The 63,427-nt window shown below is 33.1% G+C and overlaps 1 protein-coding gene across 1 annotated transcript; it reads left to right on the forward strand.

Moving 5' to 3' along the window:
- The first annotated feature begins 5,343 nt into the window (after window positions 1-5,343).
- LOC136970395 (RRP12-like protein) lies at window positions 5,344-58,743 on the forward strand. The gene is made up of 31 exons (XM_067264835.1): window positions 5,344-5,561; window positions 13,721-13,877; window positions 13,953-14,079; window positions 14,160-14,236; window positions 24,496-24,601; window positions 27,824-27,940; window positions 28,382-28,520; window positions 28,595-28,722; window positions 30,415-30,513; window positions 32,439-32,530; window positions 32,621-32,732; window positions 32,830-33,003; window positions 33,074-33,109; window positions 36,927-37,069; window positions 37,162-37,283; window positions 37,353-37,417; window positions 47,874-47,924; window positions 48,004-48,115; window positions 48,528-48,682; window positions 48,751-48,912; window positions 49,016-49,174; window positions 49,245-49,325; window positions 49,584-49,692; window positions 49,759-49,866; window positions 49,960-50,117; window positions 50,287-50,381; window positions 51,034-51,153; window positions 52,418-52,518; window positions 58,395-58,447; window positions 58,523-58,605; window positions 58,680-58,743. The coding sequence occupies exons 1-31, from the start codon at window positions 5,429-5,431 to the stop codon at window positions 58,741-58,743; spliced, it is 3,438 nt and encodes a 1,145-aa protein (XP_067120936.1). The 5' UTR covers window positions 5,344-5,428.
- The last annotated feature ends 4,684 nt before the right edge of the window (window positions 58,744-63,427 follow it).

The raw sequence follows: 63,427 nt of genomic DNA on the forward strand, positions 1-63,427 counted from the left end.
AAAGAGTACTAGATAACAAAAAATGGTACTAAGTTTTCTTTAAAAAATCGACCAGTAATGTGCTATAGTATTTTTTTAAAATCTATATTAATATCGATAATACGACATACGTATGTGCAGAATCAATGCATTAAGTCAAAATGATCTATTAACTAATGCAAGCATTACTCTGATCGTAAACTGCTGAATGTATGTATATATTATATATTATTTAAATATATACGTATAAATAATATATAAATTTATAATTTATCAAATTTCTATTTATTAAAATATATATAGTGCTGCATGTAATATACAAAATTCATATATTACAAGAATCAACAAGAATTACAAGAATTATTCCTCAACAACAATCAAATGAACAAAATTTTGAAACAAAAGTAATGAACATGAAGTACTAAAATTTAAAATCATCACATTGAAAAATCACTGGTAAGATCATCATCATCATCAGAATCTTTTTCACTAGAATGTTTTTGTATGGTTGATGCAGATGATTGTTTCCAAGTTAAACATTTATCGTTGTTGCTTTTAAGTAGCTCCTTTGGTAATAACTGCTTCAAGGAATCGATTTAGTAGTTTTCATTAAATTTAATTGCAAAAAAATACACTCAACTACTGCACTTGAATGAGGAAGCAATAAAAAACTCAATTTACTGCCAAAGTAAAGCAAAAAAAATATAGAATAAAAGTGTATGTTTTGAAAGGAAAGGTATTAGGATTTCATGAATGGTACTAGGAAAATGGTGTTGGGTATCTTGGTACTGGGATAAGTAATAAGGTACTAGATCAGTACAAAAATACTAAGTAAAAACAACACCTAGTACAAATGTAGCCCAAAAGTCGCCAACTAGTCAAGCAGTTGGCTACTTTTGGGCTACATTTTAAAATTTTTTGGTTACAACGGCAAAAAACATCTGGCAACGTTGCGACCTACTTCCATCCAAACGGCTCGTCGGCCATAGACCTGACCTTCTGCTCCTCGGACTTATTGGGTTCCGCCTCGTGGCGCCCTTGCGCGGATACATTAAGTAGTGACCATGCACCGATCTCTATCACTCTATCCCTCCCGGGCACCCCTAGCCCGACGACTGCCCCACGTCTACATCGTACCACAAATTGGGGTCGGTACTCCAATAATCTTGATCAGCTTTGGACCTCCGGGGATTCACACTCCACCTCTTACAACTCCTTCGTCGACAATATCCGTGAAACAGTTACCGCTAACACGACAATTCGCTCTATTCCTTCCTCGGGTAAACCGCCGTGGTGGACCCCCGAGTGCGGCCGCATTAGAGCGCAAAAACCTCGTGCGTTTCGTCTAGCCTGTAGGTCGGTATCTTACTCCTGATGGGATAAATACAGGCGAAACTCCGACGGAAGACCGCCAGGTTTCCGTCGGAGAGGGTGTGGTGGGGTCGTCTGTGTGCCTTCTTCCTCCCAGTCAACGCTCTACCGCATCTTCCGTCGTCTGGGATCCCACCGATGACCATAGTCACCCAACGTATAATCCAAACGACGGACACTCTACTCAGTCCTATACAGCAGATTCCACCCATTAGCCACTGGTAGGGAGCCATTTGACTAAGTGGCCGACCTCGTACATATTTACAAAGAAAAAAATAATCGATTTCATTATTTGCAGTTTTAAGATTTAAAAAGAAAAGAAGATTTTATGTTATTTTTATGTACGTTTCTTTACAAAGCTATATTTAAGATTCACAAAATTCTACTCCATCGCAAACCAGATGGCTTTCAGTTCGTGGTGTAGTATTCGAATCTTAGAACAGTACGCTGCTCTAAAACTATATTTTACCGATGCTGTCAACAGTAATGATGTCCTTGCTGCAAATAATATATTGCAAAAATTGAATGATCCGGTTTCAAAATTATTTCTAGAATTTTTGGATTATGTGTTGCTTCTATTCAATAATTTAAATGTAGAAATGCAATCCGAGTTTTGTATGATAATGTTTACCTCGTTTTGAAAACAATTTATGATTGCTTCCTTAAAAGAAATTATATAACAACCACTCCAATCAAAAATATTGATTTTAAAAATCCAAGAAATTATTTAGCTATAGAAAACATGTATTTTGGAGCAAAAGTCGTCGCAACTGAAGTTTACAGATGAACAGATTAAATTTTTTCGACTACGTTGTTTGGATTTTTACATCAAAGGCTGTTAGATTTCCTCTTAAAAACAACTCTATAAAAATATTTAGTTATTTGAACCCAACCGTTGTTAAAAGTGGGACTATACATACAATTACAGATGTTGCTTTATTTCCTAATCTCATAACTGATCGCGAGCTTCAAAGTTTAGATTTCGAATGGAGACTATTAAGAAATAATCAAGAAATACAGTCGTTTAGCAATGATGTTCGAGTTTTCTGGCGAAATATTAAAACTATTACTCTGGGCGATGAAACTCTTGCTTTTTCTAGCGTTGTCTCGTTTTTTTGAGAATATCTTGTGTCTGCCTCATTCTTCGGCTAATGTGGAAAGAATATTTTTGTCAATAAATCTGTTAAAAACGAAACAAAGAAATAAACTGAGCTCTGAACCAATCACTGGCTTACTTCTCACTAAACAATTAATTGGAAAAAGTTACTGTTACGATTTTCCTGTGAAAGATAATTTAATTTCAAAAATAACAAATAGAGTGTTAAACAACATAGAAAAAGAAGATATTGAATAATAATAATTATTATTAATATCCGAAAAATAATAATTAATTTTTTGTTAGAAAAATAAGACAAAATGTACCTACTCAATGTCAGATGTGGTAGCTGTTTATACGTAATGTGAATGTATGTCTAATCCGAATGAATAAATCCGGCAGACTTCCTTACAGCTATCAGGTTAGGTACACCTTTATTGGAAATTACAAATGCATTTCGGGCCTATGTAGCGTTTATCTACACGCGCGTTTTTTGTAGATTAACTAAGTTTTTTGTTATTTTTATTTTTAATATTTCTGTAGCATTACACTGAGGAGGGGCTTAAACGCTACATAGGCCCGAAATGCATTTGTAATTTTCAATAAAGGAGTACCTAACCTGATAGCTGTAAGGAAGTCTACCGGATTTATTCATTCGGATTAAAGAAACATACATTCGCATTAGTAAATTATTATATTTTTACGTAAGTGTTCTGTGTTAGTTTTTTGTTTTTTATTGTTTTATAGTTTATAATAAAATAAATGACAGAAAAACACGTTATTGTTTATGTGCAACCCTTTTTCTGCTACAAAAAGTCGATCTACCGAAAATTGCCTAAGGAATCTACCGATGGCAAGCTAATCGGCGTGGCAACAGTGCTCTGTAGGTACCCACTTGGCAGCTCGTCTTGTAGTGTGTTGCCTTATCCTGTCAAACAGAGAATTTTAAAGTTCCACTGGACCAGTTTTCTCAAAACAATTAGAACTAATTTTTTGTCCAAAACGCGAGTAAAAATATTCATAAAAATTTTTAGTCGCATCAGAAGTTCTTAAGTTTTTCTATTTTTCAAACCTAAGAATTCCCAAATTATAGGAGTGGATTAATAAATAACCAGCCAAAAGCAACAGCACAGATGATAAACATTATATTTTAACATAAATTACCCCAATTGCACAGACACTTAGCCCACTGTGATATAAGCCTACTTATGTCTCCTTCAAAGAATGTAGTATAATACCGGCGGAGCCAATCGAGGACCACAGCTTGCATTTCGGCGTGAGGTAAATCGCATGCCTTTAAGTGCTTTTTTCGGTTCTCCAAAACATGAAAGTCGCAAGGCGACAGATCAGAGAACTATTTAAAGGAATGCTCAAGCATATCCCTTCCAAACTGCTGTAGCAGATCCTATGTCCTTCCGGACGTGTGTACAGTGGGTACCATATTTCCCTGAAATGCAAATGTTTGTACACAATTGTGTGTACTGTACAGTACATTACCGAAACTTAATCCTGCTGCAGTTGCAATGTTTTGGAACGTTATCCGTCTGTTTGCGAGCACGCGGTCTTCTACCATTTGCACATTTTGTGGTATAGCTGCTTGTTGCGGACGTCCCGATTGTTGTCTGTCCTTCATGCTCGTCAGTTCTTCCCAAAATTTTTTTGCCTATATCTTAACCTGGGCAAGAATTAGGGTGTATGGACGATACATCTGTTGCATTCACTGATGAATTGCAGTAAGTCCACAACCTTCAGCGGCTAGGAACTGGTTTCACCATGTTTGGACGCTTCCAATTTCCACCACGATCACGCGAACAAATGCCGGAGTTTAGGTTTTATTCGATTAAGGCAACGCGACAATTATACGATCTGTCAAGCGGAATGCCTCCCGGGAGGATTTTTAAAGAAAACTGGCCCTTATTTAAGAATTACTGACATGAAGAAAACCCGAAAAACTCCACGTGGCCAGTCCGTTGGCTAGGTACAAACCCACGACTAACTACTACTAGTGTTCAGTGGTTTTATCCACTCGGCCACTAGTGAACATAAATGCCGGAGGCTACGGATATTTGCCTTATATGGGGATGTACTGTATCTTTCGTGCAGTGTACATTCGCTTGCAAATTTACTGCTTCACTGGCGCTTATTGATTCATCCATATAGAAATAAGATTAACGCGGCATTTTGTTACGCAAATTTATATTTGTATATTTTTTAAACCTTTTCCATCCTACCGTCATTAAAAAGCTTTTTTGGAAAGTCGATCAGCACCACACTGGGACGGCCGGATGATGAGGGACGGGACCAGACATATCAGGACGGATCGCCCGCGAAGAATTCCTGGATTTGATCGCGGGTCCTCGAGAGCGGCGATCCGAACGTCGACAAATTCGTCTTATAAAAATATATTGTATATTTTTATAGCCCTACAGAAAAGATTGTCTCGTAGCATAGAAAAAGTATCCTGACAGAAGCACTTAGAATTCTAGAAGTGATTAAATTAAGAAATGAAAAAGGAATCCAGGATTGCAGCTTAACTAATCTTGGCAAGAATTTCTGAGTTACTAAACATGGCTCTGAAAAGGTTGAGCAACTTCAGGACATCCAAATAAAATTTTCAAAAAATTGAAAATAAGCTCAAATATTTAAAATTTTAAATAACTTTTAGCACAGTTCAAACCTAGTGTAATATGTATTCGCTATTACATAATATTACTGTTAATTTTTAATTTTATTCTTTCTGAATAATTTTGATGTGCAATTATAATAATTGTTGAAATTTATAGTCAATAATTTTACATCTATCAGTTTTTTCGATTATCTCTGACAAAAACAGTATATGACACATTTGTTTTGCTACTTTCGGGCTATTTTAAATTTATTTACCCGTGAAAGTATAATAGTAATTTGGCATCAGAAGCACGTTGGAAATCACGTGGATCTATGAGTCTGAAAGTGTGTACGAGTCTAAAATTATAGTAAAAAATGAGTAAGAAAAATGGATTTCGTAGAAAAGCTACTAAAGGTTCAAATAAGAATTTGGGAAAAGGCCAGAGTAGTAGCTCTAATCCTAAAACAAAAAAATTTAGGAATATGGCCAAAAGAGGATTAGGAAAAGGTAGATTCAACTTTAATTTATATACGTTTAAAACTTTGTTTTTTTGCTAATTTTGCATTACTATTATAAGATATTGTATATAATAATATCTAATTGCCATTAATTTATTTAAAGTAAAACTTTGCTACCCCCAGCGCGAGCATAAAAGTCGGTTAATGTTACCTATGGTAGCGAACATTGCGGTTCGTCTCTGAAACAATGGGGATGCACGTTCTAACCTAACCTAACCTATTCTAATAATGAGGAAGCTAGATGTCGAACCATGAAACCTCCATCACTATAGTAATTTAAATCATAAATACAGTCAAACCTGTTTTTATGCGGTCTTTTTTTGTGCGATTTTTTATATGTGCGGTATAGTTGGCGACTAGTCTCGTGCGATTTGTCATGTCTCTCGTTGACTTATTATAGCTAAATAAACTTATTATAGCATAGATGAACTTATTATAGTAATATTATTGCATGAATATGCGAAAAATGAAATAATTTATTTTTTAAGTCAACAAAACACCATCTGGGAACCTATTCTGAGTAGTATCGTTGAGCTAACGAATACGAAAAAACCAGTTTCTATCGGAACCACGTGATTCGCGTTTAATCAATCGTTAAAATGCTATTCCGAGCCGTACGTTTCGTTTTCGGTTCCGATAGCCACATGCGATAACTAAGCTTTTGTTATCGGTCACTCTGGAGCTGCCGTTAGGAACGTAACGAAAGTGAAAACAACATGGCGTCTATTGGTATAAGAATAATTTTTCTTCACGACCAATTGGAGACAGAGTTAATAAGCTATGTTATTGTATTGCTTAAAAATAATTACTTTAACTGTTTACGAATATTGTATGAATAATGTAATTGCTGTCTTGTTAAAATTTAAAGCAAGTAGCTATAGCATGAACATTATTTCTGAAATAGGTTTTATTCGCATATGTATAAATTAAAATGATAGTCATATATTTATATTCAAAGCTATCAGTTACTTTTCGTCATCTTTCTGGATGTTTTTGTGAGCCGACTCCATCGGAATTCAGACGGTCGGCTATTTCTTGCCACAATTTCTGGCGATCTTTTACGGTAAAGGAAGCATCTAACTTCCCTGACATTAATTTCGAGTTGTCTTCCATAAAATTAACGAGCATCTCGGACTGGCGACTTGTAGTTCGCTGGCTTCGTTGTCTTTTTTTCGACATTTTCAAACAAAACTATTTCACTAGCACTGATACACGACAAAGCTAAAACCACGTGCTTTGCTTAGAAAACGGTGGGTTGCAGTCACATGACAAAAATACAATGTTAACTAAACTGTGATTGGTTAAAGCGCAATAGCTATCGATAGCATGGAACCCAGACGCATCTCGACCGACTACCCATAGCAAAACCCACTTAACGGGGAGCACAGAATAGCGATTTGGCTAAGGTTCGTTAACTGCCTTTTGCTAAGGAGACTTATTGAATGCCTCGTGTATCGCTCTTGTTCAGTTATCGGAAGAGCTCACAATAGGTCCCCTGGACAAAAATATGTAAAACAGACGATAGACAAGACAATGCAGTCAAGTGCTGACATCTATTGTCAATAAATTCTATTTCGTATGGTTTTGAGTTATTTTCTATATGAGACTTTTTTTATGCGGTCCCTATTGACGGCATAAAATTAATATTTTTTAAATTGTGTTGCAAAAACTATTTTTTTATAGGGCAAGATTCTAGGTCCGAATGACGTGGGGGGCAAATTGTCGACCCCCCTGGGGAAGCAAAAAAGTCAAAGGAACCATACCTGTATATGTGCGCGTTCGCGAGATATAGCCCTTGAAAGTTGCACCTACGTCATGTGGGTTCGCGGGCAAAAAAGCCGGGTCATGTGACCCAATATTTTTTTTCGATTTTTCCACCTCTCAGTGTTTAAAAAAAAGCATGTCCCCCTTTTCTAGCCCCGCGCGCGCGCCTTTCCCTCCTGTCTGCGCCGCCGCCGCCGCCGTCTCTCCCTCACACGCGGCCCGCGGGCCAAGTCTCCCGCCTGCAGCCGTCCGGAGTTGCCATCTGTTGCCTGTAAATACAAGTATTTATTATTATTACACCTCTTATCTGAGCGGGGACTCGAACCCCTGTCCCGGCAGGCGTCACTCCACTTCTCTATGCACCCACCCGCCAGGTAGCTGTGCCAGAACCTATTCGGAACTCATATTTCAGGCATGCAAGCCCAAGGAACGCACTGCGCATGACGGGCCGTCCACGTGGCCCCCGCCTCCGCCAGAGATACAGCGCGCCCGACCACGTGGCCCCACCTCTGCCGCGAAGTTAAAGCGAGCCCCTCGCGCGGCCAATGGCGAGCCGGCTGCGGGTCACGTGACCGTGGCGCGGCCTACCGAAGTTTTATAAGCCCATAGGCCACCTTCGGGCATTTTCGGCCAGTGTTTGTCACCTCCATAGTCAGGAGTGCAATTCAGTAAATGTTCAATAGTTGTGATATTCGAGGCAACGGAAGAAGAAGTAATGGTACGTGTTGACAACTTTCAAAATCCGAAACTACGTAATTTACTTTACTTCTTCCCAATACTAAAGTCTTTTGATAACGTACAAACTCGAGTGTGGATTAAGTGAACGAATCAGACAATCGTTGCGAAACGATTCCGAATGAGACGAAAAGGGGGCTCCCGCAAGTTGTGTATCATTTCGGTATTTCCCTAAAGTTTTCTGAATAATATCACAATAATTTGGAGCAAGTTCTGCACCTGTGAGGTAACAACAGCATCATTCAGTGACAGAGCAGACTGTTTTAGATGATGCATGGAAACTCAGTTAATGTTACTTATGGTAGCAAACATGGCGGCTCATCTCTGAAACAGTGGGGATGCACGTTCTAACTTATTTTAATAAATTACCCCTATTTAATAATTTGGTTGGCAATAATTGTGGTAATTTATTAGAATAGGCTAGGTTAGAACGTGCGTCCCCATGGTTTCAGAGATGAGCTGCCATATTCGCTACCATAGGTAACATTAACCAGAAACCCGTTCTGTGATATCGTAAAAGCCATGGTCGAGTGATGTGAATTGCTTTCCTCTTTACATAAACTTTTCAGTATAACCGATCTCAGCGTAACGAAGCCTTCTACCGTTTAAGTCACGATAATCCTTACATAATTGTCCAACGGTTATGTTCGAGGGACAGGAAATCGACAGCGAAGGCACGATTTGTTTCGTTTCTAGTAAAAGATTGTTGATTCCGCTCATTTTCGATCTTGTATTTCGTAAACCATTAATTATCGTGTCACCATCCCATAATCTCTACATAAAAACTTTTCCTTGTGTGAAGACTGCAAAGAGCAATGGTTTTCAAAAATCAAATGTCCAGAATGAGATGATAACACTTGTTGGAGCTGCTTTTAATCTCATACTTGGTATTGGCTCGTGACAACTGTCTAAGTGATTTACTTTTACTTTCTCCACATATGTTATCAAAAGACTTAGTTTAAAGACTTGTTTAAAAGAAATATATATATTTCTAAAAGACTTTGTTACTTCTTTGAAGAAGTAAAGTAAATGATATTGTTTCGGAATTTTTAAATTGTCAATTTGTAATCACATAGCAATGTAATGTCAAATTCGCTTTCATTGTCTTGATTATCACAATGAATGAAGTCAGGACATAGTTACTGTACTTCCAAATATTGCGTTATTTTATAGATCATCCAGAACATGTGAAACTGATTTCAGTTTGGTGACACATTCTGTCTTCATCTGATCTGTTGAAAGCATTGCTCTCTGCAGCTTTGAGTGTTAACACAAGGAGAAGTTTATATGTAGTGATTGCCTTTTCATTCGTACTTCGATTACAGCTTTCCTGTGCATCAAGGTTTCCGGTTTTGACCATTCACAACCCGGAAGTTGAAGTGTAATCGATGGTTTAGAGAATGTAAGGTCGAAAGTGAGAGAAATGAACGATCTGTTCTTAGAAACGAAACAAATCGTGCCTTCGCTGTCGATCTCCTGTCCCTTGAACATAACTGTTGGACAATTATGTAAGGATTATCGTGATTTAAACGGTAGAAGGCTTCCTTATGCTGAGATAGGTTATAAGACTGCTGAGGATTTCGTTAAAAGCTTGAACGACGAATGAATGGATGCCTAACCTCAACGAACATGAATTAGGACTTGTTTTAATCGTAGCTTGAAAAGTTTGGCGGCGAAGGTTTACATGTGACGATCGATCGATGTTTCTGTCTTTGCCAACATGTCTGCATCATCTGTATACGTGTTTTTTCTGATTACAGTACCCGTGCACGAGGGTGACGAAGAGAAATGGCAGGGGAAAGACGACTGCCCAGTGAACGGCAAAGCTTCTGTGTGTGTGTGTGTGTGTATATATATATATATATATATGGTGCGCGTTACTGAAAGATACTTGTATGCGAAACCTGGATTATATGCGATTGTTCGGACACGATCTTCGTTGTCGCCGACCCCTCCGGGACATAGCTGAGAAGATGGCGCGGCGGCAGCGATCGGCGATCTCACCCGTTCTACACAAGATCGGAAACAGGTAGTGAGAGGAGGAGACTGTCGAAGGTGAGTGCAGGATCTGTTTTCTTGGCCTTTTCAGTAGTTAGAGCGTGTTAGAGATAGCACGAAATAGAAGAAGCGCTCTCTGTTTACATAGGAGCGGCGTCGGAGAAAGCGTTGCCTAATTAGTCTTGTTAATCGGGCTTTTCTTTGGTCATTGTCGACGAGTGTCATTAGAATAGGGCTTGCTGGCCATTAAACGCGCGACAGGCTTAGCGGAGAGAGCGGCGCGAGTCCCTACGGCACTCCCCGAAAGTGGCAGTCGAGAGCTGGCACCCTTGTGTTTAGGGGGTTTTTAGGAGTCTCTAGTAAGTTGTAACAAAAAGCGTTCGAAACACAAATTTTAGTTGTACTTGTGAAAATTTTCACTTTTTAAATTTTACCCCATTTTTGAGGGTCTCGAAAAGTTCACATATAGTCATTTTGGGGGCCTAGTATCTCGCAAAGGCGCTCGTACACCCATGGTTCATTAGACGTTTTTTGTTCCTATCAGTATGCTCTACAGCTCTGTTAAAGTCCCAACCACGTCCTTCAGACCTAGAATTGTATCTTTTATAGCCACTCATGAAGTTTCATGCGATTTTTTTTTTTTAGGCGGTCCCTATCCACTGCATAAAAACAGGTTTGACTGTATGTTTTAAAAAACTGCAACAATGTTTTAACAATTTTAACTGTAAATATGTAATTTTAAACAAAATGTATAAGTATCAACATAACACAAAGAAATTCCCGGATGTCATGCCGACGGATGAGAGGCCTTTGCCCGAAATGCATATCGGAAAAGATTCGGAAATAAAGATGATGTAAAAATGCCTTGTGTCCATTAATACACCTAGTTGTGAGGAAAAAACAAATAAAAGACACGGTCTTGGAATACATAACCTATTCTAACAATTTGGTTGGCAGTAATTATGGTAATTTATTAGAATAGGTGTAGAACGTGCGTCCCCACTGTTTCAGAGACAAGCCACCATGTTTGCTACCATAGATAACATTAACCTAAAAGTCAAAGGAACCATACCTGTATGGGCGAGCCTTTGCAAGATATAGCCCTGTAAAAAATCATATACATTATTTCCAGTCACAAAAGTATGGAAATGGTTAGTAAGTTTCGAAGCGGTTACAGGAGCTTGCTTCGCTCATGCCTCCCCACATCTCCCATCCCCCAATTCTAGAATCTTACCAGCTGGCTGTTAAACATGTGATAGGCTTAGCAGAGAGACTGTCGATTGCACTCCCCAAAATGGCAGTTGAGTGGTGGTGATCACGTGCTTCACAGCGTGCAATCACAGCTTCTCTACTTAGGGTCAGATTAGCTTCTGTAATGTGTGAATATAACTACATTTTAAAACAATGGAATATTTTTTTTTCAGCTGGTATTACAGCACTTATATTAAAAATGATAATGTTACAAATGTGAAACAATGCAATAAATAGGTTTTCCTTTCTTTCATGTTTCTTCTCTATTTCTTTCAAAAATCAGCTCATTATTGTATATAGTTCTTTTAAAATTAAATTTCACTTTCTTACCTGCCGTTTCAAAATAATGGAATATTAGTAACTACATTTTAAAATAATAGAATATTTTTATTTCACTTTATATTCAACTTTTATATATTAATAGGCCTATATTAATGTTAGCTTGTTGAAAAAGTAAAGCTCTGCAAAAACATCTAAGTAAAGGAAAGTTTTGAAAGTTATGGCCTAAGAATAGTGGAAGCAGATTTGATGGTAAGGCTCAACATGTGAATAAAGTACACATTACACAGACTACAACTACAGGAAGTTTTGAATGAAGCAATGTCATCATGATAATAAATAGGAAAAATAGACATTGGCACAGAAAAAGACTTCAAGCTCTACTTTGTGCCTTAAAATTGTTGCACGTACTTTAATTTGGCCGAATGTTAGAAGATCTTTAAGCAGAATCGGTGAAAGAAGTTTGGGGCAATGGGTTTATGAATTAATAAAAGCAGATAAAATCAGGTGAGGGGACAGAGTATCCGAGTTTCCTGATAGTTAAGCATGTCCTTGTAAATATCACATTTATAGAACAGTAACAGTAAAGCAAAAATACTTCTTTGGATACTATACTTAAATTATACTTACTATACTACATTAAATAACCATCCCACAAAAAAAAACCTTAAAATGCAGGATACTTTTCAATCCAATATTGAAAATAAAAATTATTGTACTGTACCTTAAATTACTATAAGAAACTTTGCTACTTAAAAATAAATACAGCATTGAAATCTTTTACACGTGTTTTTTATTTCTCTAAATGTTATTGCTTAAATACTTTTCTTCTTTAAAAAAGTTACCCAGTTTGAGACAGGTTTCCATGATCGATGATTGAGTTTGAAGACCAATGATTTAGGAAATTCTGTCATGTCTCATGAACATGAATGTATTGTTTAAATATGCTATTACCTGTGTTGTTATCTAATATAGAGGAATTTGTCATGAATTTTTAGATCAAGGTATATCAAACTATAGGAAGTGATCTATCCGTTTTGCTGTGAATTATATAATGACATATAAGCAACATTTTGTAATAGTCAAATTATCATATGATATTTTTAATTTTTTGACAAAGGTTGGAGTTGTTCATTTAGTTTATATTTCGTTTATGTTCTTGAACATGTTAAGATTTTTTTTCTTTATAATAGATATCATATCTTGATTAACAGACATCTTGATATCATGTAAATGCTAATTCACAACTCCTTGTCATCATTCAAATATTCTGAATCAATTATCTAATTACAGGAAATATTGAAATATCTGTTTAATTCATCATCATCATCAACCCTGGGCTCGTTGCCCATTGGTATCTGATGCCTTTTCCATTATTTTTTTCCATTTCTCTCTATCCATTGTCGATTTTTCTCAATTTCTGTACATTTGCTCCACACCCCTTCTTCAAGTTATTAATATGGTCTGCCTCTTTTGTTGAATCCATCCATAATACCTTAGACTAAAGTCTTAATTTTTCTGTTTTCATTCATTCTTGTGATGTGTCCAAACAGTTGGAAGTTTTCATTGTATAATTTTTTGTAAGATATTCTTTTTCATATATATCCCATTATCTGTTCAATTGAATTCGTCTAATTGATGATAACATAAAATGTGAATCGGCAGTAATTAAAATACAAACCTTTTTAGATCAACAAAAAGTTTTTAACATTTCTTTTGATATGTATATTTCTTCATTTATATTTGATCAAATATAAAGGGAGGACTTTAGTGGCAGGTCTTTCATTTGGCAGAAAACTTTTTGAGTAGACTAGAGTGAAATAATATGGGTCTACTCAAAAAGTTTTGAGTAGACCCATATTACAGGTTGTTATATAATAAGACTTATAAATGTAAGCAATAAAAGAATGGTATAATTTAGAAGATTGAGATTTTGTATAGAATTTTATTTTATTTTTTTTTTGTGATAGAAATATAAAATTTCTGCCACAAAAAAAATTCGTATGACATTTATTATGTAAGATTAAAATATGATAATTTTATATGTGCTACTAATATTTACATTTTTGTATTGTCTATAATTATTCAAATGAATTCATTTTTCTGCTTTTGTTTCTTCAGACAAAAGCAGTCTAACTTTGCAAGCTTTACAACATCATAATCAAGTATATAATAAAGTTTCTAATGATAATATGGATGTAAATGACGATACAAAGAGTTTGGGTGTGGAATCCTTTGCCTCGATGTGGTCAGAATGTTCAAATGTGTGTTTTGATAGGTAAATACAGTTTTAATTTTTAAAAATTTTATTAGATAATTTTATAAATTTTACATTTTAATAATGATATTTTAGGCTTTTAAGAAATTGGCAATCAAGTTCTGCTCTTCACAAAGAAATGCTAAGTGTTCTTGCTGCTGTGACAGAGATAATTAAATTTAATGGTGGAAAAGAAACCGAAACAGAGTACTTTGCTGCATTGGTAATATTCTGTTACCTTTGTTAACTTTTTTCACCAAAGTATTAAATAATATATCAACTAAATGAACAATTAATTTTTAGGTAACAGCTTTAGAAACTGCTGAGACAGATGAAAGTGTAACAGCAATTTTATCATTGTTGACATTGGTTATGAAAAGGTAAATATTTTATGTCATTAAAATTAAACTGGATAATTAACTAATTTTGTAATAGATTTAAATTACATTATTAAAAATTAAAAGTCATTTATATATATATATATACTAGTGACCTGGCCACATGTTGTGGCTCAAAATGTATCTATTATAAATGTATAACACTTCCCCCGTGGGGGGAAAACGCAAAAAACCGCATGTAAAATAGTATAATAGAAGCAGAGTTTTTCATGGTAAGCCTTAATCCCGTCCATCTCCCCCCAGTAGGGGGAATTTCGACATGTATATTATATAAAAACACATGCGTATTCGAATGCAACGTTGTGTCAAAATTTCAAAGGAATCGGTAGGAACAAACGAACGTTATATTTTATTTATATAGATAGATAGAAAATGATCTGCTTCGGTCCATTCTCACAGAAAAGCATAATGCCTCACAGAAAAGCAAACTTAGGTCGTCGGAAGTTAGCGCCATCTGTTGGACATAAAAGCCGTAATCCATATATAAATATATTTTTGAAAGGGGGGAAATGGTGGTCTTCACATATGCCACAAACCTTCGCGGGAGTGTATTAAACAACTTTCCGAAGTTTTATGGCAATCGGATAAATGGTGTGGTAATGCATGAAGGACAAACACACACACAGACAGACATACATTCGTTTTTATATATATAGATAGATATATTTACAGTATGTATGTATGTACAAAAGTATGTAATGCCATTTTTCTCTAAATATGTTTTATTGAATAAATGAATTCTAAACACAATGTCTTCTGCTGCAAAAAAAATATTGTGGCAATAGTGATGCTGTAAGTAGCTGTATTTTGAAGTTGAATTTATGTGCAAGTCATAGTGTTTTAAGTGTCAAAGTGCAAATCACATGACTTTTAGCACTTAAAATGCTATAGCTTATGTTCACATCATTTTGTTATTCCAGAGAGTTTATAACATAATGAGTTTTTTACCATTTTATTGTAAAATTGAATGAATTCCTTCAAAACTTGAAGGAATTCATTCACTAGAAAAAGTGTTTATTATTATTATTATTATTATTATTATATCTTTTAATAATGTAAAAGCCAGAAAACAAACTTTTTGGCATTTTTTCAACATTATGGTATTATATTCTTCATATATAAATTTTAGATTGTTAATATTATTTTAATGTAATAATCAGTAATAATAATAATAAATTAAATACATTGATACATTCAAATAAAAACTTGCAGCCAAAGCACATCAACTCAAATGTTAAAAAATTTGCTCTGTACAAAAAACAACAAAATGAATTATTTACAAACAATAAAAAACTCTTCTACAGGCAAATTAATACCAAATTCACTACTGATTCCCAGCACAATGGCATGCCAAATGAAGAACTCACAAATTATTGGTCTACTGCTGTCAAGCACAATGCTGATGCAGACTGGATCAAAGAGGAGAGCAAAAACATGCAGGACATACTTGGTATGCATTGTATTGAAATAAATACATAAGAGATCCATTGCACAATGTAGAAAGCACACAACTGGACAGCACCTGGTGTATATAACATTCACAAGTTCTGGTACAAAAAATTCACATCTCTGCACTAGAAACTACCTAAACATTTAACTCATATCATCAACAATCCACATGACATGCCAATTTTTCTCACACGAGGTATCACCTACGTGAAACCAAAAACATCACCACCAAAGATCCTGCACAGTACAGACCAATTGTCTTCCAACACTTTGCAAGTTTGTTACATCTTGCATGCAGGCATATTGATGAACATGATATTCTTACAGAACAACAGAAAGGCTGCTGTAGAAATCACAAAGATTGCAAAGAACACCTACTCATTGTCTCTGTTATCCTACAACAAGTTCATAAGCAACACAGAAACATACACATGGCATACATTGATTACAGAGAAGCATTTGACAGTGTCCCACACACTTCACATCTATAAAATCCATCCCTAACTCATTAGTTTTCTTGGTTCTACCATGCTTCACTGGAGAACAACATTACATCTTAACCTCCATAACACTTACATAAAAACAAATTAAACATACATTAAGCATGGACTTTTTCAAGGAGATTCCTTCAGTCCTCTTTGGTTTTGCCTTGCACTTAATAATTTGAAATCATGATTATTTTGTTTCTTGAATTTTAAACTAACAAAGATTTCCTGTATGGATTTTCTTTAAAATGCCAACAAATTTAAATATATTTAATTTCTATAAGTTAAGAATGGTTATTACTAAAGCAAAAATGTTTCTCGAAACAATCTTTATTCATTACATTTTGGTATAATAGCTGTTATTTGTTGTTTTGTTTAAATTCTTAAAGTAAGCTTCTAAAATATATAAATTTATATTTTCACGAAAATTGAAATGAATTATATATTATTTTCTTCTTTTATAAATTGTCAAATAATAAATTATATTATTGAAAAGTTTTATTTGTTTTATTGCATATTTCACTTTTCAAAATATTAACATGAAATATAAGGTATCCCTCATACAACATGGCACTTCTACAACACTGTTTTGCTCAAACATGGTTCAAAATTGGGGAAATCCCCCATACAACATGGTTTTTGGTTTTTGCTCTAACATGACTTTGGAAATCCTCTGTACAAAATTTTACAATTTTTAAGTGTAAACTCCATTATTCTATTTTTTTCGTTTTTTATTCAAGTAAGCATGTATATTGTCTCAAATTTGCCTATGGAGTTTAGAATATTGAAATTTTCAATGTTTTGTGCCTTTTGTCAGGTTTACTTTAATGAAAACTGATAGTGCACTTTTTTTCTTTCTTGCCCTGGCTTTCTTATCGACCAAGTATCATTGTCATTGCTTTCTGACTTTAGCCACTGTTGCTTCAGACTTTAAGATTGTCACTGTGTTTTCTTTTTATACATTAATCTTTGTATTTAATAAAGTTTATTTAAACATTTTTAGGTAAGTGCTATTAAACTTTTTTAACCGTATTTATTATTTACCTATGAATGATTACTTTATTAGGCTTAGTAAACACTAATGTGTTGTGTTACAAAGACAAACAATTAACTACCTAGATATTACAATAACAAGATTAAAACAACATCTCGAATATAGAATATTCAAAAATCCGAGCTCCGACCAAGTAACAATCGGATACCAATCAAAAATGCTGTCGTGCGTCAAGTACAATGTATATAAAATGGAATATGACAAAATCATAAACTGGACAAGCCAAGAAGCACATATATACGACGACCTTGTGGAATTAAGAAAGAAATCTCTCCTAGCAGGATTCCCGCAGAGATTACTAAACCGATGAGAAACCAGACTTAATAACCCAAGAACCCTATGTAAAAATAAACAAGTAACTAAAACAAAAAAAAATTTATTAAGTTTCCTTATATTAAAGGCCTATATGAACAAATCAACACAGAAATAGAAAGAATAAACTACAAATTAGCACCATCGTATTAAAAAATGGAGAACAAACTGTTAACCTCGAACCCGAAGAAAAACCGGCAAATACCGACCGAAGCCCAAGGTGTAGTACAGTGGTGCGCAAACTTTTTTCGACTGCAACCCCTTTTGTAGAAAGAAAATTTTTGGCGACCCCTAGAGATAAATGTTCACAAATACAATGTATATTTCACGCATTTCTTTCGTTTCATCAAATAAAAACATCATCATATCTGACTTGTATTAATTTTATTTATAATTTTAAGAAAATACTTTTTGTATAACATAAAAATCAGTAAATTGCCCTTTAATGAGATGTATGTGGCTGCAAGTTTCTAATTATCTCATTGATGTTTGGATGTATGTTGCTAATTGCAATTCGCATATCATCTTCAGGGTTTAAACGCGAGCGGTATTTAGTTTTTATTGAAACTAGTTTGCTAAATCCAGTTTCACATAAATACGTTGATGCAAATTGTATTAAAACCCTGATGGCATTCTTGCATAAAACGAGATATTGCTTTTCCACGGATAGCCAAAATTTTTGGCAAGGCTGAGTCTTAAATTGATTTCGAAGAGTATAATCACTAATTAAATCTATCAATTGCTCTTTCTCACTAATTTGAAGAGTTGAACTGCATATGTCGTAGGAAAATGGATCACGAATCCAACCAAGATCGTTTTCAGGAAAATCCTTGAATCTTCTCGAAAAATTTTCCTTTAAATTTTCAATGTGATTGGAAATGATGTTTTTAAATGTAAATATATCTATATTATTTTCCTTGATAAAATCGTTAAAGCAAGGGAACATGTCGGTGTTGTTTTTATTCAGTTCAGTTTGCCAGAGACTAAGCTTATTCTTAAAAGCTTGAATTTTACTGGCTGAAGTTATGATAGTTGAATTCTCACCCTGCAAGCTCAAATTTAAGTCGTTAAGTTTTTCGAAAATATCAACTAAATAGCTCAGCTTCCCTAGCCAAACTTCATTGATATAATAACTTGCCAATCTATGTTTCTTTTCAATTAAAAACATGTACACTTTATTTCTCAAATCAAATATCCGTCGTAGTATTTTCCCACGTGAAAGCCATCTGACTTCGGTGTGTAACAGTAATCTCTCATACGTTGAGCCCATCTCATTGCAAAGTATTGAAAAGAGACGGCTGTTGAGGCTGTTGCATTTAACCCCTTCCGCTGCGCTTTTTTTTTTAAATTTTTTGAATTAATTATGTTTAATTACATTAAAAAATATTAAAAACGAAAAAAAAACGAAAGAAATGTGTTAATTTTGAAGAAAACACTTCAAAGTACAATTTCCTTTTTCTCGCCTTAGCGCGAAACTTGACACTGATGAGTCATTGTTTACACAGCTGGATGACCTTGAGAACAGCTGGTGTCGTGTTTCGCGGGACATTCTCATGAAACTCTCGGGAGGAGAAGGGTAAAAAGTAGGGTGAATACTAGATGGCGGGATATTTCAAAACTTTTTTTTAAAATTACGATTTTAATTGAAATTTCCGACCCCCCCGACTTAATTAAACGTAATTATAAAAAAATCTATTAATTAAAAAAATTAAAAAACTATCGGATGTTGTTTTTTACATCAGAAAATAGCTTTAAATAACTTTACCGAAGTAAAATCGGTGCGCTAGAAGTTTAGAAGGATAAATAAAGTTCTATAAAAAAATCCCATAAAAAAACAATTAAGCGTTAATTGCCCATCATTAAGGGTTAATTAAAATCGCAATAAAATTTTTTCGCGCGGGAAAAAATTTTTCAAAAAATTTGGGGACTGAAAATACATCCGAAAGTCCAAAAAAACATTTTTTTTTCGCCGATTTTTTTTCTCCGAGGGTCTAAAACACCATTTTCTGTGTAACGCTATGTAAACCGATCGAACTCAGTTCGATTGCGGGTACGAAGGGGTTAATGTTGTTAATTGAACTAATAGCGTCTTGTAATATGTTGTGCAACTCTTCATCCATATCTTTTGCAACAAGAGCTTGCCGATGAATCATACAGTGATTAAATACCATATGAGGCGCCACTTTCTGAATTAAGCCTCTGAGCCCTTTATTCGAACCTGTTAATGCTACAGCACCATCAGTACAAACCGCAACACAGTTTGCCCAGGTAAGGGACTTTGCTTCAAAATATTCATTTATTACTTCAAATATTTTTTCTCCAGTTGTTTTTCCTTCCAAACTTTTGCAACATAAAAACGTTTCTGTTATATCTTCATTAAAAATAAACCTAACGTAAATAATTAGTTGTGACATTTTAGTAATATCGGTAGTCTTGTCCAGTTGTAAAGCAAATACAGATGAATTTTGTATGCGTTTTATGACTTCTGACTCGATATTTCGTGACATTTCAGAAATCCGCTGAGACACGGTATCTCTTGATAATGGTATTGTTTTTAGTTCATTTCCATATTTATCGCCATGCATAATTGATGTCATCTTGGTTGCTGCAGGAAGGATAAGGGATTCTCAAATTGTATGGGGTTTCATTGTTTTTCCTATTAGATAAGAAACTTCTAAAGAAGCTCGTAATGCTTTCTGAGGTATTGTTGTAAATTTCTTTAAATGTGCACTTTGAATTTTCAGATTTTCAGCTCGTCTTTGAAAAAAATCGGCATGTTTATTTTGAAGTTCTTTATGTTTAGTTTCCAGGTGCCTTTTTAATTTAGCTGGTTTCATGCTCTTATTTGCTAATTTTTCGTTGCAAATGACACATATCGGGCGTTCTTCATCACCAACAACACAAAATGTAAAACCATACTTAATAAAATCCTCGTTGTATTTTCTTATTTTTTTAGATAGGGCATTTAGTTCAGTATTTTGCGACTCCTCATCAGTATTTGTTCGTTTGTTAGCTGAAGATGTACCTGGTGTACGTATTACCCATTTATCCATTATGAAGATAGGGGTTAAATTTTTTTAACTAAAACAAATAATATATTTTTTTATCATTTTTTTTCGAGAAATTCAATAAAATTAACAGAGATCTTTTTCTAATGATAGTACATACCTGATAACAGAGAGTAGTAAAGCCCGATAAAAATATACAAAATCATAATTACACAACGTCACATGAAAAAACTCGAGGAGAAACTAAAACAATTGCAGGCCAACTGCTACATGCTACAACTTTACATGGAAACGCGCAGTAAAACATTCAGTGATAATTTTTGTTCGTTTGGTTGGCCTTTGAGGATTGTGGCTTTGTTCCTTTGTTTGGCTTGGTATGCTTAATGCTTTACTTATCTTATCTCTTCTTTTATGGCTTGGTTGGCCTTGGCTTGGTACGCATGTCTACAAGATGACTACCACAGCTCTTGATTACCACTCCATCTTGTACGGCACGCATGCTCAGTGCGCACCGTTCGACACAGTACGTATAACATCAATACGTCGGACAAATAGGCGCTTTTTAGTAAAACTGGCGAATTACCGCAAAGAGGGCGACATCTACTGGAGTGAAAAACTTGCGTCTTCACACTTTACATACATTACGCATTACGGTCAAAGAAAGAGCGGACAGCGTGAAATTGCAATTAAACAGTGAGTGACGGCACTTCACTCTTTATATGTACACTGTATGGTATGCAGCATGCAGGCATAATGCATTTCATAAAAATTTGGCAACCCCCAAAAAACTTCTGGCGACCCCCCAGTTTGCGCACCGTGGGTGTAGTATACAAAATTCCGTGTACCTGCAAAAACAAAAAAATATTACATAGGAGAAACAAAAAAAAAAGTAAAAACTAGACTGAAAGAACATATAGCAGACCTAAAATACAATAGAATAAATTTTGCATTTTACGAACATTGTACTTTATACAGCTGTAATATAGACAAAGATAACATAGAAATACTACATAAAGAAAAATTAATATACAACAGGAAGTTTAAGGAAACCATAGAAATCATAAAAAGTAGAGACAGTATAAATAAAAACTTAAGTCTTAAAATAAATGAAAACTGGCTCAATATATTATAAATTAAAAATTTCTGGAAAAAGCAATCTTTCAAAAAATAAGTCTGCAGACCAGAGCACAAGGTGGCGAATGTCATACAAGGCAACAATAACCATACCAGTGCAAACGTCAAAAAAGGGGTGGAAGGGAAGAAGGGGGCGGAAACAGTTCAAAAATTTTTTACAGTCAAAGAATTTTTTAAATTGTAATGTATACTGGTTTATCCACAAAAGGATTAATACAGTTTTACAAGATTTTAAATTATAAAAAGTATAACCAACAAGTACATCAATCTATCATTTGTATACTCAATTTTTGTGTTCTCTCTACTGTAATAGTTAAAATATATACTGCATTATAGTTGAAGAGGGGCAAAGCCCGAAACGTGTACAAGACAACGTACCGTATCGACTAAACCGAATAAAGAAATTTGATGGAAAACTTGCCAAGTGTCTTTGTAACACAACACAACACTAGTGTTTGCTAAGCCTAAATTATAGAGAGAGAGACTGTTTCATCAAACAAATCATCAGATTACTTTATTCATAAAAATGATGAACAAAATACAGTGGTATCTCAGTATTTGAATAGTTCCCAACTTGAACAACTAGGTATTTGAACATAGATTCTGGGAAAAAATCACTCAGTATTCTAGAACAAATTTTCAATTAATAATTTGTCATCCATAAAAAGAAATGAAGAGATTGCTGATGTTTTTGATCAAGATTGACAAAAAAGCTCATTTAACTAAAATTAATATTAATGCATCATACAGTATGTTTTAATTGTGGTTGTTAGTTAATTGTTGATTGAAAATGAGTTATTGATTGCTTTTATAAACATATTTCTCTTAATAACAAAAAAGAATAGTATATTTTTGTTAACTTTTGGAATTTAACCCCATGTTTTGTATTAGTTCTTTGTTTCATATTGCACAGATTTGAATAGCATGCACTTTTTTGGAACGTAACTACTGTGTTATATGAGAGATACCTATACAGTAAAAGCTTGATGTAACAGACCATCATGAGACTGAAAAAATTGATCCATTATAATGAAAGACCATTTTATCACGATACTCATTACAGTAGAGCATCGATTATCCGACCCCCGATTAACCGACTTATCGGTTAACCGACTGCGTTCTAGTCGGCTAATTCAAATGTCCGCTAGTGATGTGGCGCTACAATATTTGGTCATGTCTTGGCTACTTTAATATTATTTTTGTTAAATTTTTGCATGTTTTAGCTGGCAGCACTGGCTCGACCATGAAAGGGAGGCTAGTATTTAAACCAGGCCTAATACACTATACTAATAATGTATTTTTTCATACTTTTCGGTTATCCGACTTTTTAGTTATCCGACCAACCCCAGTCCCCAATTAAGTCGGATAATCGATGCTCTACTGTATTACAGACTCGTCTATTATATCGAAAGGTATTTTACTATACAGTAGAATCGCATTACAATGGATCTTGATCACACTGGTTTTCAACTTCAGGATAAGTGCCACCTGCGTCAAAATTGTATACACGAAAAAAATTACTGTTAGATTAAAGTGTTTGCTAGATGAAGAGTAAAAAGGTTATACTTTTCGTAATTTAAAATTTTACCCTACTCTGCAGCCTAAATTATATAACAGGGATACTATAAGACATTTTACTTTTCTTGTTACATTCCTGGCTGGTTATAACAGATTTCATGACTGTTATATATAACAGACATATATGGTGATCCAGCAAAAAAATGACCTCCCCCACAGGTTTTCATATTTTTGGACTCGGGACACCTCGAAATGTCGAGAAATGCAAAAAAAAAATCAGATTCGTTTTTTTCCTGTACGTATGGATGATAAAGTGTGGGGGTGCAATTTTGTTCACCCTGTTTGAACTTAATAACTCACCTGCTTTTTGTCAAAAATTTCTGAAATTTTGCAGGGAGGTTTGTTTATTAGGGAGATTGATGCTATTAAATTTTGGTTGTTAAAGGTCAAGAGATTGGGTAGATAATGGAGATCATATGTATCTCCAGTAGAGTTGGACTTAATGACTATTTTACTCGTTATTAGCATTTACAATTTTTTATAAAATTCATTCCTCAAAATTAAGCTTTTTGCCATTTTATAATAATTAAAAACAAAAAAGTTTTTTTTAATAAAATACGATAACAGATGATGCTACCAAAATTTTAAATGTTCCGGGAAAGTCGAACGACTCGTTTCTGGTTTATTTTTTCCCGCTTTCCAAATGTTTTTACTGTATTACAGTATATTTAGCATAAGAATAACTATAAAATGAGATTACTAAATACAAATACTGTTAAACTCTTATTTAGAATCTCAGTTTAACCAGCCCGATGACATACAACCTCGGTTTGCCTTTTAGTAATATAATGTATCAGATTTTAATGGAGTTGTTTGACCAGCTATGAAATTCCACCAAATCGAATGTGGCACTAAATGAAAGAATATCAAACAATAACAATTGTATATAGTAATGAGGTCTACGCACAAATTTGAGTTTGAAGGTAACATAATATGAAAATAATAACGCGATTTGCAATGCTAAAGCAAACATTTAGTAATTCAAAGACATTTATGAGTTCCCTGGTCAATATTTATTGGTGCTTTGTGAGGGTAGCACCATAAAGGAGTGTATGTAGCAAGTTTTCACTACAGTTTATTTTATTTTTTGATATTGTTAGAAATATGAAAATGATCAAACACTTATCAGATGAATAGTATATGGTAATTTGAATTTTGCATATTCTTATTTTATGTAAAAAGTTCTAAATTAATTCAAAATGTGTATATTTTTCTTTCCAGAGTTACTCCTTCAGTGTTGAAATTAAAGTTCTCGGAAACATCTAAAACTCTTATTACCTTACTAGAAAAATGTGAGAATACTGTCCATCAGGCTATTGTTCGTGGTGTGAGTACTATTTAATGAAGTAATATAACTCATAAATTTCCCAATTTTAAAGTTTGTTTTTAGTATTGCATAATGTTGGATTTTATTTCTTTCATAAATTATTTAAATTTATATAGAGCATTTATGCAGTGATTGTATGTGCTGTAAGTATTGTACAATTAGAGTTTTTATTAATTGTTTTTGTTGTTTTTATCAATTATTATATAAGAAACCAGTACCAAACCTTATTACTAATCAAATATTCACACCACATATATCAATTGTTTTTGTTGTTTTTAGAAGAAATCATTTACAACTTATCCAAGCAAGTTTCTGTAAGCGAACTTGCCCTGGTTTCTAAATAAAAAACAGAAATTTCTGCTTTTTATTTAGAAAACCAAGACAAGTTTGGTATGCTAAGGAAAATGTGCCCCTTGATGTAGAAATTTTGTGGGTATTTATTTGCACATTTTCAAAAATTGAGTTTTTATCTAAAGTATAACATAGCATGCACTTGGAAGTGAACTACTATTTTTGAGTAATAAGCAAATTTCTGAACTTGTCTTTCATGCAGGGCAAGTTTATAGCTTACTTTAAAAACACAGCAAAATAAATTTATTAAACTCAGTTTTTTTGCAAAAAAAAAAAAAAAGTATCATTTGCTTCAATGTTGATGCAATTCTACCAGGGGCAATTCTACATATGCCCCTGGCAAAGATCAACTATTCGTATGTTTCCAAATATCTTCCATTGTAGTGTATGCAAATAGTGTCTTTATCATCATTTTCTGTCTCTGTAGTACAACTCAGTTCTGTTTTTATGTAGGTTTTTTTTTTGTGTGATTTTGATATAATATGGTCTGGAAAAAATTCATTTTATATGATTTGTTTTGATTTAACACATTTCAATAAATTTACCTTTTTAAAAATCTTTATTTGATTTTAATTCTAAGAAAAAAAAAATGTTTTTACTTTTTTCTGTGGACACCAAAGGGTCTTTTAATTGTACTACTCGTTGTGAGTTTAACCATGCCTACGGTTATCGGGTAGTAAGTGATAAGGCTCGACATATCTGGGACAGATCTCCAAAACATTCCTGAGATTTTCAATCACCTGGATTTAATCTTGGGTGTCCAGAGCAGTAGACTGATGCCTTAACTGCCTGGCCATTCAACCGTTGATTAAGGTCAACTTTTTTCAGGGATGGATTATGAAAATAGTATTGTTACATTGTCCATAACATTGCAGATTTTTTTTTTGCATTGTGCTATGTTGCAAGAATATTACTCTATAATCTGAGGGACAGATGCGTGAATATTTTGTATCATGGCAGAGTTGATTTTGAGTCTTCCAATAAACTCTATAAAGATATAATATAATATTATATTCTATAATATAATAGAATATAATTGTATGTTAACATTCACTGAGTTTTGTAAATTTAATTAAAATTAGGTAATAATGCAGAATACAATGTTTAATCTCAATAGACATTAAACTGACATTAGTTTTTTGCTACAGTATAAGTATGCTAAAATATATGCATAGGCCCTACTTTACAATGAAAAATACACCAGGCTGTAAATACAAATCATGTTAAGAACACCAATGACTGAAGCATTAATGCTTCAGTCATTTTGTTAACTAACTAATCAATTTTTATTTCACTAGTGTGAGGAAATGCAGTTACTGTTAATTCAAACCATTGATGTTCAATTATGAATTTGCACACACAGTTAGCATATTATTTAAATGATTTGCACTTATTATTGCCCTCATTCTTGACATCATAATTCTGAGCGATGAAAATAATTGTTCTATGCTAACTCTGTCGACATGGCTACTAGGGAAACTTGCTTCAAAAGGCTTGAAGACAGGCTCTGTCACTGAACTATGTTCATTTCCTGTGGCACCCTTTTTATTTGATTGAGCCCCTGGAGTGTAGTCTTTATTCTATCTTCATATGGCATATCTCTGGCAATTTCTGCTCTTTCATCTCTTGCTGCTTGCAAAGCCTTAAAATTTGATAGACTGGTATCTTCTAGGGTAGTAACCGCATCACCTTTATCTGCTTGTCTGTGAATACTTTGACTTTAATGCTTATGTGGTGCTGGTTTCAAAGCTATGAAGCGGGAGAGCAATTTCTTGTGCATAGTACTTTGCCTGTTTTTTTACCATTACTGAGCAATATTTGAATGCCTTCTATCAAAATACACACCTTTGAGAACAGCATCCTTTTTTAATATGCCTTTTAGTCTGTTCTGTATTGAAGACTGCAGTGTTTTGGGAAAGGTGCCTCCTAGATTCTGTAACTCCACTTCATAGTATTTCAATATCTTTATAAAATCTCATTGTGTGAATTGTTCTGATTACAAACGAAGCATGGCTATCTTCACAGGCTTAACCAGTACGTGCTTGAATTTTACCATACTGTTTCTGAATGCCGCTAAAAGTGTGCAATGAATTTCTGTGCTGCTAGTAGCTTCTACTACAAGACACTATCACAATTCATTGTTCCTGTTCTTGCAAATGTTACCATTCTGATGCCATCTTTAATAACAAAGCAATCATGTGAGCAGTCTAGAACAATTCAATGTACTGTTGAATACAGTTCATACAGTGCTCTGAATAGTTCTGTGAAACAAAATAAGTTCTCATATTTACTAGACTGTGCTTATATATTTAAAAATATGCTTTTGGATTAATTTAACTGATTATTTTTAGAGAATATTTATAAAAAAAAAAAGGTTTTGACCTATTTTTAATAGCTTATGAAAAAAAATTGATATTTAAAGTATGCAATGCCATTTTTCTCTAAATACATTTTATCGAAAAATGGAATTCTAAATGCAAAAAATATTGTGGCGATATTGGCACTGTGTGAGAGACTGTATTTTGAAGTTGAATTTATGTGAAGTCGTAACGTTTAAAGCACCGGAATGCAAGTCACATGACTTTTGGCACTTAAAACATTGCCTTATATTTACATCATTTTGATATTCCAGAGAATTTGTAACAGTTTTTTACCACTTTAATGTAAAATTGAAATGAATTCATTCACTAAAAAATGTGTTTTTTACCTCTCCTGAAAAGTTTGTTTTTTGATATTTACAACATTATGGCATTGCATGCTTCATTTATTATTTTTAATAATAAGAAATAAAATTTTAATTGTTTGGCTTATTCTTGAGACAACAGGTATTGATAAAATGTATTTTAATAACAAATTTTTGTTTTAATACAGATTATACAATGTATTGCTATCCTTTTAAGACATCAAGAAGCAGCTGTTTGGAACCTTCCTTTAACACTTAAAATCTACAATAATATACTTGTGCTAACTACACATTCTAAACCAAAGGTATTCTGTAAAAAGACATAAATTCATAATTTATAAAATGTGAATTGATATAACAGATTAATTAAATTTTTAAAATTTGTTCATTTGAAAAATCACGAATCGGACATAATTCTGTATACGCTATACGGTATTATTATCCAGATGACGATCGCCGATATAAACTAAATTCATGGGCCGTTGATAGTTTGGGGGTCGTCTTATAGGACAGATATATGCTAAAACTATAAAACTTTGACGAAAATTTATACCTCGTCTTATCTGTGGAAATATACGGTATATTATGAATTTATTGTAATGAACAATTTGGATGATTTAATTTAATATTTTAAAAAATCTAAAACTTAAAATTTGTAATAAGTATGGAAATAATGATATGTTTAAAACTTAATAAGTTACTGATCTAAATATGATTAGTATAAACTATATTAAATTTCTTTTTAGTTACGCAAAGCAGCACAACATGCCGTTTGCTCCATTTTGAAAGGAAGCGACATTGTAATTCGGGGACAGAATATAACTTGCCATCCGGCTTCTACGATGACGGCAAAATTTTGCATCAAAAGTATTGAAGAAAATGGAGGTATTGTAAAAATAATTACTATATTTTATCGTGTGTTTTATTAAATTTGAAATTATTAATTAATATTATTTTAGGAGGAAAAAATTCAACTGCTACTCTTCATGTGCTTGGATTATTGAAAGAAATTCTCTGTGTTTTTCCTACTTTCCAACTAAAATTAGCTTGTGAAGTTATTTTGAAAATAATGACTCTTGGAAATGCAGTGTGTATACATTTAATAATTATTTTAATATTTGATTATCCATTGAAGTAAATGAATATAGTGGTGATACCTCACTTTTGATATTGAATAAACATAAATAGTTTAATATATATTTCATGACAAAATTTATTTAGCAATCCAACTACAATGAAACCTCCATTAATGGACACTCCCAAATAGCGGACATCTATAGTATTTTCCTCTAAATAGCAGACACTAAATAATGGATGCCGTCGTCCGTAACCTACCTTACGAAAACACAAAGTCCTGCCCTCGATATTGTGAAATAATTAAATATGTATGAAATATTTTAAAACTAAAAAGAATTAGGTTCAAATACTCTTTTAGAGGATGAATTTTGATCATAGGCATTGAATAAAAACTGGCTTAAAATAGGAATAGGGGAGGAGGGCAGGTTGTAAAAACTGAACAATATTATCTGTTAGAGAAGTTGTCAATTACCATTTACCGTCATGCATATTAATGTTGTTAAACTTCTGTCTTATTGTTGGAATTAAGCTTATGCTACCAAGAAACCGTAAACATTACTCTAGTTATCATTAATTTGACAAGAATCGTAGTAAAGTAGTAATGAAAAGAGCAGTTTTAAGGTTAAGACAACTGTGTTTATTTGGTGAAAGTTCAAAGATCATGTTACATAGTTGAATTGCCGATCACTTTAAAGTGTAAGAAAATATTCAGTTTTTTTGCATTTATAATGTAATTTATGATCTTAACAATGTAATGGTGGCAAAAGTAATTTTTAATAAATTATTTATTGAAAAAAGCAAAAATGTTCAAAAAATTACATTTACTCGATAACTAAAAAGTAGACAAATCACCGTATTGATTTTTATTAATTGCTTAGATCATAAATGACGTTATAAATGCAAGAATACCGAATACATTTCCTATCCCTCGAAGTGTATCCGTATGATATATATTGCCCGTCGGTAAAATGTTCTTAATTTTAATTATTTTTTTATATATCTCGACTATCTAAGTTACAAATCCAATGATTAAATTAGTTTTTTGACTATTTATGTCATGGTAAATATTACATTAAAGATTAATATGTGCTTTAGGGTAGAAGACAAGAAACAATCAATAGTATTGGTGATAATTGGGATATAAACGAAAAACTGAATAAATAAAAAAAATATAAACATATGCCGATGGAAAATTCTAATACTCAAAATGAATGCTTATTTATTACAAATTTAACAAAATAACAATAATTGATTTATGTTGAGAAAGATAAATGAATGTGTAAATAAGAAATTTATACAAAAGATAATCTGTAGAGACAGGAAAAAAATTTGTCATTTATAGTATCAGATATCTAGAATCATTGTAATATTATAATGATTCTAGATATAACAGTAGCGTGAAATGTAAGTTCTTTATAAGTATAATAGAGATCAACAAGTAAACAGATTACTTGTGATACTCAGAAGAACAAAAAGAAAAATTACTTGCTAGTAATAGTTTTAAAAATACTTCATTTTAACATGTTTAATATATTAACAGTAATGAATGTATAGATTAAAAATAAAGCTTTATTCTTGCATACTGTTGGCAAGAGTAAAGCTTGTAAAGAATGTTTTAACAATGTTAAATAAGATTAGATTAATAAGTGTTTAATATATAATTGTGTTTCAATTAAAATGATTTGATTATTTTATATTTCAGTTTGTGATATCTTGCTCATTACAAGCATTACACAGAATGTTTAAAAATATATCAAATAGATCTAATTTAACGGCAGAATTAAATGCCCAAATAATAAATGTAAGTAAGATTATAAATTTTAAGTTTTCTGTGAAATTTGTTTTTAATAATTTAAGACTTGTAGACTGCATTTGTTTTAATATTATTACATTCTCTTTTGATAACTCTAAATTTTTATATTTGTATGTGAAGGTTTTTTGCAAAGTTGTATTTGTTGAATAATTATTTCAAAATTATTTTATTCAAAGAAAATCAACAATTTTAAGAATTAAGGGTTCCAATTTTGTCTGAATGTTGTTATAATATAAACTTTACAGAAAATGGCAAAATAATCAACAACTTTTAAGTTTAATTATTAAAAAGTAAATTAGGATCCATATTTATCTAATATTTTAATGAAAATTAGAAATTGTTGAATTTGAAAAAGCATAAGAAATTTTCAAATGTAACAAACATTATATTTTTCAATCAATATGTTAATTAAACCAAATATTTGAAGTTTATCTTTATTTTTATATACAGTCAAACTTCCATATTACAAACTTCTGTATAACAAATTTTTGCATCATACACTGCTCTTTCAACCAAAAATATATGTAAAATTGCTTCTAAATAATGAAGTTAAATTTCTACATAACAACTGTTTTTTGTAAGAACCATCAATCATTAAAAGTCAATTAAACCATCTGGGTCAAGTTCAAATTTAGGTTTAGTTTCGGGTGTCAATCTGTAAACCCTTTATAAAACCACAGTCCAGGTGTGAGAAATGTTAGTCGTTAGCTTTTAAAACCACTATGTAATCTGCCTTAAGTGACTACCGGTTGTAAAGGAGGAAAGAAATTAGGTCCAAATGCTGTCATTGACAGATAAACAATTTACAATTGATGAATGGCAAGATGATAACTTTTGAGGTTAATGAGATTTTATTGTATTTAATAAGTCATCCAGTTGGAATTTGAAGAACTGTTAATATAGTTTTTAAGCATTACTAAAAAAATTAATGTGATGTAAGACTTATAGGAAAATGTGCTGGAACATGCATTTATGTCGACGTAGACGAAGCAGTTTTAATGCTCTTAATAAGTGTGAAGCATATTTATGAAGAGAGAATGTTTTTACAATTAACAAACTACTTCAAACAACCTTTACTCTGCAGTAAAATTAATTCTTTAATCTAACGTTTTCGGTTAGCTTTACTAACCCTCTTCAGGATTGCCAAAAAAACCGTTATTTCGAAAAATACGTTCGAAAAACTCTTTACAATTTAGAATGCTTTTAAACTTTCCGGCTGCGCAATCTCAGATCATTCTTTCACAGCTGCATATTAGCCGCTCTCCAAGCGGAAGGGATTTGATATAAGCACAATACCTTTAGCCTTGGGAGTAGCAAGTATCCCTTCCGCTTGGAGAGCGGCCGATATGCAGCTGTGAAAGAATGATCTGAGATTGCGCAGCCGGAAAGTTTAAAAGCATTCTAAATTGTAAAGAGTTTTTCGAACGTATTTTTCGAAATAACGGTTTTTTTTGGCAATCCTGAAGAGGGTTAGTAAAGCTAACCAAAAACGTTAGATTAAAGAATTAATTTTACTGCAGAGTAAAGGTTGTTTGAAGTAGTTTGTTTGTAGTAATGCAGTGTACAGTACATAGTTTTTACAATTGTTTTGTACAACAAAAAATTACAATTGTTTTACAAAATTGTAGTTAAACTAAGTTGTAAGTATTTTAACACAAATATAAATTTACTTAAAATTAAAACTACATTTATATTCCATTGTTACTGTATATTACATTTATATTAATTTAAATTTTATAAAATAACAAACAAATTACATTAAAATTATACTTTATTCACCAAAGCAAAATTTTTCTATGGTGAATTTTTTTTGGGGATTTAGCGACTTTGTTATATAGATGTTTTATTTATTTTTTATAGTATTTATAGTATTTATTTATTACACCTTTTAAACTAAAATTAATATCTTCTAGGCATTGTATGATTATCAACCTAATGTGAATGATTCTCAACTCTTGTGTGCTTGGCTGACTACAATGCAGGAAGCACTTGTAAACTTATACAAGTATGTTATATTTTCTTTTTTATTTTAAAATTATTATTACATTTTTTTTTTTTTTCATTCAAACAACAATTAACAAATATTTTTTTATAGATTGAAAGATGAGCTATTCTTCAGTCATTTACCAAAATTTTTTGATATTGCTGTTCATTGTTGGCTTAATGAAAGAAAAGAAGTTTGGGAAGTTATATCAAATGTTTTAAAGGTAATTACCATCAAATAATAATTATATATATATATATAATTATATTGTTGTTTGCTATAAATGAGCATATTTTCATGTTTTTTCTTTATTTTACAAGACTTTACTGAGAGATTGCATACAGAAGTGTGTTGAAAATCCAGATTTTGATAAGACATCTACTAAATTTACTATGGTTACAAGCAAGCTATTTCAAAGCATTGAGAGAGGATTGAAGTATCAGTATCATTTAGCTTGGGCCCATGTTATTAATATAATTGGTGTTTGTTTTGAAGTATGTTTGAAAAAATAATTGCATAAAGTTATTTTAAATTGACAGTTTTTACAATTTTTATTTATTACAGATATTAGGAAAATATCATACACCAGTTACAATAAAAGTAAGTTTTGTAATTACTAAATAATTATAATATATGTAATAATTTAATAATATAAAAGCTGTGTGTTCATGCACACATGAATTTCTTATAACTCCCGCAATTTTTGTCCAATCTAGATGAAATTTTGGTTATATTTATTTTATGTTCTGATGGAAAATATAGGCTACTTATTTGGTAGAAATATTGGCTATAGAATAAACATTTTATTGATTTCGGATTGGTAATCACACTTACAAAGACTTGCTATTTTGTCAAAAAAAAAAAAAGCTTAGGTGAAAACATAAGAGTAAAATTTGTCAAGTAAATTCTACATAAAAGAATAAAAACAACTGAGAACCCCGAAGGCCATGAAGTCTGACTTGAGCAACATCGAGTAAGAATGGCTTTGTCAAGGGCTGCAGAAACAGCATCACAATGTTAAGTGCAACTTGAACAAAATAGAATCTGTGCCCAAAAAATGGCCTTTGCAATGGAACAAGGCTTACGATAAAAAATTTGCAGTGCTATTTAATTACAGCCGAAGTATTGTCTGACTCTAATCAAGGTGATATTATGAATTTTCCTCGTATTGATTTAGCCCCAGCAATATAAATTTGCCATTTATATAAAGCATCAACAGTTTCCTATTATTCTAGATTTTGCTGTTGCTATTAACAAATCTCAGACAGACATGATCATGTGGGAATCTTTCTTAATCAATCAGTATTTTATCATGGTCAGCTTGATGTCGCTTCATCCCGTTCAAGAAAGCAAAACGATATTAAGGTGTCATTACTAAAAAAGACAACAAGGAATTCTTTTAAAAGACAATAGTGTGTTTACTCAGAATGCAGTGTATAAAAAAAAAATTTTAATATTTTTTTAATGTAAAGACCATCATCTGTGTGTGTGTGTAAATGAATTCTCTATAACTCCTACTGTTTTTGTCCACTTCAGGTAAAATTTTGTTTTGTTGCTCCTTATGTTACAACAGATATTTCTACAAATTAAGTAGTTTATACTATTAGCAATTTGTACTCTTTCTCATAAAAAGTATTACATCGTGCTTCACGGCAAAATTTCTAGTGTAATAATAATTTTTGAGAATACCAATCTTTTACATGTTAACAAAACATATTCTTATTATTAAAATAACTTATTTCAATATTTAATATTATGAATGAAAATGTTTTTGACATTTTTGTCATTAAATAATAGTAAAGTATTGATAATTACTGAAAAATTATTGTGTAACCAATATTAATGAGTTATGTTATAAAATAAATATTAGTTTTAATTAGAATTAAACTTATAAACTGTTCAAAATGTACAAACAAATAAACACCAATGAAACCCGAATATAAGTAACAACACACCCAACAGCCATAAGTGAACGGGTTAATTTTAGTAACACCATCTCTTGTGCAAACTAACAATTAGAATAATTTAATTTAGAATGAACTGGAAGAAAAGAATCGACCCGAAGCGGGACTCGAACCCACAACTCCTGCTTGCCGTGCAGACGCATTGCCAGTTACGCTACCCGGACCTTCGTTCCGATTTCCTCTTCCAGCATATATGAGTCACAACTGGGGATGCATTGCCGGTTGGGGCTTCTGTTGGCCGACCGAGTTGCCCGTGTGGATGCGTCCCCAGTCGTGACTCATATATGCCGGAAGAGGAGATCGGAACGAAGGTCCGGGTAGCGTAACTGGCAACGCGTCCGCACGGCAAACGGGAGTTGCGGGTTCGAGTCCCGCTTCGGGCCGATTCTTTTTTTCCAGTTTATTCTAAATTAAATTATTCTAATTGTTAGTTTGCACAAGAGATGGCGCTACTAAAATTAACCCATTCACTTATGGCTGTTGGGTGTGTTGTTACAAAATGTACAATTTTTTACTGATTAATTCCATCAGATGCTGATTTCAATTGTTTAACTTAGTTGTTGGATTAGCAAAGCCCTAAAAATAATATCTTCAGGTATTATTTGAAAGTGATATTTTCTATATTCTGGAAATTTTATGTTTTAAGAGTTTGTTTTAACACTTGTTAAGATAATCAAGTAGCCTTAAAGAAAAGTCATTCATTATGATATACTATATTCTCAATAATCAAAAACAACTCTTGAAAATCCAGCAAACATTTCCTTCCATCTTAAATGGACATCCTCGGGCTTTTGCTGGTTTTTAGTTATTGAGTATGTAGTGTGTTTGTATTTATAGCCAATACTCAGTGGTTGTCATTTGTCGTCATGATATTATTCAAGAAATTAAAAAGTGACTGTTTTGACAGACTGTCTTTAATTTGTGAAAATTGTTGTCCGGTTAATTTTTTTATTTTAGGACAGTTTTATATCAATGGCTTTTTGAGCCACCACCTCCATGGTTGCATAAATATTTGTCCAATATCCCCTAACCCATTTTCCCTTGTGTGAGAAAGACTTGGAAATATTCAAGAAAAACTTTTCTATGAATCTTACACTATGTTTTCTTCATATCTGAAAACCATTAAATGCAATGTTTCTTCTTACTCATTTTCATGAAGGAAACGGAAAAGTTGCAGTTATCCCAGCCCTTGTCAATGGACACCATTCAGTCAGTGACCGAATGGTGCCCCTGAAGTTCCCTTGCTTCTTTTCACTCTTAGGTTTATTCACCACCTCTCAGTGGATGGTAGTGCCCACTTTGAAAACCACTGTTTAGATGTTAAAAATATATGAAATTGAAAAATATTTTTGAAGATTAAAGAATGATTTACTTTCAAATAACTTTTAACTATCAAAATCAGACTCAGCAATGAGGATTAAGAAATTTTCATCCCCAACCTAAATTCTATTAGAATTTATATTGGGGATGAAAATTCTATCAGAATTTAGGTTGGAGAAAACGTTTATGTTGATATAAATAAATATTTCTCAGCAATAATAAAGTGGTTACAAAAATTCATTAATTAACTTTTAACTATTAGACTTTTTTAAGAGTTTATCTTTGATATTTTGTAAAGATTTTTTTTATTTTTAAATAATATACAGTGGTGCCTCATATAACGTACTAATCCGTTCCAGGTGCATGTCTGTTATACGAAACGCATTTTCCCATAGAAATACGTGTTAAAACATCTAATTCGTTCCGCAGCATAAAATAACTGTACTGTATTGTAAAAAAAATAAACGTGGGGTGTGTTCTTTTATTCCTCCGCGTAACTCTGCGCGAGCGACATCCATTTAAAAATTCCTGCGGAACACACTCCTAAATTCCGGTGGGAGTGCGCGCCGTCGAACGGCAAAAACGGCCGCTTGTAGCAGTATTTTACGGTGGAAAGCAACGTGGCGTCCTCCATGGCTCAGATAGTTTCGTTTCGGGGTCCATTATGTGGTTTTATGAATGAAAATTTAGAAATTGTGAAAGCACAAGTTAGCACACGCAGTGATGCATGTGTCTTTACAAATTTTTTTTGAATGGTAGCCGGCATTCTAATTTTTTTTGTGGCTATTTTGAATGCTCTTTCAACAAATAATCCATTTCATGGTTAAATTTTACAATTGGGACCCTTTTTTTGCCTTTAAAAGCTCATATTTTAGATTTATAGATTCCTCCATCACGATACTATCGATAGTGCGGGCGCCGTCATCTTTCTTTCTTTCACCGTCGTTCCTAAATGACTACAAACAGCAGCGCACTCCAGTACCAATTATGCTGGAAAGTCTGTTGTTCACAGCCAGTCCATTGCTCGAGTCACGTAACGGCCAAACAGAAAGTCTGTTGTTCGCAGCGTACGTTATACGAGGCACCATTGTGTCTATAATTTTAAAAAATATTGATTGAAGAATTTTTTTTAGTGTCTACAGTCTTTAGCTGATCTTAGAGATAGCATCAACTTCACACATACTAATGTGTTGGATCAAACAGTAGGGAAAGCAGTGGCTTCTATGGGTCCTGATGTTGTATTAAATGCTGTACCATTAAATCTCAACTTAGACAGGTAGTTTTAATTTTTAGATTTTTATTATAATAGGAGCAAGAAATGTTCTTAAATGTACAACAATTTTTATTAAAATATTAAAATTATTACAGCAATAAATTTGACTTTGATCGAAGTTGGCTTCTCCCTGTTATTAGAGATAATGTTAAAGAAACAAAATTGGAATTTTTTACAAATTATTTTCTTCCTCTTGCAACTAAAATTCAAAAGAAAGGTATTTGCAAATGTTCTATTCATCATTTATTATTAATAACTCTTATTAATCTTAATCATTATTTTACAGTTACTCAGTGTCAACATTCAAATCGTAATATCGAGGCACGGCTTTATTCTGCAGTTCAATCACAGGTATTTACTTTTTATTAAAATTTTTTAAAACAATGTTTAAGATTAGAAATATATTTACTCAAATGATCTGTACACCTTTTTATCATCCCGACCAATTTAATTTATTACATATTTAACAAATTTTACTATCAGAGTTTTGTAGCATTCGGTTTAAAGTCCACATGGTTTTAAAAGAAAAAAATTACAAAGAGGGAAAATATATTATTTGTATATTTAATAAATTATTTGCAGTTTGTTGTTTAATTTAAACCAAAGCTGAAATGTCTGCATGTATCCTGAAAATTTGCACAAATTTCAATAGTGTTTTTCATTAATTTTAAATAATTGGACCTGTGCATGAGACAGCATATATTCTTTGTAGAATTTTGTTGATGGAAAAAGTTTATGTAAATAACAGTACACTTTAAAATTGGAAGTATTAAATAAATTGAACAAAGAAATATAATTGGTTAATAAATTTAATTTTATACCAAAATTGATGAAAATTGGAAATCTTGTACAGTTAAACATTTCTCTTCAATAGGAGTCCATGGCATACAGTATATAGCATCATTTCAAGGAGTTTCGAAGGCTCAAAAAATCTTGATATGGTTATGGATGATGAGTCCTGTTTCACTTTTGACTGAAATGAATGTGCTGGTAACAATCATTATTTCATGAAAGATGGGCTGAAGTCAAATTCAAATGACACTAGTTAGTTAGTTAGTTATTTATTGATTAAGATACCAAAAAGGTACATTCCCGATACCGTAGTATAACATAACCGGGTGCAAGCGCGACAAATAATAAGTACATAAAATGAGAGTGTAGATTACAATACATAGGAACGTAGATACGGCAAATTAAAATACCGTATACAGTGTAAATAAAAACAAAAAAAAACAATAATAATGGAAATAATAATAACAATAATAATAATAAAAAAATGGAATAAAATACAATTAAAAAAAACAATACAGATACATATGAAAAAAAAATAAAGAGAAATAAACTGCAATATTTACAAATATTTACAAAATCTACAATGAATTGTGCAATACACAAGCAGAGGCCAGAAGAACATGCTGAGGAGTAGAATGAGAGTCGCCGCTAACCGTTGCCAAGAATTCAGTAGGCAGGTACCAATGTTATTTTAAAATACACAGAAATAAGGTGGAAAAAGGCACTGTAGGTGTCTTTATATTTAAGAAGACTGTCCAGATGTTGAGGGGGCCAGTTGTCGTTGTGGGTCTCGATGGTCGTCTTGAGGTGGAGTCGTTCCAACTCCAGAAGCGGGCACTGCAGGGTGTAGTGGGTGCTGCCATCAGAGGTTCCACAGATGGTGCAAGAAGGGTTAGTTGTTCCTTTAAACCTAGCCAGGTAGGTAAAGAACCTACCATGGTTGGTCAGAAACTGAGAAAGATAGTGGTTGGGAGTGTACCACTTAAGAGTCAGGAATTCCTTTATATTTGGAATAAAGTTAAAGGTGATGGAGTCGTTATGATTCCATTCGTCCTGCCAGGAGGCAAGGAGCTCCTGCCAAAGGATTTTTACCAAATTTTATATGCATATTCAGTAGGTCTGAGAATCGGCTACTATCTATTTTTCATACCCCTACACCATTTCCCCCCTTTCAAAAATATATTTATATATGGATTAAGGCTTTTATGTCCAACAGATGGCGCTAACTTCCGACGACCTAAGTTTGCTTTTCTGTGAGAATGGACTGAAGCAGATCATTTTCTATCTATCTATATAAATAAAATATAACGTTCGTTTGTTCCTACCGATTCCTTTGAAATTTTGACACAACGTTGCATTCGAATACGCACGTGTTTTTATATAATATACATGTCGAAATTCCCCCCACTGGGGGAGATGGACGGGATTAAGGCTTACCGTGAAGAACTCGGCTTCTATTATACTATTTTACATGCGGTTTTTTTGCGTTTTTAATTGCGTTTTAATAGGTTACGTCAACAGAATATACACTAAAAAGGGATTTTTCGATATTCCCCAGCGGGAAAAGTGACGGGATTAAGGCTTACTGTGAAGAACTCGACTTTTATTATACTATTTTAGATGCGTTTTTGATTGCGTTTTAATAGGGTACGTCAAGAGAATGTACACTAAGAAGGGATTTTTTGAAATTCCCCCACGGGGGAAGTGTTATACATTTATAATAGATACATTTTGAGCCACAACAACGCGTGGCCGGGTCAGCTAGTATTTGGAATAAAGTTAAAGGTGATGGAGTCGTTATGATTCCATTCGTCCTGCCAGGAGGCAAGGAGATCCTGCCAAAGGATGCCCTTGATGGCCCTGATGTTAATTTTATTGTAAGAGAAGGGCAGGGAGTGGTCAGTGGAAGCTTGTTTAGCAATGGCATCTGCCCTCTCATTACTGTGGGTGCCCTGGTGAGCTCTGGTCCAGCTGATGTGAAAATGGTTGGGAGAGTGGATAACAGTTTCGTGAATGCCAGTGGCAATGGGATGATAAGTCTTGGCCTGAAGGAGTGCCACTGCAGAAGCGCTGTCTGTAATAATAGTGATTTCCTTAGTAGTGTAGTTATCATTTGACCAGTCGATGGCTTTTCTAATGGCAAGAAGCTCTGCCTGGAAGACGGAACAGTGCTCCCCAAGCTTGAAATGGCCCGTAGCAATTTCTTCATCATTATTGAAAACAGCAAAGCCACAGCCCACGTTCGAGCCGGTTTTAGATCCGTCGGTGAAAATATGGAGGTCAGTCTGGTCAGAGGTGTCGAAACGGATATTGCAAGGAGTGGCTGGGTGCCTCGAATTGGCAAAGCTCACATTGGTCTCCAAGTCTTCATGTTTAATACAGTGATTATCAGTATAGATATCTCGACCCCATTTTATGTGCCACAGTTTAGAGTTGAGTGCTATCACTTTATTGATGGGTGCCTTTTTTGCCAAAACTTGTAAAGAAGCGCTGGGGATGGTGCAATACGCCTTGGTAATTTGAAGAAGAGCTCTACGTTGGGCAGTGATAAATTTCCTTTTTATATGGGATTTGGTGATGTCATGCCCCCAGCTTCCACATGCATATGTAGTGATCGGCAGGAAAATCTGATTATATATTGCGTCAAGGGCTTCGGCTGCCAGGCCCCAACGCTTCCTTGCCATGCCTGCCAGAGCATTGAAGATCTTTCCGGTGCGATCTGTAATATACTGGGTATGGGTATTCCATAATAAGCGAAAGTCCAAGACAACTCCCAAGTACTTAATAGTTTTCTTTATGCGAACAGAATGATCGCCCATCTTGACAGTTGGCACTCTTCGGTACAGATTGGGCTGCCTTGGTTTATTAAATACGATGCCACAGGTCTTGGCAGCATTAAATGTTAGTTTATTCTTAGTTCCCCAATCGAGGACTTGTTCCAATATGTGGTTTCCATTGCGCTCTAGTTCTGCCCGAGAACGTCCACCCAGCAGCACCAGGACATCATCCGCGTAGGCCACCATGTCATGTTGCCCAAAATTTTGGTTGAGGAAATCATCAAATACAACGTTCCATAGCAAAGGGCCACACACAGAGCCCTGCGGGCAGCCACGGACCACGCTCCGGCATACGTTATGTCCTCCATAGTTAAGAATGGCGGAGCGGTTAGTGAGGTAGTCAGTAATAATTCGGTAAAGATTAGCAGGGCAATCCTTGGCTCTAAGGTGGTAAAGAATAGAGGGCCACCAGGCACTGTCGAAAGCCTTTGCAATGTCCAGGCTGATGGCCATCACATACTTGTAGCTACTTAGGAGGTTGTTAATGCTGCTGATGACGCCTTCAATAGCATCTGCGGTCGAGCGCTGTGGCCTAAAACCAAACTGGTTACTGTGCAGAAAGTTGTTCTTCTCCAGGTGCCATTGGAGTCTATTAGTGATCAACCTCTCCAGCACCTTGCCAAGAACTGGCAGGAGGGAGATGGGACGGCTCTCCTCAGGGTTTCCAGGTTTAGGAATCGGAACAATTCTGGCACATTTCCAGTTACTGGGAAAGATTCCATGAGAGAGGCTGGTGTTATAAATATGCATCAGGTGCTCGGGGATTATATTCCAAAGCTTCTTTGCCAACTCAGGCGTGATGTCGTCACAGCCAGGAGCCTTCCTGCTATTAAGATTGGCGAAGGCGTACTTGATCTCGTGCGGCTGGAAGCTTGGAGTATCGAGGGTACTAATTGCATTAGATACCAGAGTTCGAATCCTATGATGATATTCAGTCTCCTGATCTAAGTTATCCTCCAGGCAGAATTGATCCATCCTCCGGTTGGCTGCCTGGAAAAAGTCCTCGCCAGGAGTGAAGGAATGTAAGACGGACCTGCTTTTGAACTTATTGGTGGCATAGCGAGTGATAAAACCCCAGGGGTTTTTAGCCGCCGATTGGCAGAAATGAGTCCAAGAAGTTTGCTTGGCCTTTTTAATCTCGGTTTTATAATTCCGAAGATGCTGAAGGTAGTGCAATTTGTGGTTGGTCCGATCAGGCTCAGTGTGACTCGTCTGGTATTTCTTCCGCAGCCTGATGTTCTTTAGGTGAAGGATTGTCAGGTTTTCCGTCCACCAAGGCACGGGCTTATGAGTGTTCATGTATTTCGGAATAAAGATGCTGCAGGCCTTCTCAATAGTATTAATATTACCCTCTATGCGCTCACGAGTAATCTGAGGGTCAGGATGGACACAGTCAATCAAGTTATTATGGAGGTAGGTCCTGAGATTGTCCCAATCCGCATGCCTAAGATTGTATTTAAGGCGTGGGTGCCTTATGTTGTCATTGGTGGTGGTGTTAATATTGAAGGTAATAACAGCATGATCATCTATGGAGTCGTTGAGAACCTTCCAGTCAGAAATAGTGGAATAACAGCCCAGGGAACATGCCGTAACATCTATCCAGCTATGTCCCTGGCTGGAGACGAAGGTGGGAGGGGAGTTTGGATTGTTAACAACAAGAAGCCCATTGCGGGCAAAGAAGTCTTCCCATCTTCGGCCACGATGGTCTAGGTTGTCGCCTCCCCAGGTGGGGGAGTGAGCGTTAGTGTCTCCTGCAAGAATGTAGAAGGCATTGTTGAAGGTGTCCATGCAGTTTTGTAGTGAAGACAGATAATTGTCGATGTCATTATTCATCGGACAGTAAAAGTTGATTAGGATGAGCCTGTTGTCGTTGACAATGATCTCAGAGCAGCAGATGCACTGAGAGCTAATGTTGCTGTGGTGCAGAAGGGACAAGTTGTCATTGGGGGCGATAGAGGCCGCCCAGGGATACTCTGAGGTACCACTAAGGATGGTGCAAGTGGTTGGAAGACAAGCCGGGCGGTTACGCACACAGTAGGGCTCCTGGCAGAAGATGAAGTCGCAGTCATTGATCTTGGAGCTTAAGATTGAGGTGGCAGCAATACTTCTTCCGGTGTTGTATTGCAGAAGACGAATACTTTTATTACTGCATTGGTCCATATTCAGTACTATTAATTACGTTGTTTTTGATACGAGTATAAACCTGACATGTGCTGTCACGTGCGTTGTGTTCAGAGTTAGCTGCTTTCTCATGGGTGCAATTACAGCATTTAGCTGGCTTGTCCTTATGTTTGCAGTCTTTGTAGGAGTGTTTGCCAGAGCAGTGACTACATGTTGGCACTGTCTGGCTACAGGACTTAGTCGAATGGCCAAATCTACAGCACCTGTAGCTCTGCAGGACCGGACAGAAGTCCGAGACCCTGCATTTGGACCATTCCACAGAGATCTTCCCCAGAATCAGAAGCCTTTTCCGCAGGTTGGGCGAGACCTGCACAGCCCAGTTGGTAAAGTCTTTCCCCTTCTTGCCCATAGTAAATTTGACTCTGAAGGCCTCGTTGAACTCGTCTTCAGAATATGTTTCGCTCAGGAACTCGTTCTGCCGATAGACAAGTAAAGGTAGCTCCTCCCGGGTCACTTGAACAGGAACTGAATAAAAAGCCACGTAAGGCAAACGCTTCTTTGGCCTTTTAATAGTTATTTGTGGAATTTCCTTGGAGATATGTTTCACAAGTCGGTCGGCATCGCTAGTGTTTCTTATCTCGATTGCAATTCCCCCACCTCCGATGTTGCGGACTCTGTCAACTCCAATCCAGAGCCTAGATGGTTTGATCTTCTCAAAAAGGAGTCTCCTGAGCTTATTACAGCTCGCTTCCTCTCCTTTGTTGTACAGAAGAAGGACCTCCGTATCGGTTTTTGGTCTTTTAGTGTTACCAGAGGATTCAACTATTTTTCCTGATTTAAGCGCTGTGCTGTAGGATCTGTCGACGCTGTTCACACAGGGGCCTTGTGTGCAGATCTCTTCAATTTTAGCCTTCGTGCTAAGTTGATTTTCCAGTATTTCTTGAATGGGGCCTTCTTCCAGGAGCTTCCCCAATTTACCGGAGAGGCCCTCCATCTGAGATAATGGTGCCTCAAGATCCATTCTATCAACAAGATAGTCTATGTTGTCACCTATTTTTTTATTGGTCACTGTGATCCTGTCCAATTTATTGTTGATTTCGTTGAGTTGGATGTTTAGATGTTTGACGTCGCTGGCACTTTGCTGTTTGTCGTCATTGGTGGTAGAAGACCATGGGCTATGGCTAGAAGCACTGTCCTTCACTTTTCCCATGATAGCAGGGAGGTCTTCGTAGAGAAGTTTATTAAGTTTGCCGGTAAAACCCTCAATCTCTGTTCTAGTTATGAAACAAGTGGTGGGAGGGTGCAAGATGGGCATCGGAGTAGTGGCTTCAGCATTCAGAATTTTATTGTTTTTCTTGACTGGTGTCCCTCTCCCCAATGAGGGGTCAGGGGTCCCAGACAGAACAAGCTGTTGGTTTTTCCCAGAGCAAACAGGGTTTGCATTGGGTTTACAGCAATCCCCTATGGTGCCGGCTGCGAGGTCTATTAACTTCTGGATCTGATCATTTATAAAGTTTTTATTCTGAGTGGAGCACGATCTTTTCCCCTTCTTCTCAGCGCAAAAGCCCTTAACTTCATTGGCGATGCGATATGCCTTTTCCAAAAATTCAGATAGAGCCTTGTTCTCCATGGAGAACAAAAGAGATAACAGAATATGTGGAAAGTGTAATCAACCAACCATGAGAGGGTAGTGTACAGCGTATTGTGTGAGAAAAGATGCCTGGTGGCCAAAAGACTCTGTCCGAGATGGAGTAATCCAGCCAAGACAGAGGGGAAAGCAAAGTTGGTTGGTTGCCAAAATAACAGGAATAGGTAATAAGAAATACCCTTTATCCTCCAAAATACTATTCCAATAATAATTAAATAACGAAAGTTTAAATTCGTGATGTAATTTTGACCAAAATACTATTCTAATAATAATCAAATAACGAAAGTTTAAATTCGTGATGTAATTTTGACCGAAATACTAATCTAATAATAATTAAATAAACAGATGTTTAAATTCATGACACTCCCAAGTTTTCACTAACACTTCTGGTTTGATTGGCAATCAGTACCAAAGGACATTCACAGGCTTTCATTGCTTCTTTATATCTCTGCCACCAGAGAAGTGTATGGAAATGTATGCATTCAGAAGAGGCTAGTACTCTTTTTAAGAAATACTATCCAGACTAATGTTATGTTTTCTGGCCAGATGTGGCCACCACTCATTATGCTCATGCATTCAGAAGAGGCTAGTACCCTAGACACGGTTGCCAAGTTGGACCGTTATGGAATTTGATACATCTTCCATGAAGCCAACATTCTAAATGTTCTGCAACTGAGACTAATTGAGAAATTTTGGTACCATCTAAAGCAAAAAGTTTATAAAAATGGTTGGAAAGCTGACTCCATGGAGTTTGAGGACATGATCAGGGCCAAACTTTGCCACTTTAGATCTGAACCTCTTCCAGAGATTAATGGAATGGATTAAGACTAAAGTTCATATTGAAGCTGATTGCAGCCTGATCAGCTTATCTGTATCTGAAAACCTTGTTTTAAAATAAATAATGAATTTTAAACAACTTTGAAATTTGTGCAGATTTTTAGAATACATACACTTAGACCAGTATCTTAAACTAAGACATAGGTATAAAGATGTCAGTTTCAATTGTTTATTAAACTTGATTTATTTAATCTCATTTTAACAAAAATTTTGATAATATTGATTGTATCACTAACAAAGTAAGCAAAATGCTTAGTAACTGGATGCACTCTGACATTGCAAGTTGGGTCATCAAGTTTACTTTGAATAAACCACACACTCCAACTTTTTGCCATGATGTTTTGGAAAAATGCATGGAGACCATTTTTCATGATTTCTTTAAGAGATTGATTGTTTCCAGTCAGTGAATATCTGATAAAAAATGATGCAACAATGCTTTCCCTGATCTTATTTTCTTGATTTTATCCTTTGCAAAATTTTATTTGTTTCCTAAAATGAAAAAAATAGCTGTTAAAGGGATGCAGAGTAGATGTCACAGTGACAAAAGCTATTAAAGACATTATAAAAAATGACTTCCAGGACTGTTTGACAAGTGGTACAGATGCAGGCAGAAGTGTGGCAATGCGGAAGGAGCTTATTATCAGGATAGTGTGATGTAAGAATTGTGTTACATAATCAAACTTGTACTAAAAACTTTGCTTTATTTTTTTATTCTGTATATATAAGTTAGTTCTTTGGCTACATAAAACTAAACAATACAGTCAAGTCTGCTTGAGTGCACCCTTAGTTTGCTGTTCATTCTCTGTAATCAGAAGTAACAAGATTACCCAAGGAGTTGTTAATGGTATTTGATTCTCTTCACTTTTTCACGCCTTCGGAATTCTGCGTAAATTATAACACACTCGAAAACATTAAAATTTATTATCACATAATTTTACTGTACTTACATATTGGTTTACATTCTTATATCATCAATTTTATTATTTTATCAAATAATCATTAAATATAATGTAGTTACTAGCCACATTTCTCTCACTTCCTAGAAATACAGTAGGAAGCTTAGCAGTAGAGATATGACCATCTTTGCCCGAAAATTTCTGAATGCTCTTTAATGGGATGTACAGCATAAAAATAAATAAGTAGCTTGTGACTCTGAAATCATGTTGCTAATCACTTCTTGCTTCTTCCCCTTGAGGGAATGTTTATCTGTGTTGTTTCTTCAAATATATTTTATGATACTTTTTTAATATGTAATTGCTTCTTATATGTATGTCTAAATCTGCTTATTATGTTTCTGTAAGAAACCTTTTGACTGTCCCTTTATTAGAAAACTGATCACCAAATCTTAATACTATAGTGCAGCAGTGGAAAAAATTGGCTTAAATCTTTGTTAAGCAGGCCATAAATATTTTATATATTCTAAATATACCAAAGTAGGCCTGTTTCTATTATTTTTAAGTGATATGTCAAATATGTTTATGGACCAGTTTGGGCATCGCTGCCATACAGGTCTGTCGTGTTCCCCGAATAAGGTATTGTAAGATTAAAGATAGACTCCTAAAAATAAGGCCTGGAATGTTATGCAAAAACATATTTTTCTCTCAAGTTCTGAATCTTGTAATGAGTTCAAAACTACTGAGATTTTTATCTCTGCCTCCTGAAGATTCATTTAAAAATAATAATAATAAAATAGCATATTTTAAAATTTTGCTTGATTAAAGTCTATTTTTGTTTTTTGTAATAAACTTGTAACTAATTTACTATTTTTTGTCAAATTTTAAAAAATGCATTACTTCAAACAATAATAGTACATTTACAATGGGAAAAGTACATTTGAAAATTAAAACTTATGAACTTCCCTCTCAAGTTTCCATAAAAGAGTGGAAGCTTCCTATGTTATATCCACTCGCCAGTTGAGACCTTGTGTCATCATTTTTGTCATTGAGAATTTGAAAAAAAAATCCAAAATGTTAGTAGTTAACATGCAGCCAATGTTAAAAATTTTGCACAAATTTAAATGAAAAATACTCCATTTGGACAGAAAACCACTAAACCTGGAAATCTGCACTTGGTCCTAACTAGTAAGTGGATATAATATAGGAGGTTTCCATTATTTTATGGGAACTTGTTTGAGGAAAGTTTATTGTGCACATCTATGAAGAAGGGTTATAAATACAGTTTTAATTTTCAAAACCCATTATCTGCAGATATATCATTTGATAAGTCAAATTACAAAAAGTTCAATAAATTCCTAGAAAAATGCCACACGAATCCAGATCACAACTACACAAGAAGACGATTCAACATTTGGGAGTTGTTGGAAAATAAATCTGTTTGGATATCTACTATATTGATGAAACAACAGATGAAGCCAAATGCAAATGCTATATGGCTAATGTTGTTGTTGAAATATTAGATAGATATTATTATTTTTTTTTTTTTAATTTTGAAAACTTTGATTTAAGATTTAAGCTATTATCAATAATAAGTCAAAACATGTAAAAGTATTTTATAAAAATAAATATATGATTTCTTATTGATGTATATAATAATTTAAATGAATTATTTACAGATTTGGTCAATGCTGCCTGGTTTTTGCATAAATCCAGTTGATTTTCCTCAGGTTTGAATTTACTTTATAATATGAAAAATAGTCCAGTTAAAAAAAAATATACATTTAATTATAATTTTAAAAAATTTAGTCTTTCAAAGGAATTGCCAAAATTCTCGGAACGGCTTTAAATACGAGACAAGATTTACGATTAGATGTTATGGCAGCTTTACGTAATTTAATTAAAAAGAATCTCAATAATGGTAACTATTTCTCTTTTGCATATTTTTTTAGAGACACTTTAAAATCTTTTGCAGAGATAAAATAATTGTCAAACACATAGCAATAGAAAGTGTTCTGTAATTAAGAAACAAATAGATTACAAATAAACGTTTCAAAATACATTAAAAAAAGAAGTACGTTATAAATTATAAGGATGGATCAATAAATAACCATCCAGGTCACCCAACCATGCTGTTGCTTTTGGTTGGTTATTTATTGATCCACCTTTATAGTAAACATTTAAACAAATATTAATGAAGGAAAAGTATGTATAAAATGTGAATGGAAACTCTCATTAATATTTTTTAATCCATTAAATTTATTAAATTTGTCATGAGTTATCTACATAAAATCACTGTAATAATTATTTAAATAATTGTTTTTTATTTATAGATGTAAATAGAAAAGAAATGACAAGATATGCAAAAAATTTCTTGCCCATTCTGTTCAATCTTTATACCACTGAATCAAAAGATGATAAAGAAGAATCTACAAGATTAGCAGTTTTTGATACAATCAAAATATATTTGCGAGTTTCAGAAAAAGAAGTATGTTAGTTTGTTTTAAAAGTGTGCTTTTTTTATACATATATAATATAAATTAATTTTACTTTCAGCTTTGCGAGACATTGTTTCAAAAAGCAGAAGAAAAGTTAAAAGATTCGAATATTACGTCCTTTAACAGACGCGCACTTTTAGATATCTGCCGAGCACTTATACCATTTATAAACGAAAACCATCTTCAATTTCTCTTCAGTTATTGCGTGCCTTTACTTCAGGTTTGTAATTGTTAATTTAATCTGTACAAAATTTAATTAATTGTAGCTTAATATAATTAATTAAATCATTTATCTATGTTTTTTATATTCCATTTTCACAAAGAATTTAGACAGAACAATCCAGAAGAAATCATACAGGGTTTTGGAAGAAATCTGTAAGAACAATACCGAAGGATGCCAGTTTTTCATAAAAAATCATATTTGTGAATTGAAGGAATTGTTGATTTCTTCGCTTTCTTCGTCGTCTCCTTCGTCAAAAGCTGTAAGTTATTTAAATTACATAAGATCTTGATTATTGCATTACTGGATTCAAACTTGAATCATTGTAACAGCCTCGTTTGCGATGCTTAAGAAATATAGTATGTCAGCTAGATAAAGATAACGTTGAATTTGTGAAAATTATTATTCCTGAGGTAAGTTAAGAAAATTTTTCTTCCTTTTTAATTTACAAGATACAAGTGCAATATTTAATAAGTTTTGCTTGAATAAATAAATATATTACATAGAAAATGATATCATAGATTCTAAAGACTGAAAATATTATTGTCATTAAAGATTGTTAAGGTTTTGTTTTTGTTACTTGTTAAATAAAATATCCAGTTATTCATACATTGTTACAATTAATGATTTTTTTATTCTTCATCACTCATTATGTTAACGAATATTTTTAGGCAGTGTTTTGTATAAAAGAAAATTCGGAAAAGGTTCGAGAAGCGGCATATAATTTAATAGTCGAAATCGGAAATTATTTTTTACGACGGCATTCGGAAAATCCTTCCGGTGAGTTTTCCGCGTTTAATAAAATTCAAGAAATTTAACGTTACAAAGATTATTTTTAAATTTCAGAAGGAATAAAAATATATATTGAAGTATTGCTAGCTGGACTAGCTGGTAATCCTCACTTTGTTGGTGTTACTGTACTGTGTTTGGGTAGAGTTATCTTTGAATTTAAAGGTAACATTTTATTTGAAAAAATTGCTTATGCTAATGTGTTAATTCATTAATTTTACAGAAAAAATTGCTTTCTTTCTATTTTTTACTTTCTAGACAAGATTCCATCAGATTTAATCCATCTTATTATCGAGAATGCAGAAGTATTGCTTACTTCCTCTAATAGAGAGATTGTCCAGTCTGCGCTATCATTTATTAAAAGTTTATTTGGGGCATTAGAAGTGACTGATTTGGCTCAACATGTTGAAACTTTTGTAAGATAAGACTGATTCTAAAAAAATACATTATTTAGATTTATTATGAATTAATTTTATAGAATTTTATATATTGTTGAAGATTTAGTTAATAATTAAAAGAAAGATAAATTAATTTGCAGTCCTCCTTACTGTTTTCTTTTTTTCTTTTTATTGTTTGTATTTATAGGTAAAAAATATAATTAAAGCTATATCTAAAGATGGACAGAGACAGTTAAGGTTTAAAGCAAGAGAAATACTAACAAGATTTATTCGAAAGTTTGGGTAATAATAGTTATAAGTAAATTTCATTTATCTAAGTTTGTTAGAAACAGAATATGCACAGAAGTGAAGTAAATAATTAATAAACTTAATAAATCTCCTTTTTAATTCTGTAAAATGAAAATCTTATAGATAATAACTTTAAATTTTTTTATTATCAAAGTATTATTATTACAGTAGAGCATCGATTATCCGACCCCCGATTAACCGACTGCGTTCTAGTCGGTAAATTCAAATGTCCGCTAGTGATGTGGCGCTACAATATTTGGTTATGTCTTGGCTACTTTAATATTATTTTTGTTAAATTTTTGCATGTTTTAGCTGGCAGCACTGGCTCGACCATGAAAGGGAGGCTACTATTTAAACCAGGCCTAATACACTATACTAATAATGTATTTTTTCATACTGTTCGGTTATCCGACCAACCCCAGTCCCCAATTAAGTCGGATAATCGATGCTCTACTGTATTTTATTATTAATTTTAATCAGATCATCGTAATAATTTTTAAGATAAACAAAACTTTTTGAAGAAATTTTTTATTAGCTAACTGCTTTAAAGATATTGTCAATCTTTTCCTGTAACCATATATTTGTGTGTGTATTAATATAATTGGGAAATTAAACATATAATTTTGATAAATTTTTTTTCTGAAAGGTTTGATATGATCTCAAAATACGTACCAGAGAGCCATAAAAAGTACATTAACAATATATATAAAGTTGAAGTGTATAAACGTAAAAATAAACTTGAGAATAAAGAATCAAAGAAGAACAAGTAAGTATGAAATAAGTTTTATAAAATTATTTGTTAATTTAATATTTATAATTGTTTTGATAATTCTTTAGTCCTTGTTGCTCTGCTATTGTGAGATAAGCAGAGGGTCGGGGGAAAACCTCGCCGACCACTTGCGCTGCACGGGTTAGTAAAACTCGACCTCGTTGTCGTCGGATGGCTAGGAGGGCAAAAAGTGAGTGGGGAGGTGCGTCGGTAAGTCGACAGGCGTCCTTACTTTGACGGGAGACAGGTTTATTAAATAACAAAAGCGAACATTCAATAAAGATACACATACAGTAAAGATATAAAGATAACTTCTGCTCAAATGCGGATAAAATATCCCCATCGCTAACCGCGATCTAACCAATAAAATGGTCACGTGCCTAACTTCTAGGGGGAGAGAGTTTACAAAGGTTATGTCGATATACCTTAATATGTGGTCCGACGACAGTATGCGACGACCTCTTGGACTATGGAAGCTGGAATCGGTCTTATGTCCGGGACCGGAGACACTGGATTCAGACCTTCCCGGACGATCGCGCTCTTTCCAGAGTCGATCGGGTTTTTAAACGATAAGCTGGCTCGGTGCCAACAACGATCATTTAACGTTCGATGACTAATTTGCCGACTCGCTTTGACTTGGATTTTTGTTTTCTCTTTCTGATCGGATCGGTCGATTTCCAATCTAAAGGGGTTCGTAACTCGCAAGTTCAACTCTCGAATTTACGTTCCAAAAACCTGCAGGCTCACACTATTAGGAAAGTATAAAACTAAACAACAAATATTATTTTAGAAAAAAGCTATTTTAAGATAATTTAAGCAGAAAATATTAACTTGTAACTTAAGATTGAAGAGCTGAAATTCTAAATTATGAAAAATGTCTACAATTTTTCTATAAAGAAAAGAAACTGTACTGATGTTAGAATAAAACTCTTAATTGTAAATCTTATGTTTTAACTTGATATTATCAACCATTTTTTGGCATATACATATTGAACTGAATAAAACTTTATTTCAACAAATTTAAATAAAATATATTTTTTAAACAGTCTTTGAAAGTAATTTATTCTAATTTACACTGTAACAATATTTAACATAGTTCTAAAAGTACAGATGCTCCCCTACTTCTGAATAAGTTAGTGTTGAAGAATTAAATACTAACAGTAATAGTAATATTCTAGTTATTTAGCTTGAATATTGAATATTACAATTCTGAAAAATCAATAAAAGTTTATTTATTAAAATATTTCTTGTTACTTTATAGACAAGAAGATTCTGAAGATCAAACTTCTGAAGATGATGAATCTAACAATTGTATTCTTTTGGCTAACGTTAAAGAAGAAAATGAATATGTTGATTTTCTCAGTTAAATTTTAATTATAAAAAAATTTTAGGTATAAATTAATTTTTTATAATTTTCTATACAATAAATTATGCTATCTAGCTATATAAATTAAAACCTTTTAATGTTTTTTCAATTTTTATAATTACACATTTATGATACTAAACTACTCAGTGAGACACATTTCTGAAAATTTAGGAGGGAAGACAAAATAAAATTTAATGCTTGTGATTTGTGAATAAGAGGAATTAGAATGCATCTGTGAAATCCCGGGAACGTAAGAGGGAGTCGTACCTCCTTTTCCGGCGACTCACTTGTCAAGGATGGCTGTTACGTCGACGGCGCGTTACGCGAGTGGAGGAGGAGGAAGGATGGGGTCGACGATAAGGCGAAGCCAACAGTCAAGAAAGATACCATTTTATAACAAAACAAGATTTATTAAAATCGAATGAACAAAACTATTCTACCCTCATACAAAAAGGGGGTCCGGAGAGAGAGTTTACAAATATTTATTCATACCTCTTAACAAGTCCGTAATAGACGGAATCCGGTAAAAGGAGTTGTAGACTGTCGTAGACGGGCACTCAAAACTGTAGAATTCTTTAGAACTTTAGAAAACCTCTATAAATTCCGTAATATGTGAAGTCCCAAAAACGGGTTAACATTAATTATTTATATTAGAAAATTGTTAAAACGAATGTAGAAAATCGTCCATTGTTAAAAGGGACAAAAGCCGATCAAAGATCGTATTAGACGCGTTAGTCATTTGAAACCGCGACGCATGAAAAAAAGGAGAAAGATGTCGAAAGGCAAAAAGAGCCTAATGTAAAATAAAACGCAATAATTGTAATGAGTAATGATTGTAGACGAATGTCCTCCAGTATAGATGGACCTTTGACAAGTCGCTCGTATACGAAATTTAGATCATTAAAATTAGGAAAAAGGGAAAAGTTAATTATGAAAAGGAACATCACATCGAAGCATTAAATTTCAAAAATCTCTCAGACTAGACAACAATGGGGAAAATATGAGTGCAAGTTTCAAAGTTCCATCAATTCTTTCCAACCTGAGTAAACGGAGGGTGTCAAGTAGATTTGTCGAGGTGGTTCTTTCTCGTGACTCGAACAGGGGTCGTTTTTCGCTTGGAAACAAGCGAGGGACCAATCGAGAAGAGAGAAAGGAAGGACGTGGAGCCAATCAACATGAACAATACGAAAAAGAGAGATTGAAGTAATCGCCGAATTGGAAGGACAAGAGACTTTTCCGAGAGGTTTCAAGGGAGACAAGAGGTGTTCCAAGGTGTCCATCGAAAGGTCCGCCGACGCCAACGGACGAGTCGCTGCACCTGCCGCTGCCCCGGGGCCTTCTATCAAGCGACGATAGGAAACACATCAGCACAAAACGTTCGAACGTTCACCTTTGTAACGATCTGTCCATAGTGTGAGTTGTTTTATATTTAAATAAACGGGTTTCTTTGTGAGACACTTATTGTCTGTGTCATCCTCCCTCACACCCATACGCGAATGACCCTAGACCATCCTGTCGCGGGATTAACGATTTCCCCCTAAAGGTCGGTGAACTTACAAATAGACGGAGTCCGGCGAATGGAGTCGTAGAAGCTTTTGTGGGTCCGGAGGATGGCGCAGTGTACTGTACGTCGTACTCGAGAGACGATCGGAGAGCCCTTTTGGGGGGGAAGGAAGCGTCTTTTATAGGTTTTTGATGAGAAAACCAGTCACGTGATCGATAACAAATCGCAATTAGGGCCATAGGTGTTCCTGGGATTTAAATAAACGACTAGTTCGGACGCTAACTGTAAACTATGGTGCAAGATGATCTACCTGCTCTGAGGAAATAATCGTTGCCAGTCGAAGGTCAACAATTTCCCGGGTATAAAATGTTGTTCATTAAGCCGTTTATAATAAAAGTAAAATAATTCAAAAATTTTATGTTCTTAACTTCCAGATTTCACACATCAAACAGGCACTAGAAATTAAAATAGCTGATAGTTTGAAAAGAAATTTTTACTAAACAAATGATGTTTCCAAATATACATTTTACTACATAGTTGTTATGATAATACATGATTACTTGAAAATATACTTTTTAAATTTTGACATAACTTAAATGAAATAGTATTAATTTCTCTCTTTGAAATCTGTAAATTTGATCTAAAAGAAATCATTTGTTAGCAAGTGTTATGTAATTCTTCATATCATATTCAAAATTCTAAAATTAAAGTGTTCAGTCAAGAAAATTAATATTTACTAGAAAAGAAACGTTTTTCGACTAATATACTTGGAGAGCTGTTTCTGAAATTTGACAACATATTACTAAAAGTATATGTGATTTTTTAATATAAATACCTATTAATCAAAATGTGTCTGTGCACATATACTACATATGATTCAAGATATGTGTATAGTAAATTTTTGATTATCCCGAATTAACACTTTACTTGAACACCTTTTTCTTCAAATTTAATATTTTTCAGATAAAGAAACAGAAAATAAACACAGAAAAAGGATACCAAGATGATCTTTCCGTGATAAAAACAGGTTTGAGAATTATTATTAATTGTATTGTTGATATATTTTCTTTACTTTTTTATTGACGTATTCAATTGTATATGTCACTTCCAATAATGGGAGGAATACATTTCGACCTTTAAAATAAACTTTAAATATTCCAAATTTTACAAGTAATGTGAAATCTAGAGTAATAATTTGTTTAAACATATGTGGGAAGTTGAAGAGTGCAATCTGAGATTAACAGAAAATGTATTTAATCAGTTATAATAGTAGGAAGAAGAGACAAATACTCATTCTTGAATTGCTCTGTACTAAATCTCCAACAGAAAGTATTTCAATTGTTTAATGTAAGAAAATTTTTAAAGTTATGTTATCATCATAAGGATGATTTGCTTTAAAAATGACAAAAAAATAAAATGCAGACACGGTCAAATTCTTAATAATCAGTAAGTTTCTTACCAAGGAAAAAAAATGGTGTATATAATACTTTTATAGTCATTGATTAGATGCTTGATAAAGATAATTCTCTTATGTAAAATTTTAAATGAATAAATATATATTTCTTAATAACAATGAAATAGATCTCAATGAAATCTATCTAATGAAATCTAGAGAAAATCTCAATGAAATAGAAAATAGATTCAACAATATTCCAGAAATAACCAATTTGAATTCTGATATAATATATAACCAAGTAATTCAGATAATGAACGATTATATTCAAATTAAAAACGATAAAAGAACCATTCAGAACAAATTTAAAAAACCATGGTTTGACAAAGATTGCTACAAGATGAAAAAGATGAAGCAAACAAGTCTAAAAACATTCCGTGAAAACTCAAATAATTGAAATTTCAATAACTACAGAAAGCTCAAGCAAACTTACAATAACCTAATTAAAGCAAAAAAGAAAAATTATCTTTCTAAACTTGAAACAACACTACTAAAAAACAGCAACGATAGCAAAACTTTCTGGGCACTAATACAAAAATTTCGATTTAAGTTCGACTTATGTGACAATAACTCAATGATAAGTTTTGAAGCCTGGAAAAAATTTTATCAACGCTTTCCTGTTACCCAAACTATACCTAATTTAATGTCTAACTACAACTTCAACAACGAATGTCTTAATTCTAAATTTACAATCAAGGATCTTGATGATATCATAAATAAAACTCGCATTAATACATCACCAGGAAATGATCACATTCCAACTAAATTCCTAAAAACATTGTCAAATCAAGCAAGAGTGAAACTGCTACAACTCTTCAATTCTATGTACAAAACAACTAATTACCCGGACTCCTGGAATTCGGTAATTTTATCAATGATACATAAAAAAGGTGATAAAATTTCTCTAACTAATTATAGACCAATAGCACTACTGTCACCATTAAGAAAATGTTTTACATCTTTATTAGCTACAAAATTCCAATACTGGACTAAAATAACTGACCTCGAAGCAAAATTTCAATACGCCTTCTTCAAAAATAAAGGAACAGAATCTGCTATTTTCCTACTATCATCTATAATACAACTTCATCTGAGAAAAAAGCAAAGAAAAATATATGTTGCATTCATTGATATCCAAAAAGCATTCGACTCTGTTTTTGTTCCGCTACTGGTATATAAACTAAAAATTAACGGAGCAGGTAATCAATTTGCAAACACTATATCTAAGCTATTCTCAACTTATAACGCAAAAATTAAACAGGGCAAAGCCGTCTCACCATCGCTAACATTAACACGTGGAATACTCCAAGGTGACCCTCTTTCGCCATACCTATTCAATTTTTATCTACTTGAAATTGATCACATATTTCAGAATTGCTCAGATGGAATAGAACTTGGTGACAGGACCTTTCATTATGTATTATTTGCTGATGACCTTGCAATCTTCGCTCCGACAAAAATATCACTACAAAGAAAAATTAATCAACTAAATTCTTACCTCAACTCAATCCAATTAACAATCAATCCTACCAAAACGAAAGTCGTTATATTCCGTAAGAATAGTAAAATCTCCAAAAAAGAAACAACGATATATCTAGACAAGCAACCTCTGCAAATGGTAAATGAAGTCAATTTCCTAGGTGTTATATTCGATTGGAATCATACTTTCAAAGCACATATTTCGTATTTGAACAATAAAGTAAAACTTGCTATAGATAATCTGCTAAACTTATATTCTAACTTAAAAACCTCCGATTTATCTATTCATATGAAACTGTATAACGCAATCATTAACCCAATCATATATTACGCATCCCCAATATGGGGTCTCGATTATATATATAAATTAGAAAAATTTCACATCTATTTTCTTCGCAAACTTTTTCATCTAGAAAGAACTGTCCCAGGCTACGCAATTCGCCACGAAACTAACCGTATCTGCTCTTATCCATTGTTCTTAAAACGTATCATTAAATTCTACTATCGTTTAAAATTCAAATCTGACAGTAATATTACCTTTTTGCACCACGAAATAATCAAAGGTAGTAAAAAATCAACTACAATACAACTCTGGCAAACTAAACTAAATAAAATACTAAATTCTTTTGGAGTATCAGACCTTTTATTCAAAGATAATATTCAGGACTGGAAATTTGGATATACTATGTTAATGGAATCAGCTATCGCTCAATCTATAAATATGGATCAAAATAGCCTAAATCACAATACTTATCATCCCTGGTACTTAAAAATTTTACAAATACCTTCTGTACAACCTTATATGATAAAATCAACTAACTTCAACGTGAAAAGGCTAATTTCACAATTACGTTTAAATAAATATTCCCTTTATATCAATAATATCTATATTGACCTGTCAAACAATCATTGCCCATGGTGCAAATTCGATAACTTCTCAATTGAACACTTACTTCAGAAATGTCAGAATCGCTCTAATGTACGTGACTCTTTCAACATTCCTCGAATACTCCAAAGTGATTCATCCCAAGATTATAGAAATTCTCTAAATAACCTAAATAAAAATGATCTCTATTCTCTGTATAATTATTTCATTAAGATTACAAAAATGTTGTAAATCTATGTCAGTATATATCAACATTATATAACTTCACCATTATTGTATAATTATATTATTGTGTTTGTTTAAATAACTTTTTATTTATGTTAATAACGAAATAATATAAAACCAATGTGTAAAAACGGTTAAATTTTAATAACCTAGTTAATGTTTTAATAACACGAAAATTTACAAGTCATTTTTGTACAACCCCCTGCAACAGGGATAATCCCCTTTTTGTGAATAAAGATTATTATTATTATTATTATTTCTTAATAACATAATGTTTAATGTTTCATGAAAGTATTCACTTCTACAAAATGCAGGTATTCATAAAAAATAAATAAAAGAGAGAATAGTCTAACTTATGGAGAAGAATTTAAAGTGAAGGTAACTTTACACAGATTATTATTATTAATTGGGAAAAGTTTATATTATTTGTCTAATGTGGTTTTACAATTGCAGAAAGCTGGTAATGATATGAAGATAAAAGGTCGGCCCAATCCTTATGCTTCTATTGAGTTAGATAAGAAGGTGTTGGGTAAGAGGTAAGTAAAATTCACATTTGAGAGTTATTTACATTATATATCATTAATTAACAATGACTTATAACATTTTAAAGAAAAAGGGCTAAATTGGCCGTTCAATATAATTTATTTAATGTAAAAAGAATTAAAATTTTTTAATGTTGTTTTTTTCCAATTTTTATTCTGAATAAGTTACTGTTAGTGTTTAATTCTTCAACACTAATAGTAACATTCTAGTCATTTAGCTTGAATATTGAATATCACAATTCTAAAAAATCAATAAAAGTTTATTTATAAAGTAACATGAAATATGTTAATAGACAAGAAGATTCTGATAATGAATCCAACAATAAAGTTAGCCAAAAGAATACAAAGGAGCGGATACAAGAAAATAATGAAGATATTCTTGATTTTCTCAGTTCAAGTGTAAATAAAAAAATTTTAAATTATAAAAAATTAATTTATACCTAAAATTTTTTTGTAAATTTTCTAGCACAATAAATTAGAATTTTTTTAAAGTTTTTTTTTTTTCAATTTTTATAATTACACATTTATGATACTAAAGTACTCAGTGAGACACATTTCTGAAAATTTAGGAGGAAAGACAAAATAAAATTTAATGCTTGTGATTTGGGAATAATAGGAATTAGAATGCATCAAACAGGCACTAGAAATTAAAATAGCTGTTGTTTAGTAAAAATTTCTTTTCAAACTAAATGATGTTTCCAAATATTCATTTTACTACATAGTTGTTATGATAATACATGATTACTTGAAAATATACTTTTTTTAAATTTTGACATAACTGATTGATGGCATTTCGAGTCACACAGTAGTCCTTGTACATATGAAAAACAAACGACTATCAAATATGTTTACTAGAATAAGCCTGTCGTATATACAGTACCGGCATTAATTCAAGCCCCTTTTTTTTTTGTATTGTCAGAAAAATGCTTTTTTGATATTTAAATGGTCATTCTAATCTTATATTTATTCATCTTTTTCTACTTGTTACACGTTGAATTGACAATTTTTTTTATATACAAGAATTTCTGAATTAACCTTTCAATATTGCCCTTGCTACTGATCAAATGTCTTATCCTGTAATTCGTTAAAATAAACATAACATGTAGGTATGTTTCAGTATCCAATCAGGAGAGTTTGAGCAACCACATCTGATTGTTTTGACAAGAGATCTCTCTAAATTTTGAGGTTATGTGAATATGATAAAACTGAAATTATGACTTCTAACAAAACAAAACATGCTGATTGGTTGGTCTCTGGCAAAGAAAAGAAGGCTACACATATAAAGAAATAGCAATTAAGTTGAGTGGTGGAGCTACAAAGACAGCTGTGAGAAGACTCTTCAAATGCTTTACTCAGATAGGATTGACAAAAACAGCTTCAAGAACAGGTAGAAAACCAAAAATAACTGAGCATGATGTGAGTAGAATCTGTTCTTTCTCCCTGCAAAACTGTCATAGGTCAGCAAAAGACAATCAAACTGCTGAAGACATTTGGCATGCAAATTGCTGACAGAACTGTTAGAAAAAAGTTGCATTACAATGGTTTCTTTCTTTGTGTCTTTGCTCGTAGACCATACTCAACAAAAAACAGACAGAAACATACCAATTGGGTTCTGGCACACATGGAATGGACATGAGAAGGACAAGACAAAAATTTTATCTTTGGAAGTTCATTCTTCAATGAGCCAGTGAAGACCTTTTGCCTAAGTGCACCACGGCAACCATTGAGCATCGTATGAGTGTAATAGTGTGAGCTTGCATGGCCAGACATGGCCATATTTGACATCAAAATTATTTACTGTTATTTTTTGCATCAATGTTGCCCACCATTGAAAATTTATTTGAAGGTGATGGTGTTCCATCCTGCTGAAAAATGCGTCTCATACAGCCAGAAGTTACCTAAAGTAATTCAGGGACCAAAATATTACTGTCTTGCCTTGTCCAGTAAATAGTCGTAGCCAAAAGTGTTGGTCCATTCAAGCTGCAATCCAGTAACAAAACAGAGTTGAGAGAAGCCATCATAAAAACTTGGTTCAGGATGATCATGCAATAAGATGTTTGGTAGATTTAATGCTTCAAAGAATTGTGACAGTGATAAAGGGGAAAGGGTATCCATCAAAATATTAAAAATAAAGTGTTTTACTTCAAGGTATGTATTTTGAATGAATTCTTATGAATAAAGAATTCTTGTAATACATCATCCTTTAATTTGAATAATAAATACTGTATGAAATTCATGAGTATAAGGAAAATTAAAAAATTATTAGAAGTGTCCAGAATTCATGCCACTACTGTATAAGAGAACTTAGAATCCTTACCATATTTTATGTTAAAGTAGAGAGTACATTGTCAAGTAAGAATTTTTCCATGAATTTCACACACAGTCCATTGAACAAAATTTTTTATTAAAATTTATTCAATTCACATTTATGTTCTTAACAGAATTAAAATTAACTAAAATATGCTTATATATTTTTAAAATAAGAGAGAATTAAAAAGTTGCTTTCAAATCCAAAAAGTCAAGTCAAAGGGCATTCACATACTATAAGAATCATTGTGACAAGGCTGTTGTTCATGCTGCAAAGTTACATTACATTTATAGGGATATAAATGTTTACTTAAGAATCTGATATTTCATTAATGTCCTAGTTATTAATAAAAATTAATAAACAGGAAATTTGTTATAGCATGAGATGCATTACAAGCTTAACTCATCACCTTGAATAGAATTGAAATATCTGAAATTCATTCTGACAGATGCAAATATGCACCATTGTATTGATGAGCATTTGCTATCATATTCAACAATTTGTTTTAAGACATTGTTTCAAATTGCTGATTGTTAACACACAATAATACACCAGCACACAAGCACAATAGTGTTCAAATGGGCACAACTAAGTTGTAGTTTAGTCATTAGACAGAGCACTCATAAATTTGACTGAAAGTTTAAGATGGCAGAAGAGGATCGTATTTTTTAACTTTTGAATTTTTTGAGAGGTACCCTCTAGAATGGTCCCATTTATGATGAAACTAATATGTATCAAAATTCAGCTCAAAAAAATTAGTGTAAGTGATGTCCCAAAGGTTTAAAGGATATATTATTTTTGAAACTTTAATATGTATAAATATACACTTTTACTCTGAAATTGGCAAACTTGCATTAACCTACAGAACCCGAAGCAGTCTTTCCGTTACGTGCAGCTACGATGGCATGATTTTGTCTTGAAATTATTCATATAATTAGTATTATTATTTTAAATCTTACAAAAATAAGAGTTTTCACCAAACACTGTAATTCACTAATACAGTGGAACCTGGTGAGCAATGTGTTTACCTTTCGTTTTAAAATGCTTCTTGGAAGTTTTGTGGCCAAACTCTCATTTGCTTTCTTCTTGAGTATTCTCTTCAAGAAGATACTGGAATCGGAATTAATAGTTATTGCTAAAGCTTTCAGTCATGTTGGACAAGTTAGTGTGGTGCTCAACCACAACTAATTTTGTCTTTTTTTTTCACATGCAAAGTGATATTGAATATATGTACTATCATAAAGTGTGATGAAATGTTTTTGAAACAGCTTGATGAGGAGTCTGAGCACAAATTTTGCTTCTTTTTTCTCAGACAAATGAGAGTCAGGATCTCTATGAAAATCTTGGAAGTGTGTAGAAACAAGATCTTCCACAGACATCAGTATCAAGAAAAAAATGTGCATATTGCCCAAAAAAGAAGAATAGGAAGACAGAATACAAAAGTGTAACATGCAGCCAACTGCACCAATCTGGAAATATCACATAATAACAATCTGCAAACGATGCCAGTTTAAAGAGAATGAAGAGTTTCAAAACTTGAATAGATCAAATATCACAAACTCTTTGAACAGAAATTATAATTAAATTCAACAATAATCAGATTTTAATATAGAAACATAAAATTAATATTACTTTACTTTACTTCAGTCAGAATACATTGTAAGGTAAAAACTAGTGTGTATTATTCATAAAAACAATAAGTAAAATTCCTGAAGACAAATCATTAAGTAACAACATTACAAATCCGACTGCGAGTGGGGCCGAGTTATATCGAATCGGTCGGAAAAATTTAACTTTGAGTTATGGAAGTTCGGCTAATAACCGAGATTTTGTACATTTGTTTATTGTTGACCCATAAAAAACTATCCATACAATATTTCTGTGGGTCTTAGGTAGAATTATTGTGTCAATGCAAACCTCTGTGTTGTCCAGAAACTCAAAAATCCTTAACCAAGTGGATAAATAAGCTACAGAGAAATGCTTTCCTGAATGGTTGGTCAGTTCACTCCTAAACATACAGTAAGGATTTTTTTAATTGCAATATTTTGTGCCTAGAATACATTGTTTTTCTTTAATCACAAAAACCACTCTATGATGATAATTTTTAAACTTGCTGCAAGGTTAAAATTTTTACATAAATAATAGTCCAATTCTTCTTATAATAATCTTTTATCAAAAATCTATTTATTTAATTAAGTTAGCTACCCAGAGAAATCCGTCAGCAACCAAATAAAACCCAAAAAAATGCCTAAAAAACAAACATTCAAATGGCAGTTCCAGACAGTGACTTAGATACTGTAAGCCAGTACTATTACCCACCATCATATGACATGATAACCACATTTCATAGAAAGTTTCTGATTAGTTTATTTCATAGATGAATTGTTAAATAAAACAATTAATTATCCAAAATACTGTATCAAAATCTTATTCCACTTAACCAGTTTTAACATAAATCTCAATGTTGGACAATTGGGAAAAGAAAAGGATTCAGTTATCCCCGTTTAA

This window comes from Centruroides vittatus, unplaced genomic scaffold, assembly GCF_030686945.1.
Source record: "Centruroides vittatus isolate TY-2023 unplaced genomic scaffold, ASM3068694v2 contig_193, whole genome shotgun sequence".
In the NCBI taxonomy this organism is placed as follows: domain Eukaryota; kingdom Metazoa; phylum Arthropoda; class Arachnida; order Scorpiones; family Buthidae; genus Centruroides; species Centruroides vittatus.

Coding starts and splice junctions, on each gene's coding strand:
- LOC136970395 (XM_067264835.1), top strand. CDS start 5,429: ATGAGTAAGAAAAATGGATTTCGTAGAAAAGCTACTAAAGGTTCAAAT. Junction 14,237..24,495: donor TTGACATTGGTTATGAAAAG/GTAAATATTTTA, acceptor TTTTCTTTCCAG/AGTTACTCCTTCAGTGTTGA. Junction 24,602..27,823: donor ATCAGGCTATTGTTCGTGGT/GTGAGTACTATT, acceptor GTTTTAATACAG/ATTATACAATGTATTGCTAT.